Source organism: Cygnus atratus, chromosome 25 (assembly GCF_013377495.2).
Source record: "Cygnus atratus isolate AKBS03 ecotype Queensland, Australia chromosome 25, CAtr_DNAZoo_HiC_assembly, whole genome shotgun sequence".
NCBI classification, from domain to species: Eukaryota; Metazoa; Chordata; class Aves; order Anseriformes; family Anatidae; genus Cygnus; species Cygnus atratus.
This window is the reverse complement of record NC_066386.1, coordinates 4,137,968-4,208,101: the sequence shown is the minus strand read 5'-3', so window position 1 is coordinate 4,208,101 and position 70,134 is coordinate 4,137,968. Positions and strand designations below refer to the sequence as shown.

The following is a 70,134-nucleotide window of genomic DNA, read 5'->3' as shown; positions in this document are numbered from 1 at the left end:
GCAGCTCTCAAATGTATGGTAGCCAGAGGTTTCACCCTAACTGGCTGAAGTTATTCCAAGGCAGCTGTCCAAGAATTATTCTTTGTGCTTACAATGATCTTCAGTCAATTGCGTTCTTATAATAAGCTAAGACAAAGACCAGTTTTGGTCTTCTGTCAAGTCACATGCATTTCTTCGATTTTAAGGGTAAATCCATGTAACTTCCATTGGCTTCAAGCAAAGTCGTGGATGATGTGTCTGATGAACAAGCACTGAAATACAAGAATGGCTATAATACTTAGAAAATACCTACTTATTGTGACTATCACCATTTTATCTGGTCTTTACTTGTCGCAGAATCCCATCAAGGAACAATATACTCATAACTTTTTTAAATATTAGTGTTGGAATGGGAACTGAGCTGTCTTTTAGCTCGTAAGTGTGATGTAAAGATATGGTATTATCCACACATTCTGCAAGTGGATTCTGTACATGACTGGGACTTGAATCCAGATTTATCAAGTTGTAACAGCTACAAGTCCACACTTAATCCTTACTTCTGCTACTACTTATCTGACTAAGTGAGGGTGTATGAATCCTGATCTGATAAGATTTAGAAGGCTCAGATACCTTTGCAACTCCCTGTGAGGTTCTAAGATCTGGATAGGATCTCAGTGTGCTGTTAATTCCAGGGAGGAGATAACTGTAAGTACGGTCAAAGGATTTCTTGTAAAGGTTTTCTGGATAAATAAAGGATAATTCTTGTGAATTATGGGGGTGAAGAAGGATACAAGCTGACATTAGGAAAGGAACCTTGGTGATGATCAAGCCAAGTGGGTAATAAACAGTGAAATGTTAAGGAGAAAAGTTGGACTGACAGGAGATGGTCCTAATTACATGGCACACTGAATAGGGATTTTAGGTGATATTACTGATGGAAAAAAAGCATATTATTCTACTATTGCCCAGCAAAGTGCAATACACAATTGTAACCAATGAATGAGCAATTTTTCACTTTATCCCTCTGTTCCTGATTATTTTCTTTTAGATTTCTTTGGTACTTTTACAGTGACTTAAATCAATGTGCTTAGCCACTGCTCCCTCAAGTTATTCCCTGCTCTAGAATGGCTGTATGATCTGATTGGCAGTATGAGTTGGGAAAATCTGTCTACATTTTTGTAGTGATTGGCATCAGTGTGCCAATCAGGGATATGTGAAACTGGCATTTGGAGCTGGCACCCAACTTCTTGTTACCCCAAGTAAGTTTGAGCTTTCTGTATCATATTAACACTGGGATTGGTAATTACTTGTAGGGTAGGTGGACTAGGGATTACATGGAAGCACGTTCCCAAATTCTTTTAGACTTCCCCTGTCAAAAATCAGTTGGAATAGAGGTGCTGCCTTGGAATCCAAGGAATGCTTGGGTATGGTGTGGCAGTGAACTGCTGCATACCAGCTAGAGAAGACTGTCATGTTTTCTATGGTTTTCTGTTGCTAAAGAGTTTACACAAGCTTAGTAGTCACAGCATAGTGCAGTCATGCATAGAGAGCTGCAACGCAGTTCACATGCTGCCAAATGCTGCATAACAAGTTTAACACATTTACAGACTTTCTGGCTACTAAAGATTTCAGACTTGATTTGTGCATCTTTAAAATAATAATTATATGATGTCTGGGGGTTATTCTGATAAGTGGCCTAAAAATTAGATTTTCTAACTCTTAGCCTATGTCAATATTTTTTAGTTTTAAAATGCAAAAGTGAAGTCCCCTTCCATATTCATATAAACTGATACTATAGTGTGAACAGTCAGTTATTAGAAAAGGGACTGAACTTCTTGTGATGCTTTGTAAGTCTTTGTCCTTTCCTCAGTAACATTTCAAAATGCTTTAGAAACCTGAGAATACATGATGAAGTTTCATCTAACTTTGTGCGTCATCTTCTAGTGGACAGCTTTCCCACATATTTTGGATGAGGAGCCATTGAAATATGCACCTGGTAGGCAAGAATTTATTGCAAAGGTTTATTATTGAGTGGAAAACTGGAAGATACAGTATGTTTGTCTTTAGAAGAGGGACTAGATTACAAGTCAGCTCAGGTGAGTAACATCTGGAGAAGGGCAGGCTATGAAGATGGAAGCAGTGACTACCAGTTTGTGTTTCTAAATAGATCTATTATGGAAAGATATTATGGAGTCATTATGGAGAATGAACATAGCCTCTAGATGAGGAGGGAAGGGACTAGAGTAGGCTGAAAGAAAATGAAACCAGGATTATTTCTCAGCATGCTAGCCAAGACAGAGTAGGAGCCTGGGAATACTGCAGATGAGAGCATCATCAATTTCTTAGGCTAGTGTCATCAGCATATCATTGACCTTAACTTTGGAGTCTTGTAAGACAGTTTGAAGGTTTATGCAGTAAATATAAAAAGGAAAATATTATCCTGACAGGGCTAACATTGTTACACAGACACCAGTCTGCATTTTTTCCTTAGATTGAACGGAAAAATTCAGACACCTCTGGTTTCATGTTGAAATCATAGTTTCACACTGCATCAGGAGGAAATTTCCCAGGTGATTTAGACTATGTTATTTTAATGATTTGAACTCAGTGTCTGGGATACCAGAGCTAGGAGAGTAATTTTTGGAAATGGCACAAAGCTATCTGTGATCCCAAGTAAGTTATCTGATTAAAGGTACACATTAAATAGAGTGATTAGGGAAGGTTATTATTTTGGTGTGAAATACACCATATTATGTGCACATAATATGTGAGGCAATTCTACAAATATAAGACTGAAAATTCTTCTGACTCTCTGGTAACAACATAAAAATGATCTTCTACTTGTGTTTAGAGAGGGATATTCTTTTGGATACTTTTTTCTTACTTACTAAACAAATCTTTTTTTTTTTTTTTTTTGGCTGATACTACATGTATAGTTATTCTCTAATTCAATAATGTACTTGTTTGGAGTTGACATTATTTGATTGTTCTTCCAGAAACTACATCTCTGGCATATAAAATTGAAAACAGTTTCCAACAGTTAAAATTCATGCTGGCTTTGAAAGAAAAGGCCTGAAAAGTATAGCGTGAAAATGACAGAGGCTCTCAGGAAGTTAATGAGCAGCCTCTTCAAGTCTTCTTGTTTTCAAAGACAATTATTACACAGATGGGCTAAGCCATTGCATTCACCTATGAGCTTTAAATGATCGAAGACACTCTCTCTAACTAATTCCAGTCTGACCAGCAATTGAGAGAGTCTGCAAGGGAATGGCTAATTAGATAATTCTCTATATACAGTAGCGTGTTAAACCAGTTCATGATTTCTAATGCATCCTGTTTGAAAAAAAGAGGCATAGGTCTTCATCTGATGTTGGAACAGGCTTCTACTGCTCTCTCCCTGAAATCTCCTGATTTCTGGATTTGGCTTTCTGAGTAGACTGGGTGGGAATAGCACTCAAATAGCTCCTGTTCTTCCACCCAGAAGATATCCTTCAGAAAGGATGAAATTAGGCAGGGTGGACAGCTCAGAACATCGTAATTTACTTCTCAATATTTTCTGCAAATAAAGGTAATAGACATCAATGCAGCGTTTCCAACACATCCACCAACTCATTAAGACAATAACATGAAACATATATCACACTGCTGTGGTTAAAATAGCTTATATTTACCAAGACTGCTATCTGCAGACTTTCATAATGTTGAGCAAATATGCAAAGGAACGTATTGGGAAAAAGCCTCCAGTTACGGAACAAAGTGAGCAACCTCTCTGAGCAAGAATGAGAAATGAGCATTTTGCAAAGCAGGTAATGAAGCTGCCAGCAGAAACAGATGTGTTTTTCATAATCTGCTCAAGATAAAAGCATAACACAGATAGTGAGAAAAAAAACCACTAATTTGGAGAGTGGTGCATAAGTAGCTCTTCAGAAAGCAGAGCACTCATTATGAGAGAGAACATCTATCAGTTCCTCTTTTCTTTTGTATCCCTGTACTCCATGGTAATGATATATCCTGGTTCATCTGTATTATTATTATTATTATTATTTAAACAGGAGTCTACCATACAGCTTTTTATCTGACTCTATCACTGAAATCTATTTTCAAAAGAATAGCTGTATTGTATGGGGAGTATTGGGGCAGGTGAGTTGAGCTGGGGGAGTCAGGATATACACTAGACCATATTCTGCACTGCTGGGAAAGAGAGAGTCTCATTGGGTTTTTCAAAGCCTGGACAAAGCTAGAATAGATGAACTGCAATTCAGGAGAAGACTCAGAGAAAAATACCACTGGGCTTTGTGGATAAGGTTTTTCTGAGGTGATATTAATAAAGTATGGACATTTCTTTAAGGTGCTGCCAGCTGGCAGTTGAACAGATCAGAACAGTTTCTCTCAATGGTGGAACAAGGGCCTGTGCTTGGATAAGATTTTGAGGTGGTTTCTAAAAGCCAAGATTTTAGTCTAGATTTTCCCAGAGGGAAGAAATTAAAACAACTTCATCTGGGACTAATCTATCTTTGCTATTTCTACAATACTTAACAGTGTGGTGTGAGAGCAGGGACTACGCAAATGATAATCTAAGCTCTGAACCTTATCCAATAACCCTTTCTCAGTTTACAGATGTAAAATGAAGCTCAGGTTCAAACTTGCAATCATAGAGTCCAACAGAAAATGCATTCAGAGGGCTACTGAGAGCCCCATATTTACATGGTGGCTACAGTATCTCTTTAATGGTGTTTTACTTGTTCATCGTTAGAGTACTGCAATACTATTAACATTTTATTATTATGATCACTCCTCCCCAGACACATAACTTCTCATAGCAGTGAAGCAAGAAGAGAGAGAGTGCTCTCTGCCTGTTCCCAGAACACATCCCCCAATGCATTCAGGCCAAGATCCTAAAGGAATCCCAGGCTGCAGAGTAGAGTTGAACAAGCTGTTACAGAGAGGAATGCCTAGGTTAGATATCAACATCTAGGCTGTGGGTGGCCACATGAGTATCATTTGAGATGCTCTAAAGATCCTGTCTAACCCCCCATCCGTGGCTCCCAGACAACATAAGTCTCATGTAGATCCTGCGTTATCTACTGTGGATGCCTTCATTTTCTAAAGGTGTCCTAGCGCAAGGTCCTTATGATCAATCTCCCAGTGGAATCATGTAGTGACCACCATACTTAATGTGTCTGTACATCAAGATTCAAGGAACTACGTGTAATCTCACATAATGTCTCTTCTATTCTCCACTTTCAGATGTTGTTCCATCTCCTTCGGTCTACAGGCTGACCACTAAAGATGATGAGGATTTGGAAATGTGCCTTATCACAGATTACGCCCCTGAAAACCTTAATGTTAAATCAAACTCAGCTAATAGTAGGACTGAAGCTGTTGTGGAGGTGGCAACATCCGAGAATAAACAGGAAGCAAGCTACCTGACAACCTACTGGGCCAAGAAGGATAAAATGGAGTGCGATGCAGAGCACGAGAGATTTGGAAAATTAGAAGGAAAGGATCCTGAAAGTGGTAATGTCACTGTTGGATGTGCATTCAGGGTTAGAGGTAATCTGGTCTCTCTCTCTCTCCAGTATGAACAGGACTTGTTCACATCTCCCAGCCCTGCAAGCAGTACTGAACTATGCTCCCATGCTCTAGAGGAATGTTGTCTTGTTGCATCTGTTTTCTTTTGCCTTCTTTGTAGAAACACGATTAAATTTCAGTATCCTGGTACAGTCACAACAGAGAGATTTCAAAATCATGCCATGGGGGATATAAAGCTTGAAATTCTTTTGTCTAATGGGACACTAAACTTTAATTAGATCATATTAAATGCCAATCCTGAAAATAGCAGACATGAGTATTTATGGGATGGTTTAAAGGCTAGAAACCATAATTCAGTTCTTCTAAGTAGAGACATCTTTATGAACTTCTGAAGTCAATTCCTGTTATTAATTAAATATATTGTTACTATTTGCAGGTGCCTCCACTGTCTGTGTTACAGGGATGTCACCACACTTCAGGACAGGTATGAACACAGCATTTTAGGAGTAAAATTTAGTTAAAGGAACTGTCTTCCTTTTTTTTTTTTTTTTTGCTAATGTTCCCTATTTTCAGAATTCCTGTTGGAGCAAAAACCACACACCGGGAATTTTCTAAAGGGCCACACAGGATTTAAATATCAAGGCTGGAAGTCATTGGGTTGATGTAGACTTCCAGATCTGAATTGGTAATTTCAAGTGACCACTGTAGCTGGTACCTACATGATCTTGCAAGGTGTTGCCAAACAGACACTGCTCACCCTGTAATGGTTTAAGGCACAGATACATCAGCTTCACTGAATGTCTGCTGCATTTCAGACTTCAAAAGAGCTGTTTGTATTTTTGGGTGTGCAAACACCTAATGAGCCAAAAGATAAGCAAGTGGTTTCTGCAGTATGCGTGCACTGAGCAGGCTCTGCTTCAGCTTGTGGCTATGGGAGTATGCTAGGCTGCACTGGAGCCCAAGCAATTGCTGTTTGTGCTAGTTCAAAGGACCTGAGCCTGCCTCTGCTCTGCTCTAGCCTTGTTTGCAGAATAGCTGTACTTTTGCAAATATGCAGCCTTGCTGAAAGAAAGGGAGAGAAAAAACAAAACAAAATGAGAAAAAAAAAACCAACCACCAAAAAACAGTTAGCCAAATGTTTCCAAAACACTACTTAAGAAAAACACTCATCAGTAAACTTGGCTGATTTGACCAGTTGTTTCAGAGAGGTTTTCAAATGACTTTTTGATGATTGCTCCTTGCTTTCCCAATATCGATCAATATATTTTCTGATGAAAATGACTTTGTAACTAAGAATAATAGAACATTCAGATAGACTCTTTTTTCTACGGATAAAATTTAACTTGTTTTCCCACTGCCTCTCTTAGAAAATTGGGAGAGAGGAAGGAGGGATTCTTCCTGCATCTGTGGTTCATAATACGCTGTTATTTAACAACTAGATGGTTGGCAGTCTTCCTTACTGCAGAATTAAGTGTTTGCTGAATGAAAGCCTGCCCTTGAAACAGTCTGTCAGTGAGGTAGTCCTGCTCACTGTCTCATTAGGTATCCTATAAGCTAACTCAATCATGCAAAGTAGAACAGCTTCATTAAGAAGTATTTTCATGTCTGTCTGGAAGTCAGGATGTCCCAGTGCTCTTGTGACTCTCATTCCTGGTTTTACAGATGAAAACCTGAACATGCTGTCTTTCACACAGCTGGGCCTGAAAATAATTTTAATGAAAGCAGTAATTTTTAATGTGGTGATGACAATCCTTATGTGGAAGAAAAAAGTGAGTATGCAAAGGGGGTGGTAAGACCTCTGACAGAAAATACCTGTATCAGTTCATTAGCTATGAATGTTCACTCTATATTTTTCACACTCTGTTCATACACCTTTTATCTATCACCAGTAAAATCCCTCCAATTCTTTGCAAGTCATTACTTGGCCCTATCATTGTTTTCCCTGCTACATGAATCTATTTACCCTTCCTTATCCACATGCAAATTTAACTTTTGTCTTCTCTCTAGACATCTCTCTCTCCTATTCCTACAACCTTTTCTTCCCTTGTCTGCACTCATCCATCAGATTCATCACCTGACCATTCTCCAGCAGTGAAAGTTTGATGGTCATTGACTTTAAGACCTAATATGTTGTTTCAGGTCTGCAATTATGTAGTTGTGACTGTACCCCAAATTTAATATACCTTTATTTTTGTTACAGGAATGAAAGTAACCGGTGAAGACCTAAGTACCAAAAAAATCTGCTGAGAATCTTTACAGGAGCATCGGGTGCAAGAGGGAACACAGGCCAGGCGTTCCTGTTGCAACAGATAGCACATCGTGTTTTCTGTACATCAAACCAGTCGTTATAGTCTAAATTGCTTTATTTGCATTTTAAAAAGCTACTCAGAGATATGCTTACAGTTCTCGGCATTGTGCTCTCCCACAGATCTGATTCATTTAGCATGACAATGACTTTTTTTATTTTTGGCTGAAGAACAGATTGCTTCTCAGAGTATTCATTTGCAACTGAAATGGCAAAGAGAGTCTTAATCAGGGTGCTATGCACCATGTCTTTCTGTCTTTTGCTGTCTGAGCAAGGTGTATTCCTCCCTCTACCCCCACCCCATCCCCCCAAAAAAAAGAAAAAAAAAAGCTGCTAGATCTCCCAGAAGTCCTTAAGTTAGTGAAATTCTTGCTTCTCTATCACAGAAGAATGCTTTTTGCCATTTTTCAAAGTCTACCTGTCATTTCTTTAGGCTTTTGGCTGCTATTAAATAATCATTACCAATAATAAGAAACTTGTTTGTCTTTTGTATCTCTTGTTGGAGGAACTTGTTTTGCCCTTCAGATGAGTTTTAGGATCAGAGATGGCCTTTGGGGTGAAGGAGGGAAGGGGTGCCAGGAAGAGCAGAACACAGCTTGGTCCCCAGGAACTGTTTGCAATAATGGGCTTGATCCACTCCAGGGGAGCGTCTACAACCTCCTTTTTCAGGACATCCACTTCCCCGCTGTTTGGGGGAGAACATCGTGGCTGGCTTAGAGAGAGGAACAGAACCGTGCACATCCCCTCCAAACCTAGGCACTGTGCTATGTGAAGACAGTGGTGAAATACAGCTTGCCAACAGTAAGAGGACTAGAAAGTGGTACAGGTTCCTGAAGGCAGTTGTCTACTCCTACGGGAAGCATAGCAGTCTGTAATATCCTGCCCCTAAATGTCCCCTGTTCTCAAGTTTCATGGGAGAACAAGGTACCTGCTTTGCATTAATGACATTACTGACATTGACTGGTCTGAGTCTCCAAATTCAGGCTCTCACAGTCTGAGGACTGGAAAGGAGATGTTCTCCTTTTGTGACAATGGTCTCTCCATCTTCTGAAACAGCACAGATTCCTCTGCAGGAAGAGACAAGAAAGGTGCTTGGAGGGAAACATAACCTCCCTGCAAATCTTGAGCCTTGCTTGTACCTCACATTGGTGCCCAAACTAAGTGGTAGGGAAAAGCCTTGCTATGCTGGGTGGCATGATTCTCTCTCTCACAGGATGTTTCTCACCCCGGTGGATTCACAGCCATTATAAGGACCTCCGATTTTGGAAAGGCTCATACTTAAATGCATTTAGTCGAAAGTCCTGGTGCTTCATATGTTGAGGGCCTCTCTGCACAGTCTGTATCAGCACCCCTGCCATGGGATCTGAATCTGCAGTTCTGAGCAGCAGCAAAACAAGTCTCCCTGAGCTCCTGCTGTGGTGCTGCCACCTGACCACTTCGCAGATGGCCGGTTGCTGGGTGACTGTTACTGACCTCTCCTGTCCAGGAACAACTTCCAATATTCCAGGTCTATAACTCTGATTATCTTATAGAAGAGATGTTCAGGGACTCATTTGTTTAACTCTTTCTTGAAAGAACAGTCATTCTCATCTTTAACCAGCTGCAAAAATCCCACAGCTATTTAAATTCCAGCCATCCCTTGAACCTCGCATTTTGCTTATGATGAAAGCTGCTGCATCACAGAGAAACAGCATCCAGTGAAGCTGCCTAAACCATTTTTGAATTACAAAGCAAGACCAGTACCATGTTCACACATTTCCAATTGACTAACCTCATTCTGAAAACCTTTAGGGATGTGGAAAATAAATTTTCCATACTCGTTTACCTTTAACATCACTTTTAAAAATATTACTGTCTCAAATCTTTTGTGTTGCATTTCAAACCCTTTCCTAGCTGTGAGGGGATGTGCACATAGCTAAAGTCATGTTTTGACTGAAGTGACCCTTAAATGTGATCTCCAAAGCACTGAATTTGTAGGTCTCGTTCAAAGATGCTCTGCAAGATTAGGGTTTTGATCCTCTCTCACAACTGATGCTTGCCCCCCCCCCCCCCCCCCCCCCCATGCGGTTTCTTGTTTATTTCAAGAGAGAAAAACCACAGTGCAAAGCAAAGGCAGGAAATAACATGGTAAGACAGGATGTGGAAGAGGGGGTCTCATGGCCCATTTGGGGCAGGAAAGGACGCACCACTAGTTCCATGACGCCAGTGCTGAGATCTGGGTCACCCTTTGATACTCCCCTACATCTTACCGCAGAAACCTCTTCCTCTGTAAAGTGGAGTGCAAAACAGGGGTTGGGGGGGTGGGGGCAGTGCTGGTGTGGCACGTGGCAGGGAGGAGAAGCATGTGAAAAAGGAGAGCAGACGTTAGACCACAAACCAAAGCAGAATGATGTTAAGACACCCTCCCTTCCTGCCCCCTCACTGTAACCTTATCTTGGGGGGGGGGGGGGAGGGAGTTGTTCTGGGTACAACAGGAAAGACTGAGCTATGCATAGCACAGGAAGGGGAGAAAAGAAATAACTGGGGAGAGGGGTGGGGGGGAGGGCAGCAGCAGGGGGAAGATCTTAGAAGCATGTAAGATTTCTGAATGTGCTGATACATCTCTGCACCCTCTTCTACAGGCAGTGACTCAATGCAGGAAAATCCTTCTGCTTTTGACCCAAAAGACAAAGGAGAAACATGGGGGAGGCCAGAATCTTCTCATATTGGCAGAGAAGATGGTGCCATGGTCCACCTACACCCTCCCCTGTGCCAGCTCCTGCCCCCTAATATCTACCCATGGGTAGGACCCACTGGTAGGACCCTTTTCTCAGGGTCTTGTTGGAGAAAACGCCCTGTGCTTGTCATCCCTCACTAAACATAGCCCTGTACACGAAGCAACTTTCCTTCTTGCCCTTTTCTACATAGTGCACAGGGACCTCTAGTATCGTCTTTCTAAGGAGCAGAGTTTGAAGACATGTACAGACTTGTTGAAGCTCATTCAGGCATGGGAGTACCTCTAATAGGACTTGAAATCTTGGCTTAGTTTATGGTAACTAGAGGCACTGAAAACCACTAAAACTCAGAGGAAAAAAAAAGAAAAAAAAAAAAAAAGAAACCCCACAAAACAAGGTTTCTCTCTTTACACCACCACGTAGTGGCCACAGGAGGCCCCAGCCTCAAGCTCTCCCTGAAGCCAAAGCATGGGTAGACCAATGCAGAGACCCCACAGGGTGGCACTCGTGGCTTGCAAACAGCAGCAGCTGCTTCAGTGGAAACCCTGTGCATGTTCCTCCTCCTGTGAACTCCTCGGCTCTGTCTGCCACAGGCCTGTTTCAGAGAGGGCTCTTCTTATAGGAAAAAGAGCCCAGTGGCTCATTTACAATTCCTACATGCTTTCAAGTCTTCTGTCTAGTCCCCAGTGCCCTAACATCAGCGCAGAGTTGGTATCACCATTGTATATAAGTCCAGCCTAATGCCTGGGTGGCTGTGGGTCAGAGCTGGCATGGATTGTTCCCACCACAGATCCAGACAACACCCTTCAAGACAGTAAAGACCCTGCTTCCTCATACCTGACTATTCAGGACTATTCGGAGGCCCGTATGTCACACTTCTACGGTTTTAATGGCTGCAGCACAGCTGGAAATGCTAGACAGAAAAAGGTGATAAACAGGTACCATAATCCAATGCTGAGATGTTGAAGCTATTGAACCCCGTGTTTTAACTCCTGCATGCCAACAGTCAGGCATTCCTTTGTAACATAGCCTTAGTATATGTTTTTATTACTCAGTGTTCCAGCTGCTGACCAAACAAGGCAAGCATGAAGCACGATCAGTACAAGGACAGAGCCTCAAGCCTGAAGGTAACCCAGGTTAATTCTTCATCCAATGATCTGGAAGAAATAGCTAGAGCTAACATCCTACCCTGTGCCTATAATTTGATCATTGCAGGGCTCTAATTTCCCTCACGACTAAAAAGCAATTGGCTTCAACCAGATGCTAGCTGAGGCTTGAGAAGGCAATGCTCAAGGGCTAAAGCCATTGAGATTAAGCATTTCACAGTACCTTAAAAGAGAAAAGATTTTCAAGGTTTAATCTGAGGAAAACCTTCTCCATTGTGCCAGGACAACTCAAGCGCAGCTCTGTCCCTGACACTGACACAGCCTGGCAGCCCCTTCCAACATCCGTGGGTTTATCAGCAATTCAGGTTGCAGAAAAACCAAGCCTTAGTGAGCCTGTAAGCCCAGCTGGCACATCCAGCTGTGCCCCATGTGATGCTGAGGGATATGGGAAGGCCTGTGGTTATCTGTCCTGGTTTCAGGTAGGACAGAGTTAATTTCCCTCCTAGTAGCTGGCAGGGTGCTATGTTTTGGATTAGGATGAGAAGAGCGCTGATAACATGCTGGATGCACTTGGTGGGTAATGCAAAAGAATGGGGAGGTTCGGTGTGTACCTCAAGGGGACCTAATACTGGGTGAGAATAGCCCATGAGTTGAATTGTAGTATGTTAATTATCATATAACACTGTATGTCATCACTACCATGGTTGCTATATATCATAGATGAAAATGGTGACTAATTAGAAGGTATTGGAAAGAGTGTAACCTGAGCATGACATAAATGGTATGGAATAAGGGGTGGATATCTGTCCTGGTTTCAGGTAGGACAGAGTTAATTTTCCTCCTAGTAGCTGGCAGGGTGTTATGTTTTGGATTAGGATGAGAAGAGCGCTGATAACATGCTGATGTTTTAATTGTTGTAGAGCAATGCTTACACCAAGCCAAGGACTTTTCAGCTTCTCGCTCTGTCCTGCTAGCGAGCAGGCTGGGGGTGCAGCAGGAGCTGGGAGGGGACAGACCCAGGACAGCTGACCCAAACTGGCCAAAGGGGTATTCCATACCATCTGACGTCATGCTGAACAATATATAGGGGTGGCTAGCCGGGGTGGGGGGGCCGGCTGCTCGGGGATAGGCTGGGCATCGGTCAACGGGTGGTGAGCAATTGCATTGTGCATCACTTTGCACACATTATTACTATTATTATTATTATTATTATTGTTATTATTTTCCCTGTCTTAATAAACTGTCCTTATCTCAACTCACAGGCTTCACTTTCCCGTTTCTCTCCCCCATCCCGGAGAGGGAGGGGGGAGGGTGAGCGAACGGCTGTGTGGTGTTTGGCTGCCAGCCGGGCTAAACCACAACATAATCATAGAATGGCCTGGGTTGAAAAGGACCTTAAAGATCATCTAGTTTCAACTCCCCTGCTCTGGGCAGGGTTGCCAAGATGGATACAGGTGGGGATGGCTGAATGACACCCCCAGCTTCCTTCCGTTCATGATCTCTAACCACAGTCTAAACAAAGCTTTCTGCAGCTTTGAAGCCTGGGGTTGTGTTGGCAACATACTTTCCATAAGATAAAGGGAAGATGACATCTGTGTTTCCATGACAACTTGCTTCCAGTTTCCCCCAGAAACTGGGGCACAAAATAAAAGCCTGGAGGGTAGAGAGGGAGAAAGGGAGAGAGAGAAGGAGGGAAAAACAGGGAATCATGAGTGCGGGAACTTGGGTATAGGAAGAAACTCTGTATTTGTCTTCAGCAAGGAAAAGTGTGCAGTACTATGAAGGGCTTTATTGAGAGAAAGGATTACAGTAACTGAAATGAGGCAGTAGACCCCTCCATAGGACAGTCTGTAGAAAAAGACTTTACTCCCTGCTTCCCCTTCCTCACCATGGAAGCAGTTACAAGTCTGATGGGGAACAGCACTTCCCTATGACAGGTTTTAACATCAGAACCCCAGAGGAATTCGAGACCTGTAAAGAGAGAAAGATAACATGAAGAATGCATCTGCAAAGGGAGAGAAAATGCACCACAAGCTCCAAACAGCTTGTGGCTCTTTGCAACTGTAACAATAGAACATGCTGTGCACTTTCTAGCATCAAACTCTCCCTATTCTTAACTCTTTTCTCTCATCTGCTGAGAAACTTCAAACTTGGACACCAGCCATACTATGGCCTCCAAACAGGACAACCATCAGGGACAGAGACCAGGAGTCCCAGCCCCTGGAGACCCTCCTTCAAGAAATAAAGGCATATTTCTCATATAAAAGACAAATATGGGTAGATTTCTGTGACACACCTAGCTAAGTTGCCTTTTAAACGTGGAAAGACAAAAAATAAATTCACAAAATCAAAAGCCACTAAATTCTTGCCCTACAGCACTGTAGAGAAAAATGGATTAACTGTTCTTGTCCTGGAGAAAGCTAGGAGCTAGACTTCTGGTTTCACTATCTTTCTAGTTTTTTCCCTACTCTACAAAAATAGAGAAATCATGCGTGCTGGTGTTGCCCCTTCTGTGGCCCCATGGATCAGTACCTTACAGTCTCTTCTAGAGTTCAGCCAACAAAATTAATAACGACAAGATGCAGGATGGTGTTGGCAAAGAGGAAATCGGCAAATGCCCGCTCTGGTGAAATGCCTTGGAACTCGCCTTTGTTCTGGGGGTTGATCTGGATCCGTAGGCAAACTGCATAGTAGAGAGAAAATGAGAGATCAGAGATCACAAAGAGAAGCCGTGGTGGGAAGCATAGCCTTGGTAGGGCAGTCCACCTCGGTTCAGGTCACTGTTCCACCAGCATAAAAGGAAAGTCAACTCTATCTTTCTTGTGAGACAAGATCACTGTCAGGGGATTTGCATGGGGCTGACACGCAGTCAGCTCTCGCACAGCACTACAGGGGGTGTCCAAACGAGACCTGAGTGGAACAGGCTTATAACAGGATGGGACAGGCACAAAAACGGGGCAAGCAACACTCTACTGGGTGCACTGGGCAGGGCTGCAGGGAAGAAAGGTGTTTTTTAGGGTGCATTATGGGAGAGCAACACCTTTAAGCAGTCATTGCTAGGGTTTTGGTTCACCATAGGATGTTTGCTACAGAAAGACATCAATACAAGAGAGCAACCCTGCAGAGAGGGACTTGGGGATTCTGGTGGACAAAAACCTCAGCATGAGCCAGCAGTGCTGCAGCCCAAGAGGCCAACTGCATCCTGGGCTGCATCAGACAAGTGGCCAACAGGTCGAGGGAGGTGTTTGTCCCCCTCTACTCTGCCCTCATGAGGCCCCACTTGGAATCCTGAATTCAGGTTTGGGGCCCCGAAAACGAGAAGGATGTGGACCTGTTAGAGCAGGTCCAGAGGAGGGCCATAAGGATGATCAGAGGTTGGAGCACCTCTCCTATAAAGGCTGAGAGAGCTGGAGATGTTCAGCTTGCACAAGAGAAGGCTCTGGGAAGACCTCACTGTAGCTTTTCAGTACTTAAAGGGGTCTTATATAAAAAAGATGGAGAACAACTTTTACTTATGCGGATAGGACAAGGAGATAATGGTTTTAAACCAAAAGAGAAGAAATTTAGATTAGGTGTTAGGATGGAATTCTTCACTCAGAATTCACTCAGGGTGGTGAGGCACTGGAACACGTTGCCCAGAGATGTTTTGGATGCCCCATCCCTGTAGGTGTTCAAGGCCAGACTGGATGAGGCCCTGGACAACCTCATCTAGTGGATGAGGTCCCTGTCCATGGCAGGGGAGAGTGAAACTAGATAATCATAAAGGTCCCTTCCGACCCACTCCATTCTATGATTCTGTGATACAAGACGGTAAAAGGGAGGATTCCCAGACCAACACGGAGAAGCAGGGACACCCTGTGGCTGATGAGAAGCTGGGCCTTGTGGTGCTCATGGACAGAACCGTGCAGGCTCACCATCTGCTGAAGAGCATCCTCCTGTGGTGCATGGTGAGCCTGCCAGGCCTGGCCCACTGGGAGAGGTCACAGCTGAGGGTGCTCTCGAGGAGATGCGGCAGCTGCAGGGGAACAAGCCTGGAGATTACCAGGAGCAGAGCTGTGTGCTTTAAGATTAACAGGGGGCACCCGTGGCTGCTAGGCAGCATGGAACTCTGCAGTTTTCAGATTGCTCAGAACATTTTATTGTTGCTATAGCAACTTCCCGGTTTCCAGGAAGAATTGCTAGAAAAATACCAAGTACCAAGACTTGCCAGCTGCCAGGGGAGTCTCAGGGGCTGCTGCAGAGCCTCCCTGGGCTGCCGGGGGTCGTTTGGGGATCTCTAAGGGGCTCCTGTGGTCAATAAAAGAGATTTTTCCATTTCTGTGGGAACTCTGAGCTCCAGGGGGCTTGGCACATTGCTTGGGGCTCTCAGGTTGCCGATGGACCTTAAGACATCGCCACAGCGAGTGAGCAGAATCACAAAACCACAGAAATGTAGGGGTTGGAAGGGACCTCAAGATATCATTGGGTCCAATCCCCCTGCCTAAGCAGGTTCCTTAGAGCAGGTTGCCCAGGTAGGCGTCCAGACGGGCCTTGAATATCTCCAGAGACGGAGACTCCACAACCTCCCTGGGCAGCCTGTTCCAGTGCTCCGTCACCCTCACCGTGAAGAAGTTCTTTCGCATGTTGGTGCGGAGCTTCCTGTGCTCCATTTTGTGGCCATTGCCCCTTGTCCTGTCCCCACAAACCACCGAAAGCGGCTGCCACGGGGATGCCCTGGCTGCCAGGGGAAACCGCGCAGGGGCCGAGGCGAGCGCAGGGGCCGCACTGACCGCCGAGAATGAAGCTGCCGACGGCGGAGATGAAGCCGCTGAGGAAGGAGTTGAAGGGGAAGGTGCCGACGCCGAGGCAGTAGCCGAACTGGAGCGCGCCGGTGAGCAGCACGTAGAGCAGGTAGGCGTCCAGCACCTTGAGGCGACTCGGCGTGCCGCTGCCGTACTCGGCCAGGAAGCGCCGCACCACCGAGCCCACCGAGCCCGCGGCCCCCGCGCCGCCCGCGCCCGACCCCGCCGCGCCCGACATGTTGAGGTCCGGAGCGAGCTGAGGTGGCCGGAAGCAGCGCCGGGAAACGCTTCCGGGGCGCGGCTGAGAAGCGCAGGCGCGTGACCTCCCTGAAGGCCGAGTTCTGCCCAGGGAAGGGCGGAAGCGAGGTGTCAGCAGACACTGCACGCACGCGCGCCGGTACGTGCGGTGGGGAGGGGTGGGGTTCTCAGCTGGCGCATGCGCCGAAGCCTTATTGCGCCCAATGCCCTGGCTATTTCCAGGCGCCAGTGAGAGCCGAGGAGTATTTTAATATTAATAATAATAGTAATAAAGACAAGCCCTTGGGGAACGTACCCAGGGGGAGCAAGCACACGAGCCATATGGGAGCGAGTGCGCAAAGACTCAGGCTACGGGAGCGATGCCTTGGTGTAGTTGAAGTGACACGAACACACTTGGCAGAAGGCAGGGGCTTCCTGCGTGCCCGCTTCTGCTGCGGCAGCCCCTTAGCATCAGCTGTCAGAGCACCCCTGGCTTGGGAGTGGCAGGGAAGCTGGAATGATTTAAACAGCAGCAAGACTTGGCCAGGAAAGTTCTGTTTCTGGCCTCTTGAAAAGCTGTTTTTTTTTTGTTGTTGTTGTTGTTGTTTTTGTGTGTGTGTGTGTGTGTGTGTTTTTTTTCTAAACTAAAAGGTGCTGTCTCGTTTTCCTCTTATTTCAGGCTCTCTCCATCCTTGTGGTTTCTTCTGTCGTTCCAGGGGGAAGAAAAACAACCTAAAAAAAAGCCCAACCCGGAGACCCAGACACTTAATATAAACTGTTAAAAACTAAACCAACTAAACTAAACTAAACTACTAAACTAAAGTATTGCAAGGTCAGCAATAGAGAGCAGAGGTTTCTTTACCAGTCCAACCTTAAATTACCATGTTACAGCCTATTTATCCTTTCTCCCAAGAATCCCCCCTTTCCTCGTGAATTCCTTTGATAAGAAGACTGCCCGGTTCCTTATTTCAAGTGTCCCAACACAAAGCCCATCAAAGAACTGAAGAAATGATAGAAGTGAGCAGGAAGACCAGCAGCAGATATCTCCACCACCTATGCAGTCTGTGCCACCTCACAATCAAAAAGACACAAGCTATGATACTGCTCCTGCCCTATCAACTCCTCAGCCACAAGTGACCTCACAAGCACTGACTCAAGCCATGTGTATATGTTTCGGTTTAGTTATCGATTTGGCTTATTATTTTTATTATTTGTAGAATGATCTGTAGTTGTTAAAGAAAGTATCTCCTTGTAGCCTGGCTCCCGTGGTCATCACCCCTTGTTATGACAGGAATGTAATAATAAAGTTTGTTGAGGTTGTATTCCTGGTGATCTGAATACGTAAACACCAAAAGTGCTGGTGGCCCAAGTACAAATAAAATTGTAATTGTAACTGGAGGTAAGTGTTGTCATTTTTCATCTGTAATAAGAATCATAGAATCATTAGGGTTGGAAAAGACCTCCAAAATCATCTGGTCCAACCATCCCCCTACCACCAGTATCACCCACTAAGCCATGTCCCTAAGCACCACGTCCAACCTTTCCTTAAACACCCCCAGGGACAGTGACTCCAACACCTCCCTGTGCAACCCATTCCAGTGCCTGACTACTCTTTCTGACAGGAAATGTCTCCTAATTTCCAACCTAAACCTCCCCTGGTGCAACTTGAGGCCATTCCCTGTAGTCCTATCACTAGTTATCTGAGAGAAGAGGCTGAACCCCAGCTCCACAACACTTCCCTTCAGGTAATTGTAGAGAGCAATAAGGTCTCCCCTGAGATCCTCTTCTCCAGACTAAACAACCCCAGTTCCCTCAGCCACTCCTCATAGGACTTGTGTTCCAGACCCTTCATCAGCTTCATAGCCCTTCCCTGGACACGTTCCAGGGCCTCGACGTCCTTCTTGTAGTGAGGAACCCAAAACTGAACACAGTACTCAAGGTGCAGCCTCACCAGGGCAGAGTACAGGGGGACGATCACCTCCCTGGTCCTGCTGGCTGGGATGATTCCTGATACAAGCCAGGATGCCATTGGTCTCCTTGGCCACCTGGGCACACTGCTGGCTCACGTTCAGGCGAGCATGGACCAACACCTCTAGATCCTTTTCCTGTGCACAGCTTTCCAGCCATTCTGCTCCAGGCCTGTAGCATCGCATGGGGTTGTTGGGACCAAAGTGCAGGACCTGGCACTTAGACTTGTTGAACCTCATCCCATTGGCCTCTGCCCATCAACCCATCCTGTCCAGGTCCCTCTGCAGGGCCTTCCTACCCTCTGGCAGAACGACACTTCTCCCCCAGCTTGGTGTCATCTGCAAACTTACTTAGGGTGCACTCAATTCCCTTGTCCAAATGATGAATTAAGATATTAAAGAGGATGGGCTCCAACATCCCTGTTCCCTGGGGAACACCACCGGTGACCGGTTGCCAGCCGGATTTCACTCCGTTCACCACCACTCTCTGGGCCCGGCCAGTTTTTAACCCAGCAAAGAGTGTACCTGTCCAAGCCATGGGCTGCCAGCTTCCCCAGGAGAATACTGTGGGAGACTGTGTGGGAGACTGTGGGAGACAGGCTTTGCTGAAGTCTAGGTAGACTATGTCAACAGCCTTTCCCTCATCCACTAGGGGAGACACCCTGTCGTAGAAGAAGATCAGGTTGGTCAGGCAGGACTTGCCTTTCATGAATCCATGCTGCCTGGGCCTGATCCCCTGGTTGTCCCACATATGCTGTGGGATTGCATTCAAGATGACCTGTTCCACCACCTTTCCTGGCACCGAGGTCAGGCCGACAGGCCTGTAGTTCCCTGAGTCCTTACAACCCTTCTTATAGATGGGCGTCACATTAGCAAGTCTCCAGTCATCTGGGACCTCTCCGGATGACCATGACTGCTGATAGATGATGGAAAGCGGCCCAGCAATCACATCCACCAACTCCCTCAAGCACCCTCAAGTACATCCCATCTGGCCCCATGGACTTGCGACAGTCCAGGTGGAGCAGCAGGTCTCTAACTATTTAAAAAGACAGGGATCTCCTGGAAAGAGTCCAGCGGAGGGCCACAAAGATGATTCAGGGCCTGGAGCATCTTTCCTATGAGGAAAGGCTGAGAGACCTGGTCTGTCCAGTCTTGAGAAAAGAAGACGGAGAGGGGATCTTATTAATGTTTACAAGTATCTTAAGTGTGGGAGACAGAGAGATTTGGCCAACCTGTTTTCAGTGGTTTTTGAGGATAGGACAAGGGGCAATGGCCACAAAATAGATCACAGGAAGTTCCACACCAAGATGCGAAAGAACTTCTTCACGGTGAGGGCGACAGAGCACTGGAACAGGCTGCCCAGGGAGGTTGTGGAGTCTCCTTCTCTGGAGACATTCAAGGCCCGTCTGGACAACCTGCTCTAGGGAATCTGCTTAGGCAGGGGGGGATGGACCCGATGATCTCTTGAGGTCCCTTCCAACTCCTACAATTCTTTGATTCTGTGTGATTCTGTAACAGTTACCAACTGAACTGGGGGGGTGGGGGGGTTCTTCTGCTCCTCCTCCCAGACTTCCAGGTCAGGAGGCTGAGTACCCCAAAGATAAGTGGTCTGTCTAGAGAAGTCCTTCTCTGTTTGTGAACAGCAGGTCTAGCCGGGCAACCCCTCTGTTAGCCTCACTAACCAGCTGAGTCAGAAAGCTATCTTCCACGCACTCCAGGAACCTTCCAGACTGCTTCCTCAGGGCTGTATCGTATTTCCAGCACATGTCCATGAAATTAAAGTACCCCATGAGAACAAGTGCTGGTGATTGCGTGACTTCTGCCAGCTGCTTATAGAACACCTCATCTGTCTCTTCATCCTTGTTTGGCAGTCTATAACAGACCCCCAACAGGATGTCCACCCTATTGGCCATCCCCCTGATCCTCATCCATAGAAGTTATACACAGAGAAAGAAGATGTAAAGAAGTTATATATGAAGAAAAAGAAGAGATATCAAAGTCAGTAAAGATAACCAAATCCACTGACTAGGAAATGTAAAGACAGCAAACAAGCTTTAAAGCAGAAAGTTACTGATGTTAGCAGTCCAAAAGGATTCAGCTCTTGTTAGGGCAAACATAAATCTACCTTCTAACCTAGCTGTATTTAAAGAACCAAACAGGAAGAATATCTCGAAAAACAAATAAACAAACAAAAAAGCACCATCCCCACCACCACCAACAACAAAAAAAACCACATACAAACAACACACTATATTAACTTGTCTATATGTTACATCCCAGTGATTATTACACATTGTTATGATCTCTTTATCAGAGAGTGTAGTGAAAGAACAAGGGGTAGTGACTTTAAAGCAAAAGAGGGTAGGTTTAGGTTAGATATAAGGAAGAAATTCTTCTGCCCTACACTGGGCAGCTGGGTAGGAATTTGGTTGTTAGCCAAGGCTAACCCACTAGAACCGAGTGGAAAGAACACACAGGCAAAACCAAGTGCAGGTACTGGAGGGCTAAAAGCCCCTTTCTGTGTTGGAATGTCTGGGTTTCTAATAGAAAAAGGTACTATGTAACATACATAAAGCATAAACCATTTGAATTCCGAGTCTTTAATTCAGTTACACAATGCTGATGCATCTGGGCAACAATTCAGTCACTTGGAGGGTCTACACCAGCTCTCATGGGTGCCTCAGGGAGCTAGAAAATGCCTTTGACATGCTCTCCTTCAAAGCTTGTTTGACTTGGTTGTTCCTGAGTGAGTAGATGTATGGGTTAAGCATCTGAGTCACCACAGAGAAGAAGAAAGAAAGAACTTTGTCAGAGCCCTGCCCACCCCGTTGCGCTGTGCGGTTATACCTGTAAATAGACGTGCTGTAAAATACAGTCACCACCATAAGGTGAGCTGAGCAAGTGGAAAATGTTTTCTTCCTTCCTGAGGAAGATGGCATATGCAAGATGGTGATAATAATGCAACCATATGAAATGACAGTTATTGTTAAGGTACCTGGCACAATGATAATCGATAGGATAAAGAGCAGTCCTTCAATGAACCATGTGTCTGTGCAGGACAGCTGCAACAACTGTGAAGCATCACAGTAAAAGTGGTTCATGACATTGGGACCACAGAAAGGCAACTGGACAATCATAATGATGGGAGGAGACATCAGGAGAAAACTCACTGCCCAGCAAGCCAGGACCAGCTGGAAGCAAAATCTGTTGTTCATAATAGCTGTGTAATGCAAGGGGCGGCAGATGGCAACATACCTATCAAAGGACATTGTTGCCACGTGGAAAAATGTGCAGGTACCCAAGTAAAAGAAAAGCAGCATCTGAAGAAAACAACCGGGCAGGGAAATTATTTTCCTCTCTGTCAGAAGGCTGTAGAGGGTGCTAGGAATGAATGTGGAGGTGAAAGTGATTTCCAAAATGGCAAAATTCCTGAGGAAGAAGTACATTGGAGTCTGAAGTAAATGGTCCACAAGTGTGATGCTGATGACAGTAATGTTTCCAAACAGGATCAAGAAGTAGGCAATCACAAGAATCAGAAAGAGGATGATCTCCAAATGGCGGCTGTTGGTCAGCCCCAAGAGGACAAATTCCACTACTGTTGTGTGGTTCATTGAATCTTCATTGCTAGCAGAACAAGAAAAGACCCATTTTGAGAACTAGTGGAAAACAACAGAACACAAGTGAATATGGTTTTGTTAACATATAAGGGAGATACCAGTAAGTAACCCCCTGGGAGAGACTGGAGCAGCTGCAGTAACTACATTTAAACAATCTTGTTCAGGTAAATAGAGTCCCAAGCTCCATTTGTAATACTGAGTCCTCAGTCCAGTTCAAACAACACATATGGGTCCCTCTTAGGACAGTTGAGAGGGGTACATGTGCAGGAACTGTTTTGGACCTTAGGACTATGAATCTCTGAATGGTAATGACAGTATTTATCCTCCATCAAATGTAGACAGACACTGAGGAAGATTAGACACACTAGTGATGGATAAATTAGTTTTGCAGAAAATAAACTTGCTGCAGTTAAAAGGAGATAAAAAGAAAAAGAGAGAGGGAAAGAGACTTTACAAAGAAAAAGCTGGATAGATGGGTAGCAGTGCTACAAAGACAAGTTTGTAGAGCTGGTTACCACCGAGCAAAGGGAAAATGCATCAAGTAATGGATGGATACCACACTAAGCAAAAGTAAAAGAGGGAGAAGGGGGAAAGTAGGGGAAGAAATTCTGTTTACTTTTCATTTAACCTCAGCACTATAGCTCCAGTGGATCAACTCTGATGCTGATGGTCATGCTTTCTTCTTCGTGGCACCTGTCTCCAAGTATCCCTCCACGCTACGCCATCCTACCCTACTTTGTCCAATGCACTGTGTCTAATGAACAGTGTCTAATGCACTAGGGAAAGCAAGCACATCGTCTAAGATAACTCATAGCCCATACCAAACTTGCCATCTCATTTTCCCTCTTCAAGTGCAACTTACAAAATATTCAACAAAAGGGTAAATCTGAGCTAGGACACTATGACTATCCTTATCACACTACTCCCATCAATTCTTTCCCCCTTAGTTCACTTAGTGTTAGCAAAACACAGGTGTTTATTACCAGCAGCTCATGTTTTTTTTCTCAAAAACAAACAAAAAGCAAAAAATAAGCAACAAACCACGCACAAAAAAACCAACCAACCAACCAAAAAAAAAACCAAACAACCATGCAAATAGAACACCCCCTCCCCCCAAATCACATAAAGTATAGGACATCCTTTTTTAATACCACAGATGGACCGACATTATCTGGAAGCTGAGCTTGGTCCCTTAAAACAAGAGACTCCCTCAGTAACAACTTAAAGATTTTTCTTGAGTTTAAATACTACACCAGTCAGTTTTCCAAGCCATTATGCCTTTCATCTTTCCCTGTCTCCAGAACAATCACACCCAAGCTCTAAGAAATGCTCCAAAGAGTTACCAATATATCCACAGCAACCCAGGACACTTCAAAAAGTAATTCTGATGTTTCTCCTCTATGTAGTCTGACTTTCAGCAAATAAATTTCCTCTTCTGAGCTCCTTCTTATAATGCTGTCAGTATTTTACATTGTTGTACTTCCTTACTGAGTCAAACCTCAGGGACCAATTTGGTATCAAAATCTGCCAAATACCTTCTGGGAAAACACTTGTGAAAGTTTAAGAGCAGCAAGAACATAGTCGTACCATAGAGAAAATGAGGTTGGAAAGCACCCCTGGAGGTCCAGTCTCCTGCTAAAAGCAAGCTGACTTCCAAGATGGACAAGGTTGGTCATGACTTTATCTACATAAGCTTGGATATCTGCAAGTATGGTGATCCCACAGCTTCTCTGGGCACTACCCGTGCTTCACCATTTTCATTGTGAAGTGTAATTTCCTTCTGTCCAGTGGAGGTTTCCTTGTTTAAGCCATAACCTGCACCTCTTGTCCTTTCACTGTGCACTGTGCACAGGCATAAGTAATCTTGGAGGCTGCAGTAAAGAGAGAGAGAAGGCTTACCAATTACTGCAACAGGCAAAACAGACCTGATTTGGGGAAGATTACTCTTATTTATTGCCAATTAAAAATAGAGTAGGCTGGTAAGAAACAAAGACAGAACTAGAACATCTCATGTACAATCCCGCGCCCCTCTTCTTTGCAGGTTCCTCTTCATTCCTTCAGTCCTGACCCATCCCTGACAAGTGACGGAGGAGGGGTGGGAATGGGGATTGCGGTCAGTCCATAACAGCTCCCTCTCTGCCTCTTCTTCCTCACCCTTTTCATCTGCTCCAGTGTGGGGTACCTCCCACAGGATGCAGTTCTTCAAGAACTGCTCCATGAGGTGCAGGGGGGCAACCTGCCCCATCCCTGGATGTGTTGAAGGTCAGGCTGGATGGGGCCTTGGCCAGCCTGATCTTGTGGGTGGCATCCCTGCCCATAGCAGGGGGTTGGAGTTAGATGATCTTTATGGTCCCTTCCAACCCAAGCCATTCTAGGATTCTAGGATTCTATGATCATGGTCCTCTCCATGGGCTGCAGGGGAATCACTGTTACATCACCTAGGGCACCTCCTCTCCCTTCTTCTTCACTGACCTGGGTGTCTGCAGAGTTGTTTCTCTCACATTTTTCTCATTTCTCTCACACAGCTGCTGCACAGCATTTTTTACCCTTTCTTAAATATTTTGTCACAGAGGCACCAACAACATTGCTTATGGGCTTACCTATGCTTAGCAGTTGGTTTGTTTTGGAGCCAGATGGAAATGTCTGTGTCCCCAACAGGGACAGCCTTGTTCTCTTCTCACAGAGGCCACCCTTGCACCTTCACATCACTGACAAAACCTTGGCACATAAACTTGCAATGCTCAGTATATCCCCTTTTAGAAAAATATGCAATAGCTTTGGAAGCAAACTGGAGCAGTTCAAAGGTTTATAGCTCCAAGCTGTCTGCTCCCATGCTCCAATCTGAGGTCACTGCCTCCCACCTCCCAAGCAGTCATTCAGGTGCATCATTTCATTGCTCCATAAGCCACGTCTGCACAAAGTCTGTGTAAGCTCTGTGTGACAGGCTGAGTTTAAAAAGGCTGACTTTGATTCAACAAAAAGGCAACCTTTCAAACAAAGCTATAGTGTGCCTCTATTTTGAACCAGTCTTTAAAGCAACCATTTCTAAGGCTTTTCCTCTATTTGTCTGTTCCCAGAACTTTTTTTTTTTTGAGTCAGGGCTCCCTCATCATTTTCTGGAGGGCTTCTCCTTAGTCAGTCAGTCCCCAGCTTGTACTGTTATTTTTCCATTTTTCAGTATATAAACTACTCAACTTCGTTTTACAGATACAAATCTCCCCAAAGATGCTTTACTCTCTCTGATACTGTGTATGCACTGCCTGCAAATGGTGCTTGAATGGACACTGGAGCAGGAAAGTAAGATACCAAATAACAGAGAGTTTCAGGAGTGCATGTAGCAGAGTTTTAAAATCTATATGGTAAGATTTTTGGTTATCATCTGAACTAAAAAATGGTCATTGTGCAACCATTGTCTTTCCTGTAGCTGTTTAGCTAGACTAACATTTGTGACAATGGGTGTACATGATGATAGGGGGAAACATCATGCAAGAAGAAATTCTTCACATCTAATATTGTTTCCCCTGCCTGTCCTGATGGAGATGGCTAAAGCAAACTATAGAAATGGTGAGACTATGAATTAATGTGTTAGGAGAGGTTTATCTAATGTATTTTTAGTGTTCAGGGAGACATGAATTGCACCCTGGTCTCTACTGCCTATATTTAAATATTTTAAGGAAATTTAGGAGTGATGGATGCAGGTTAAACACCATGATGTAGGCATTGCAACTGCTAGTATGGTTGTCTGGTGGGTTTGAAATTAGAACACTGGAATGATTTCCTTTTGATCTATAATATAATACAGTACACAACAGAAACTGAAGCATCAGACTTACTAGGTGGATGAATGAATAGGTGGAATAAAAGTGGTATGATATAGAGGAAGGCAAGAGATGGAGTCTCCCTCTAAGCATCATTAATGCGTACAGTAAGTACAGTGGATAACGTCTTTATCTTTATTCCTTGGAACAAAAGGAAGAGTTGGACGGAACAGCTTAATGATTTCAGCTAACTGTACCCAGTAGACCTGCCTATGAACATGCTAGAGAAAGCTTCCCAAATGACCACAGTAAAACAAGAATGGGATTAGTTGTCTTGTGCTCCCCAGGTGAACACATTAAAATTGAAATAGTAGATTTAACAGGCCGTCCCATGGCACTGCGTATCAATAAAATACAGAAGTAAGGAGGGATCTGGAATGCTGTCAACATCTAAATTAAATAAAAATTTGTGTAGGATTTCCATTACCTGCTTTGTGCTTCATTTGACCTTAGCTTTTCAGTTTACATATATACCATTCATTGGGAATTTATGCGGTTTATAATCAAAATAGGGGGCAGGCATATCTTAGCATTGTGAACTTTAGTTTCAGGCAATGACACTTTTGCATGCCCCAGTGCTGGGTACCGCAATGCCTAAATGCGTTTTTACAAGGTTCCCTTAAGGTCAGAGTCACAATAGTGTTTCTCTCTCAAACTTTGAGAGACGTCAGTAGGAAGCAGCATAGGCCTTACACTTCTGTGCAGTAAGGATACTACAGGCCATTTCCTCCTTTAACTGTAAAGGATAATTATTCTTTGTGTCTGAAACTAGTTGTCATTAGGCACTTTGCCACACAAGTCATGCAGAAGGACCATGGCACCTTCTGGACAGTGAAGCAGGCCAGTGAAGCACCAAAAGGATGGTTGTGCTTTAACCCGGCTAGCAGCTAAGCACCACACAGCACCACACCCCATGGGATGGGGGAGAGAATTAAAAAAACTAAATTGAAATGAATGCTTGTGTGTTGAGTTGTGTGTTGTGTGAGATGGTTTATTAGGACAGAAAAGAAAGGAAAATAATAATAATAATGATAATAGTACTACTACTAATAATGTGTACAAAACACTGTTCTGCAACAATTAAACCATCAGCATGTTATCAACATTATTCTCATCCTAAGTCCAAAGCACATCACCATACCAGCCACTAGGAGGAAAATTAACTCTATCCTAGCCAAACACACAGGAAAAAAACAAAAAAACAAAAAAAACATCAAAAGCAGAAATATCCTCGGGAAAGAGAGATAAGGAGCACACCTAAAAACCTCTTCAGGAAGAAAAAAATATCAAACGTCTTTGGAATAATAACATGATCAATCCATGTATTTCTTCCTACCTTCCTTTTAAAAAATGTGTAGATTGCATCAGGAGTCTGTCTATTGAGGAAAAAATGTCCCCTTGAAAGCTTCTTCCAGGAATTTCTCCACAGATGGTGGATGGAAGGGCTGAGGAAAGTTATTATCAGTGTCATCTGAGCAGCAGTAACTTTGCTCAATTCCAGGGAGCAGCTTTGGTTGTGTCATACTCTAACAGGTATAGAATAACTTTGTTAAGGCCTTCATATGTGGCGATAATTGAATATTGAATGATAATGATTAAAAACTAACCATTGTCTCCCTGTTTTATTAATGAACATGAACCAAGTTATGCTTTGTTTTAAAGTTTGAAACAGGCCTAATTTATCTGTCATCTAGACACTCCTGTGACAGTGGTCAATAATTCCTTAGTGTGTGTACATATACATATTTATTTATTTATTTTCAACACAAGATGATTGATGCATACATGGGCTGATCTCTGCCCAAAAATATACCATGTTGTAGATGAAATGCTGTGCCTCTTGGGAACAGAAGTTTAACTTGGTTTACATGATGGTGGGGCTGAGTGCAGATTGATATGTCATCATTCAGTTAAAGAGGAATGTGGAGGATGATCAGCCATTCAAATTGACAGTGTAGTGCAACAGGTTGCAAGTGACCACTAACAATTAAAATACATCAATTGAAGTTGTATGAAGGCAGCTGAAGGATGTCCAGGAACATCATATACTCACAGAATATCCTGAATTGGAAGGGACTCACCAGAATCTTTGAGTCCACCTCCTGGCTCCACACAGGACCACACAAAAATCAAACCATAATTCTGACAACATTGTCCGAACACTTCTTGAACTCTGGCAGGCTTGGTGTCATGACCACTTCCTTGGGGTGCCTGTTTCAGTGCCCGACTACCCTCTCAATGAAGAACCTTTTCCTCATACCCAATCTGAACCTTCCCTGTCACAGCTCCATGCCATTCCCATGGGTCCTGCCACTGTCCCCAGAGAACAGAGATCCTCTCCTGCCTCTCCGCTCCCCTCATGAGGAAGCTGCAGGCTGCCATGAGGCCTCCCCTCAGACTCCTCTTCTCTAGGCTGAACAAACTAAGTGAGCTCAGCCACTCCTCATATGTCTTCCCCTCTAGACTGTAAAACAAATTTGTTGCCCTCCTTTCAACACTCTTTAATAACTCTGTGTAGTGGGTTTATGTGGCAAGGTTTTGGTAGCGAAGGGCTGCAGGTGTGGCTTCTGTGAGAAGAATCCAGAAGTTGCCCCATGTTAGATAAGGGGCCCACCACTGGCCAGAGTTGAGCCAATAAGCAATGTTATTTGCACCTCTGTGAGAGCAGATTTAAGAAAAGAAAAAAAAAATAAAACTGCTGTACAACAGCATCTGGGAGGGTGAGGAGTGAGAAACAGCCCTGCAGGTACCAAGGTCAATGAAGGAGGGGGTAGGAGGTGCTCCAGGAGCCAGAGCAGAAGTTCCCCTGCAGCCTGTGGAAAGGACTACGGTAAAGCAGGTTGTCCCCCTGAAGCCCATGGTACACTGCACCTCATGGAGGAGCCCATGGTGGAGCAGGTGGATCTGACCTGAAGGAAGCTGCAGCTCATGGAGAGCCCCCACCAGAGCAGATTGTAGGCCAGATCTGTAGCCCGTGGAGAGAAACCCATGCAGGACCAGGTGACCTGGCAGGAGCTACTGCCTGTGGGGGACCCAGGTTGGAGCAGTTTGCTCCTGAAGGATGGCCCCTGTGGTACAGACCCATATCTGGAGCAGTTCTTGAAGAGCTGCTGCCTGTGGGAAGCCCACACAGGATCAGTTTGGGAAGGACGGCATCCCATGGGAGGAACCCCACGTTGGAGCAAGGGAAGAGAGTGACTGTGAAGGAGTGGCGGAGACAAAGTGCTATAGACTGACCGCAGCCCCCATTCCCCCATTCCCCTGCACTGATCAGGGGGAGGAATTGGAAGAGGACGGATGAGGGGAAGGTGTTTCTGGTTTCTTTCCTTTGTTTCTCACTTCTCCTAGTAACAGGCAATAAATTTTACTAATCTCCCTACTCTGAGTCTGGTTTTGCCCATCAAAATAATTGTTGAGCAATCTCCCCATCCTTATCTCAACCCATGAGCCCTTTGCATCATATTTTCTCCTCCTTTCCCTCTGAGGAGGGGGACTGAGAGAGCGGTTGTGGTGGAGCTTGGCTGCTCATCTGAGTAAAACCACGACAATCTATTAACTTTCTTTTCTAGGTAGTGTCACAGAAAGCACAGAGAAATAGAATTATCTACATGGACAGAAACTGGATTATTTGTTAGGGTAGGAGGTACGTCTTTTTTATGTCCTTATATTGTGGCACGCAAAGCTGCACACAGTCCTCAAGGTGAGGCTGCACCAGTGCAGAGCAGAGCAGGACAATCACTTCTCTTGACTGGCTAGTAATGCTGTCCTTGATGCACGCCAGGATATGATTGGCCCTTTTGGATGTCAGGGCACACTGTTAACTCATATTCAACTTACTATCAACCAAAGCCCCAGATAACTTTCCATGGGGCTGCTCTCCAGCCTTCCATCCCCCAATTTGTATGAATATCTAGGGTTTCCCTGTCCCAGCTGCAGAATCTGGATGAAGAAGAAGGTTGAGATTCATGAGCAGCCACCTCATCTTCATTTCCAATATAAGGCTGACATAGATTTTTGAGGAATTCACCAAGGTGAACAGAATATCAAAGAAGGGCAAGTTGCTGAAGAAGAAATACTTTTGAAGTGTGGAACTGGTAGTCAAATGGTTGTGGAAATGATGACCATGTTCCCCAGGAGAGTGAACAGCTAAATCATCAGGAGCAGAGTGAATATTTGTATCTTTCACGTGGAAAGGTCAATAGAAAGGATTCCCTGTCCTTGGTTCAGTTGGGAGGATTCATCTGATTGCCCAGCCTGTTGAAAGGACTACATGAAAGGGGGGATTAGCAGTCACTTCAAGCTGAAGTTACACAGCATCTCTGGGAAGATGACGTGAAGGTGTTGCTTAAAAACCGCAGCTGCTAAGGAAGGTGTCTGAAGGTGCTGACTGCAAAGGTATTTGGAAGGTGCAAGACTCTGCTTCAGTAGGGTTACCTGTTGTTTTCAGTGCTTTTCAGTGCAAATATGTTAAGGGGGACATGATAAACAACACTACACTGCTATCAGTAACCATGATTGTGTGCAGCTACATTTTTGATAGGTATTCACTGCCTGTTATCAGAGTTAATCATAGCAGTTATATTGTAGTCACATGCTGACAGATTTCAACAAACTTAACTGACCTAAATGTATTTGCTATTGCTGTGATTATCATATCTGTATGCCATGGTTTATGTAAGCTGTTAAAGATCATTAAGCATGTTCTTCATAGAGTCACAAGTTTCTTTCTTCACTAGCTAATGCTTCACACTTTCCAGTAACAGAAAATGCTCCCCAAGTGATGTCATATCATAGCAGATGTCCTTTTTCGTATCAGTAGAAGAATTGGCACTGCATTTATCGGCTGTTTTGTCCTGTAGGTTTGGGGCTGTATGTTCAGTATTGCCAGTAGGTGGCTGAGTGGTGATGGTTAAGTGGGGAAGGAGCATCGCCTAGCGCATGCTTGTGGTAAATACCCAGAATGTGCCTGACTGCCTGCCCAGGGAAAGTTCATGTCTTGAGTGTTGTGGTTTAACCCAGCGAGCAGCTAAGGACCACACAGATGTTCGCTCACCACCCTCCTCCCCTCCCCCACCCCCCCACCGCTTCCAAAAAACACACACACATTGTAGGATGGGGGATAGAATTGGGGAAAAAAAAGATAAAAGCTTTTTGGTTGAAATAAAGACAGTTTAATAGGACAGAAAATGAAGGAAAAATAATAATAATAGTAATAGTAGTAAAAATAATAATAACAAATATAAATAATAATGATAAGAGGATATGGAAAGCAAGTGATGCACAATGCATCACTCACCACCTGCTGACTTCTGACTGATGCCCATCCCATCCCATCCCCAAGCAGCGGCCCCAGCCCTCACTCTGGCCAGCCATCCCATATTTATTATTCAGCGTGACATCACATGGTATGGAATATCCCTTTGGCTGTTTGGGTCAGCTGTCCTAATTCTGTCCACTCCCAGCCCAGTTTCTTGTGCACCCCTAGCCTCCTCAATGGCAGGCTAGAGTTAGAAGCTGAAAAGTCCTTGACTTAATATAAGCACTGCTCCACAACAACTAAAGCATTGTTGTTTTAACATTATTCTCATCCTAAATCCAAAACACAACACCATACCAGCTACTATGAAGAAAATTTACTCTGTCCGAGTCGACACAAGGACACTGAGAAACATAAGCCTCTGATTGGGCCCCTTCCTAGGGTTTTCCCAACATTGCAGATGAGCATAATAATAACCCTGATGATTCCCTCCCCAAGACTGTAAAGACTTTAGAGGGAAATGAAGACGAAGGAAAACACCTAGGTGGTCCACAGAAATCCTGGGATGGATAGGCTACTCAAAATGGTGATTCACCCACACTCTAACATGTTTCTGTTAGGCTACAATGGACCGTGTCTGGAGATGCTGATGACAGGCACAATTAGGAGAGGCTATTTCCCACTCTCACTCCCACCCAAACCAAACATGCCGGAGGCTGTGAACTGTTCAGGAGTTCAGCATGGTACAAATGCAGCTCACCTAGTAGAAGATATCTCAAAAGCAGTGAGGGTTCATCTGTTATGTAAAACCCCAATTGACAGCAGCAGTGGCATCCCAGCAAGGCAGGTAAATTTAAGCTGTATTTTGTGGCCCTGTTTTATTCCACGGATGCTGATGGTCTGCAGCACAAGGCATGTGTTGAGCTCAGAGCCTAAAAACACTCAGCTCCACACTGCTCTCGAGGAGGGTGTTGGCTGCCTCCAGACACTTGTCTAGCTGGGACGCTGCAATGAGGGAGAGATAGGGGCACCATGGGAGTAAGGCAGGAAGAAAGGTCCACAGACAGAAAGAAGAAAGGGGACACAGGACTCCCAGGAAATAGTGGTCCTGAAGAGGTTAAGGTAGGCCTCACTGGAGAGAGCAGGGAGGAAGCCATTCTGTGGAGATCTGGAAAACAAGACTCACCAGCTCGGCTGCACAGCCAGGTCACAGCCTTGGCCTCCAGCAACTCACATGGGTCTTGATAATACCTGCTTTGCTTCTGCAGCCAGGTCACAGCCAGCACTGTGGCCCAGATGCTTGGCTCTGTGATCTGTAGAAGAACAATGACTCAGACCCGCTGACATTGTTGAGCACATCTTCCTTTGTGACTTCTGGTTTCTGATCCCTTCACTCACCTCTGGGTGCCCTGGGATGCCAGGGTTGCCACCAGCCAAGGGGTTCCCACTGCCCCAAGTCTACACCCTGCCACCACAAAGGATTCTCCCCTTACCTCACCAGGCATCTTTCCCTTGATTTCAGCCTCATCGACTTGCAGTGCAGAAGCTAAACTTGAGCTGAGGGTCCAAGAGCCATCTACATTCTGCAGTGCAACCAGCTCCTGACACTCATCAATGGCATTGCTGACCCATGGCCCAAAAATTTGAGAGGAGAAAACAAATTTGGGATCCACATACTCGAGAGAAGAAATAGATGGTGGCGGTGGTTTAGGTGCTGTGGGAAAAAATGTGAACTGGAGGGTTTGAGGAATCACAGGAAAGCTGGCCCCTCTCTACTCCCCTGTGCTCTGAGAAAATGCCCAGAACATTGTCTGTGCCCTTTGGGCAGTTACCTGCAGGCTGAGGACCTCCCTGCAAATCCCCAAAGTAGTCCTATCATCAACCCTTTCTGGATTTCCCTAATCCTTAGGGACTTTCTGGATGTCCCTAATCCCCATCCGTATTCTCCTAGCTTTCCTGCCCAGCCATGTCCCCAAACCCTCTCTTGATATCCTTAGAACATCTCATCCAAATGTGCATTCATGATGCAGCACTGGTCCTGACCTGTCTCTGGGTGTCCCTGACCTGGATCCCATAATTGCTGAAGGACTTTCAGCTTTAAGCATGATTAGGGGAAAGGTTAAAGGCAAAATTCATTAGTTTCCAGACCAAGAGCAAACATGGAGAGTGACAACATAACCCTCCTGTAGGACATTTAATTAATCCCTAAATCTCCTGTCTGGGTCAAGATCCCATACCTTTTGAGTGAGCCCCATTCTGAGCCAAGGCAGCAATGTCATGGGTTAGACGCTGGATGGCAAGCCATGACTCCTGTACTGCAGTCAGCCAGCCAGGTGGGATCGAGATGCTCTTAGGAAAGCAAGAAGAGCCGCGAATGGAGCCACGTAGCTGAAGGATCTGGCAGGCGACCAGTGACTGGTGGGGTGGCAGCAGTGCCAGGGGCCCTTTGAGGGCAAACAGGGAAAGAGGCTGTATTAAGCCCATGGGAAAGGAACACCTGGTGGTGATGGGGCCTACCCCATGAGACTGGGGGTGCCCTGTGGCTGGGGTTCTGGCTCCTGTGGAATGAGAACATCCCATGGAGACACCCCTCCAGATCTTTCCCCCAAGCATCTTTCCTTACCTTGGTACCAGGTTACCCGCTGAGATGTGCGAACCCCAACATAGCTGGTGAAGGGGCAGATGATCCCTGAAGTCAGGCTGATCTCAACTGCACGTTGCCTTGGTTCATCCCCTGACCCACTCACAGCCTCTGCCAACAACATCCTGAGCAAGCATCTTGCAGCCAGACGATGACCAGCCAGCCTGGGGACAGAGTGGGGTGAGGCCCAACTACCTGGCTTTTCTCCATGCTGGAGAAAGGTGGACAGAGATTGGTCCTGGACACCTGGGTTCTCTCCCTTCAGGGATAAGAATGGGTAGAGGGAAGATGTGGATGCATAGGTCCCCTGTCTGCAGTGAAATGAGGTCCAGGTTCATGGGTCCTATCCCTGTGGGTTCAAAGCAGGGAAGGAGAGCATGCTTGGACACTTGGGTTCTCTCCCAGTTTGGGATGGTACGTGGAAGGTGGGAATGAATAAGCAAGCTATCTGTTTCCTTTCTCAGCTGGAGTCCATGTGTAGAAATGAGGGTGATGCATGCATGTTTCCTTAGGACAGGCTCTCACCGACCATCTCCCTGTGGGCATAGTGGGAACTGGATCGTGTGAGTGACATTCTGGCCATTCAGGCTGAACTGCAAGGTCAAGACACCGGTGGCCACTTTCATATCCTGGGAACGCATGGAAAGGTACTGGAGGTTACTGGAAACACATGATGGCTGCTGGGAGATACTGGGAAGTTACTCAGAGATTACTGGTAGTTAATGTAAGGTTATTAGGAAGTAACTGGAAATAACCATAGTCACAGCTCTCACCTGTGCTTCTCCACGGATCTTTGCATAGAGATGGATGTGTTCACCCTGAAAGATGGACCGAGGGGTGCCTCCCAGCACCTCAGCCTCCAGGCCAAGGGGCAGGGTCCAGCTCAGAGAAACTCCCTCAGCTGCTGGCTTAAGGGCTCGCTTCAAGCAGTTCAGAACCTGGGTAGAAACGGCAGGACACCACAGTTTGGCAGCACCATTAGGGTTCAGCATATGACCCCTCTGTCTGAGTTCCTTGGATGGCACGGGGATGTGTGGGGTGCCAGATGGCTTCCCTGGGAGCAGTCAGGTCTGTGAACTATACGGGGGTAGAAGTTCAGGCATCTGGGTTTTCCATGGGGTGGGGCAGTGGGGTAGAGTTAGGGGAAGCCTGGGTGTCTGGGTTCCTTGGGGCAGCTGGGTCTTGGCTACCACGGGTGGGCAGTCCAGGTGTCAGGGTACCTGGAAGGTATTGTATCTGTGGAAAGAAGGGCACCAACCAGGGCTCCTGGGTTCCTACCACAAGTGCCAGTTTTTTGTCAGAGTCGACGTAGGTAGCTTCACCCCTTGTGTCCCTGGCCAGAGCCATGGCCAGGGCAACACTGTCCTCAGAGAAGCAGAAGGAGAAACACCTATGGTGGAAGCAGGGAAAGGTGTCAGAAATAAGAGCCAGAGATGGATGCAGGGATGCAGGACAAGAGTTGGAGAACACAGGCTGGAGTTATAGGCAGGGGAGCAAATCTAGGGTGCAGAACAAGGGGCAGGAGGAAGAGTAGGGAGTGGAGTGAGGAATTGGGGTTGGAGCTGGGGTTAGACAGGAAGTGGCAGGAAAGAGCTGGAGCTTGGGGCAGAGCTGGGACCAGTACGGTGGGGCTGGGGTAGAGCTTGGGGGCACATCAGGGTGTACAAATCCCTCCTCGCTTTGTGATGAGTGCCTTGGGTGTGGGAGTATTAAGCAAAGACTCCCCTGTGGAGGCTTGACACAGGACAGAGCTGTGCAGGGTGGGAAGGGTCTCTGGGACACTGAAGGAGTCCAAGGATTCAGACAGGTAATGGTGAACAGGGGCCCTCATCAATGATGGGAGGGGGTCAAGGGATGACTGAAGGACTGGGGGCAGAGAGTTCCCATTACCGGTGGCTGTTGCGATGACGGCGGACCTCAGCAGCAATGTCTTCCTTGTCAGAAGGTAGCCCAGTCATGAAGATGAAGAGCTGGGAGATAGGAGACATAAATGAATGGTAGCACCTTGCACAAGACCCCAAAATGGGGACAGCAGGTGCCCGAAAGGGACCCAGGTGAGAGAGACCCTGTAGAGACACTACCCCCGAGGAGAGATATCCATTCTCTCAGGGGACAGAACCCCCCTGAGATATAGACCCACTTTATTCCATTCCCCCACATTCTCTGTTCACCTCGGACCAGTGTGCCCCTTGTGTCGCTCCTTCCCCCCATACTCTGTTCCCCTCGGGGACACCTATCCCACCACTTCTCCATGCTCCTGTGCCCAGACCTGGCGTGCATGTCCGTGGGGCTGGGGGGTATTGTAGATTGTGCGGAGAGTTCCAAGCAGGTCAGCGTCACCCAGACGAGAGCTGGTGGACGGGATGCGTTGCATTGCCTTGATCAGGTTGTCTTGGGTATATTCAACACTCTGCCTGCAGCAGTCACAACATGTTTGCAGAGCACATCACCCTGTGCTGGCCCTGGTGCTCCCTGAGACTTACCCCCATAGCTGTATCTTCTGCAAGATCCTGCCCCATAGTAGGTCTTAAAGAGACCTTGCCTCACAGTTCCTAAAAGATTTTGCTCAACAGAACCCCAAGAGATGCTCTCCCACAGTGCCACAAAGATCCTGTCCCCAGAATCCAGTCCTGCCCTCCAGCACCCAACCATGCACTCCACTACCCAGCCTTGCCCCATACCAATCTGCCTATTCCAGAACATCCAGACCTATCCTCCAGCATCTCCCTCTGCCTCACAGCAACCAGTCAAGCCCCACAGCATCCAGCCCTACTCGCCAGCACCTAATCCAGACACATAACATCCAGCCTGCCCCATGTTTGCTCACGGATAGATGCCCACAGATGTTGCTCCATAGCAGTAGATGTTGAAGTAGCAGCCCAGGGGTAGGCTTTTGAGAAGGAAGAGCAAGGATTCCTGTGGAAAGAAACTGCAGGCAGGTCTTAGGAGGTACCAGTGGTGGATACAGGTGCCCTGCCCTTATCTTGGTCTTGCTAAAGCCTCTGGACTCCTGGATGACCCCAGCCAGTGTCCTGACCTCTCCTAGGCACCCAAGATATTCCAGGACCCTTTCAGACCCCACCATTGCCCCTACCCGTCCTGTTTCCCCCTGCCCCCCGCTCCCCCCCATGTCTGTGTCTCAAACACCTGCCCTGGCTTTGTTCCCTCTCAGCGGAGGTACCTGTGCATGCTCAAGGAAAGTGGTGTCCAGAAGGAAGATGAACTCCCCAGACTGGCACTGCCCAGGCATTGCATCAGGGATGCTGGGTGACAGAGTCACCAACACGAGGGGGTCACCAAGCAGGGAGCCTGGAGGAGGTATATGGTGGGGATAAAGCCCAATTAGGCTTTAGTTAGAGACCAATTAGTTAGAGACCAATTAGTTAGAGACCAATTAGTTAGAGATCCCTCTCCTCATCCTGGTTCTGATCCTCATTGTGCCCTCAGCTTACACCATCCCAGAGCTCCTGATAACCCACACTGGTGCCTTGTTACTCTACTTCAATGTACACAAGCTGCACAACACATTGCCCCCAGTACTCCAGCCCAGTGGCTCCAATACAGGTTACCCAGTGAGCCCTAATATAGAGGTCCTCATACCCATCCTGGTACATCTAATACCTCATCACAATGTCCCCAGCACCTCACCGTGGAATCCTAGGACACACACTATCCCATCTGAATGCCTCCTATCTGTGTCCAATGAAGCCTCTCACCCCACAATCCCCAGTGTCCTCCTGTGCCTCAATGACTCCTGTTACTCAGAGGTGCCCCCATGTTCCCTCCCCAGATGAACTCACCAACGGGGGCCCCAGGGTCTCCCTTCTCCACCACAGCACTGACTTCAGTGGGGTCTCCATAATACACGAGCAGCTCGAAATCATCCCTTGGAGGGGTCTCAGCCAGTGAGACCTAGAGAATGGATGCCTGGTCATACACAGGAGGAGGAGGCCCAGGCCCAGCATTAGGCCAGGAGCACAAGCACCAATCCCAGTGCATCTCCTTTTTTCCAGTGATGATGCCACTTGCCCACTATCCCCAGGATCCTGGCCCTCAGGAGGCCATACCTGTGCAGTGCTGCAGTCCTGGGCAGTGTAGATCAAAGGAGTGAGAGCACAGTTGGCCTCAGCATTGGCCACACCACGGGGTGACTGCAAGCTGGCGGTGAGCAGCAGGCTGTAGTGAGGCTTGTTATTGAGACAATTCCAGGCTGCAGGGAGAAACATAGTACTGACAATGACACAGTCTCTCTCTTTAGTGCGTGTGGGATTTGGCATCTATATATAAGACATATGGGGACAACTGGGGATTGTTGATAAAGTGTACAGAGGGGTTCCTGTGTCCGCTTATGTGGAATGTGTGGGGGAGGTGTGGATCCGTTTCAAGGGACACAAGGAAGGAAGAGTGGATCTGTTCATGGGTTGCACGGAGGCAACATCTGTGTCTCTTTCTTTGTGGGTACAAAAAAAGGCTGCATTAGGTCTGTTTGTAAAGTATATGGGGAGGCTCTGGTCCTTCTGTAGAGTGTGTGACTGGGAGGGAAGGTTCCTTATGGGATCACTCACTGTAGTAGTTCCAGTGAGGATTCAGTGTGGCTGGCAACAAAAACTGGGCTGCTCCATCTGGCTTCCGTGGCAGCTCTTGGACATAGCGTAAGGTCACAACCATCTCCTTGCCAGGGGACAAGGAACCCAGGAAGCAGGCAAACACCTCGCTTGAATGCTCAGACTGATGCTGAAGGTACTCCCAGTTCTCCTGGCCCTTTGTAGCCTTGTGCAGCTGCTGCATCTGGATGGAAAGGGGAGGGACAAAAAGCTGATCCCCAGGCAGGCCATGGGCTGCTCATTCCATGCCCCTCTGGTGTTTCCCCCATTCCTCCCTGAATGCTGGTACCTCATCCTGCAGCATGGCCTGGACCTTGGCATCCTCGTTTAAGGCCTGGAAAGAGTAGATGGTCATGTGGGGGGTGAGGGGGAAGACAAAGATGACTTCTGAGGAGGTATGACTCTTGTTCTGGTAGATCAGTTCAGAGGCCACATCAGCCACATAGTCCTGGATAGCAACATCCACCACTGCACTACACAGGGGTACTGGGTACAGGGGTATACGGAGATCCTTCCCCAGCAAAAAGGATCCTGGTACTGTTGGGAGAGATGCAACCTTTCCGTCAGCACACATGAATGACACAAGCAGGGGGCTGGAGATGCTTCAAGTGTGTTCCCACCCAGGAAATTAAAACTAGGTGGCCAATCAATGGTACACAAGGACAGATTCTCCCCTCCCAATGGCAAAAAGGGATCCTAAGTCTTTATCCATGGATCACATTTAACATTGCTGAGGGTCTAGTGTGAGCCTGCCACAGAACAGTGACTACTTCTACACCTCAGCTTCCGTTTTCCTCCATATCTCTGTTCCCCACCCTGATCCTGTAGACCTCTTGACCATTCCCATCCTTGTTTCCCTCTGGGAAGATCCAGCCTATCCTCCCTCTTTCTTTACCCTCCTTTGGGAGCATGCCCAAAATATCCCTCAGCTGTCTGATCCCCAGCTCACCACCACTGATGTAGGATTTTTCTAGAAGTCCAAAGCTCTGACGCCACATCTCTGGAGACCTGTAGACAGGAAGGGGTCTCTTGTAAGAGGAGATACCACCAGGTAGCCTTTATTTGGTGAAGATTCCTTGCTATTTCCCCAGTTCTATGTACATGGCTGAAGGCCCTAACCCACCAGGTACAGCCAGAGCAAACCCAGGGATTCAGAAATCCCTGTTTGTAAAGACTGCACAATGACTCTGCATTGAAGAGGTCTGCATGCCATCCACATCATGGGAGAATCTTGAAGAGAACTGAGGGATAGCAACAGGAGATAGAGGAAAGAAGGTGTGAAAGCAAGAGTAGCTGTCTAGCTGTCTGTAATTTTATTGTGATGATCAATCCATGTCTGGATGAACAGGCTGGCAGATGGGATCCATTTTGGGACAGACAGATGAAGAGATGGACAAAGAGAGACATGAGAATTTTTGTTGAAGTAGATGAATAGATGGAACAATGGATGGACGGACAGACGGATGGATGGATGGATGGATGGATGATGGGCAGGTGGAAGGGTCCATTTTAGAAGGGATGAGTGCAGACCCATCACAGGCAGTATTGTGTGAATGCTGCTGCACAAGAGATAGCACCTGTGAGGGTATATTCATGGAGTAGCTTGCAAGGGCAGGCTGAAAGGCCAGGCAGTGTGGGGGGAAATGGCGGAGAGAGAAATGAAGTCAGGGTCAGGTATTTCATGGTGACAGAGCAAATCCCAGAAAGGCACTGGGGGGAGTTTGTAGGGAAGTTAAGTTTGGTTGTCTTCTGCCCAAGTGCCTAGAGGTGAATAGGACCCCCCACCTGTATCCCAAAGCCACCCATATAAGTTTCTGTGATTACAATACACTTGCCTCACTTTCTCCTGCTCTGGGGTGGCAGGGTCAGCAGCATCAGAAAAATCCCCACCCCACCATCACGCTGACAGTGTGGACAAAGAAAGCAAATAGGGTGCACATCCTTGGGGAAGTAGGCCTGAGTGATGGACAGAGGGATGGACTGAACAGGAGCAAGCTCTTTCCAGTGATGGAGGACAATGAACAGACAACAGGGAGCAAATAACAAAACATAGAACAAACAAGCAGGCACTCACCAGAATAACAGCTGGGGTCGTCAGCTGGGACAGACAAACAATCAGATGCACTGAAGAGATAGAAGAGGAAGGGGAAGAGACAGTAAGAGGAAAACAAGAGGCAAACTGATGGGACAGAAGAGGGAGAGATGGAAAGACAGATCAGGAGATGTTCAGGCAGACAGGAAGATGCAGGGCTACGTAGGTGGAGAAGCGTCTGCAATGTGGAGAGAGGCGGAGGGACGGAAGGGCGGATGGACAGGCAGGGGAAGGCGGGCAGGGGCGGGGAGAGGCCGTTGGGGACGCCAAGCTCCTCCCGGGCGGCCGGGGGTCTGGCTGCCCTGGGGCCTTCGTGGGTCGCGGGGTCCGTGCGTGTCGGGAAGCCTGGGGGGCTGCGGGGCGGGGAGGGGCGCGGGGACACTCCCGGTGGACGGCACCCAGTGGGGGTCCCTGGGGACCCCTCTCCCGCCAAGTCTCACCTCGGAAGCAAAAGTGGCGGTGGGCAAGGAAGCGCCTGCATACAGACTGCGTTGCTGCAGCCAGTGCAGCCTCCGCGCCTTGTTCCCAACAGCGCCTGAACGGGAAGGGTGAGCGGGGCGGGGAGCGTCATCCCTCGCCGCAGGATGCTCCGTGCACACAGGCTGGTATAGGCCTTGCTGCCCCCAAGGACGGTGCTGCAAATCCCTCAGCAGGACTGCTCCTGGCCAAGCAGTGTCTGCCAAGCCTCCCCGCACTGCCCAGCTCTTCAGCTTAGTCCTCACTTCTGGTGCAATGAGCATTAGCTGCCAAAGGCCTTGTGCAGCCAGGCTGATGTCTTGTGTGCTCCTGAGGTGGCAGCACTCCTCCCTCCAAAGTCCTGTCCCGCAGCCAAGCCTGCAGCACTGGCTGCAGATTTGGAGGATGGTCTCATGTCCTTACACAGATTAGTGGCAGGCTGTTAATTGGGTTAGAGATAGTGAAGCCTCAAACCCAACATTCTGGCCAGCTGAATAAGGGAGAGAATTGGTAGACAAGCTCAGACTCACACACCTCCTTTTGACTTGTATGTCGCCTCTGCGGAATTGGAATACTCTGTCTCCACCTTCCTCTCATAATATAGCTCCATGCTTATACCACCCAGGCAGCAGTTTGAGACAATACACCTCATTTATGTTCTGTAGATGCCTAGGAGGCCAAATTGCACTTGACTTCAGATGATCCTGCAGCACAACTCTCAATTCTCAACCAAACCTGGGCAGTTTTCTTCAAACTACCTCTATGTATTGGTGTGCTCCTCAGACAAGATGACACCAACGGCTATGCTGGTGGTGTCACAGCCTTGATCATCACTGCCAATTCTAGTTGCCTTTTTTTCAAATTCTGACACAGTGAGACCGGCCTCATTAAACTTATAGAGATCAAGTCCTTTAATGAAGTGGGTGAACATGCCATTGGGAAATGACTACCTTCAAGTACTGGTTGAACACCTCACGTTGTCTCCAATTGACCTGGTGCAAATGAATCATATAAACTATCCGGAGCTGGAAGGAACTCACAAGGATCATTGAGTCTGATTCGTGGCTCCACACAGTACTAACTTAAAAATTAAACCATATCTTCCACATGCATCAGGGTGCTGCACCTGGGTTGGGGCAATCCCAGACTTGAGCACAGACTGGAAGAAGAACTCATTGAGAGCAGCCGTGCAGAAAAGGACTTGGGGATTCTGGTGGATGAAAAGCTTGACATGAGCCAGCAGTGTGCACTTGCAGCCCAGAAGGCCAAGTGCATCCTGGGCTGCATCAACAGTAAATATGATGTAGAAATTATAAGAAAGCCAAAGTCTTCTGAATTGGCCAGGTGGGGAACTCAAGGGCATCTCAAACTATATACAAGCCTGTATCCTATTTTTGTTATAGGGTAAACTTAAGGTTTCACTCCAAAAGAATAAACAAATGCTGATAAAACAATGGTGATCAGGGGATCATGATGTGTGAGTGTACTCAGCAAGTGGCAGGGAGAAGAAATTGTGAGGTAGAGGGGCAGTGCCAAGGAGCCATTTGTTTAGTCTGTTTCATCTCTTTTGTAATGAGGAATCATAGAATGATAGAATCACAGAACATTTTGGGTTGGAAGGGACCTTAAAGATCATCGAATTCCACCACCACCACCACCCGCCCCAGGCAGGGACACATTCCACTAGACCAGGTTGCTCAAAGCCCCATCCAACCTGACCTTAAATACTTCCAGGGCTGGGGCAGGAGATAAAGAACACTATGTTCACTATGCTGTCACATCAGTCATAAGGTGGAATATTGTAGTTCCCTACTTGGAACATCCTCAGAAGTAGTGGGATACAAGGACATCAAGAAAAACCATTAAGCCCATGGGTTTGGTTGCACTGAGCAGAGAAGGAGGTGTTCAAAGGCTTATATAACAGTGGACTGGGGCTGAGATGCAACATTTAAGCCCGTACATGAATCCAGAGATGACCTGGATCAGGATGGAGGGGAGGGAGCTGTGAGTTAGGATGGAGCCTGTCAGCAGGCTTGTGATAAATGTCTCAGGCACATATATTGCCATCAGAGTGTCTTGGCTGATCACTACGATGGAGGCCTGGAGAGCAGGACCTGTACATCTGCCAGTCTCTTGGAAACATGAGTTCGCGTAGGTGGATCCTTGGAATTTCCTCTCCACATTCTGTGTGGGATGGATTGCTGACTGAAAGGATCATGTTTCCCAAACCTGGAGATTGCTGTTTGACTTCTGTAAGGGAAGTTTGATACAGGAGAAGTCTATGACTTTCTGTTCTGTCCATAATCAAAGCCTGTGAATTTCTGCTCTGATGAGCTCCAGTGGGAACACATTGTCCAACTCCATTTCCAGTCTTGCATCTCACACTGGTCTCCATTAAAAGTCCAAGTAACTTTTCTTTCTGCTTCTGCCTGTCATTTCGTCAAGGCACCTTGCCAGATTTTACCAGAGCTGCAAAGTAACAGAGACTTTAGCACCACATTCCTCAAGGGGCTCATTAAAATACTGACAGCTGTAATGAGCTCTGCGTGTGGTTTCCAGCCACTTCCTTCAGAGTTGTAAACATTGTGTAGGTAATTAAGGAGCTCTCAGATGTGTTTCAGTGAATAAATACAGCATCACTTTTGTTTGTCACTTGTTTTAATTATGTATTGCAAGAATGGAAAATGAAGATATTTTGAAAGGAAATTATTCTGGTTTATGTCCTGGTGGGAATCAGGCAGAGAGAGGAAAGTATCTTTTGGTGGCCAGAGACATCCTTTGGCTCATGTTCTGGGAATAAGGCAATTCTTGTTACAGTCTCTTCTCTCGCCACTGCAGCCCACAGCAGTGCCACAGCTATTTGCAGAGCCTATGCCTGCTCTAATTACCCGTCTTTATTTGTTGTACTAACAATGCACAGAAGCAGGAGGAATATTCATCACCATTCCCCCAAAATTTCAAGACTTATGGCTTGTTTTAATGAAAGTAAGAAAGTCTATTTGTGTTTTGTTTTGTTTTTTAATGACATCCTTTTTCCTGTGGGTCTGCCAAAGTCCAGTTTCTTCTAGACATGAACCCTGAAAAGAGCTGGCTCAATGGAGAGATGGACAGGTGATAGAAATTTTCAGGAGAAATTAGACTGAAAAATATTTAAATAAAAGAACGAACAGAAAGAAATTAAGAAGAGGTGAATACATATGCAGAAGAGAATATCCATATAAATATACATATATATGTGCGTATAAGAAATATGAGTGGTGGAAAAAACCTTTCTGATTACTGTATAGCAGTTATAAGATGAAATGTAGCATCCAGAAAAACTTTGCAATGTAGGGTGTGATATTTGTGAACTTGTTTTTCCAAGTGAAAGGGACCAAGTAAAGAATGTGGAAAGCAAAACCACAAGCAACATCCCAGTATGCAGTAATGATATATGAGGCTGTTGAAATAAGGCGTGTTGAAAAAGGCCTTTATTTTTTTCTTATAGTCAGCTCACTCACAGCTTCCTGGTGCATAAAATGTTCATTTTAACTGCAGCTGAATTTCCTGTTTCCTTCTTAGGAAGAACCCCAGAAACTGCTTCTCAACACATGCTTTTTAACCAGACTGAATGAAAGTAACTGGAGAAGCAAGCAATGAGTGGTGTGCAGACAGGTAACAGTGGGCACATGCTTAATTTTCTCCCTAATTTTTAAAAAAGGATGCCAGAACTCATTTTTAGTGTTGGGAAAGACAGATGTGCCAAGTTACATCTTATGGCTGGACATCTTGAAGAATCAATAAAATGATGCTTATTGCTTACCATGTATGCATTGCAAAACCTCGGGCTTTACAATCTTTGGTTGCAGGACCTTGACAGCGCTGAATGCTCTGCAGTGATCATCCATTTTGATATTCAATGAGTACCTGTGTCTATGCATAGACATGCTAATACAGAAACTAAAGACTTAATACATGATTATGTTTTATACAATTTGTTAAACAGTGACCTCTCTTTTACAACGTTGTTATCCTAGGATTTGGCTGTGATCAGTATAGTATGCTATATACTGGTTGACAAAGTGTTATACTTCTTATATTAAGGAAAGACCATATTTGCTGTTGGAAAAATGAGTTATGATACCAGGCAAAAATGAATATTGAAGCATGGCCATACTAGGACATATTAATTCTGTATTGGATACCAGTAGTGGCCTTGTAGATTCTGATGGAGATAATTAAGAACTAGGCAGGAACATAGTTATATCTCATTTACCATTCACTAATAATGATTCATGGAACTAGAATATATAGGATAGGACACATGACCTGGGAAGAGTACAGGGATGCGGTCCAGATGAGCAGGTATGGGATAAGGTAAGCTAAGGCACAGATGGAACTGAGCCTGGCAAGGGACACAAAGAATAACAGGAAGGGATTCTATGGGTACATTGCTCAGAAAAGAAAAGCCAAGGGGAGTGTACCCCCTCTGATGGATGAGAAGGGTGAACTAGTAACAACAGACGTGGAGAAGGCTGAGGTACTCAGCAACTTCTTTGACTCAGTCTTCACTGCCAGTCAGGCTTCCCACATCTCTTGGTTCCCTGAACCTATAGATGGAGGCTGGGAGAGCAAGTCCTACCCACTGTAAGCAAAGAACAGGTTTGAGACCACCTGATGAAACTAAACAAGTAGAAGTCTATGGGGCCTGATACATGCATCCTAGGGTCCTGAAGGAATCAGCTGATGTAACTGAATCAGCAACTGCCAAGCCTCTCTCCATCATATTTGAAAAGTCTTGGCAGTTAGGAGAAGTTGATGGTGACTGGAAAAAGGGAAACATCACTCCCATTTTTAAAAAGGGTAGAAAGGAGGACCTGTGGAACGACAGACCGATGAGTCTGGCAAGATCATGGGACAGATCCTCCTGGAAGCAGTGTCCAGGCACATGCAAGACAAAGAGGTGATCTGAGACAGCCATCATGGCTTCACCAAGGGCAAATGGTGCCTTAGCAATCTGGTGGAATTCTGTGATGGAGTGACTACATCAGTTGACAAGGGAAGACCAACTGATGTCATCTACCCGGACATCTGCAAAACCTTTGACACGGTCCCACATGACATCCTGATCTCCAAATTGGAGAGAAATAGATTTCATGGGTGGACCATTCTATGGATAAGGAGTTGGCTAGAAGGCTGCTCCCAGAGCATGGTGGTCAATGGCTCTAGGACCAGGTGGAGGCCGGTGATGAGTGGTGTCTGTCAAGGATCTGTCCAGGGACCAGTACTGTTTAATATCTTTATCAATGACATAGACAGTGGGATCGAGTGAGTCCTCAGCAAGTTTGCATATGACACCAAGCTGAGTGGAACAGTTGATATAACAGAAGGAAGGGATGCCATCCAAAGGGACTTGGGCAAGCTTGAGAAGTGGGCCCATGTGAACCTAATGAGGTTCAACAAGTCTAAGTGCAAGGTGCTGCACCTGGGTCGGGGCAATCCCAGATAGGAGTACAGACTGGGAGCAGAACTCATTGAGAGCAGCCCTGCAGAAAAGGACTTGGGGGTTCTGGTACATGAAAGGCTCGACATGAGCTGGCAGTGCGTGGTTGAAGCCCAGGAGGCCAACTGCGTCCCGGGTTGAATCAAAGGAGGAGTGGCCAGCAGGTGGAGGGAGGGGATTGTCTCCTTCTACTCTGCCCTCGTGAGTCCCCACTTGGAGTACTGAGTCCAGGTCTGGGCCCCCCAGCACAAGAAGGATGTTGATCTGTTAGAACGGTTCCAGAGGAGGATCATGAAGTTGATCAGAGGGCCAGAGCACCTCTCCTTGAAGAAAGGCTGAGAGAGCTGGGACTGTTCAGCCTACAGAAGAGAAGGTTCTGGGGTCACCTCATTGTGGCCTTTCAATACTTAAAGGGAACTTTTATAAAACAGATTGAGAGCAACTTTTTGCTGAATCAGATAATGACAGGACAAGAGGGAATGATTTTTTTTTAAAACTAAAAGAGGGGAGATTTAGATTAGAGATTAGGAGGAAATTCTTCACTGAGAGGGTGGCAAGGCACTGGAACAGGTTGCCGAGAGAGGTTGTGGATGCCCCATCCCTGGATGTGTTCTAGACCAGGTTAGATGAGACCCTGAGAAACCAAAAAAATTTCTTCTCCTTCAAGTGCCTGGAAATGGTTTCTAGGATTAGCTCCTCCATCACATTCTCAGAGATTGAGGTGAGGCTGTCAAGTAAGTCATTCCCTGGGTCACTCTTCCCACCCTTCTTGAAGATAGGAATCATAGAATCATAGAATCATAGAAACACAAGGTTGGAAAGGACCTACAAGATCATGTAGTCCAACCATCCCCTTATCACCAATACTACCCACTAAGCTACTAAATCATATCTCATAGCACCTTGTCCAGGTGCTTCTTGAACACCACGAGGGATGGTGACTCCACCACCTCCCTGGGCAGGCCGTTCCAGTGCCTGACCACTCTTTGAGAGAAAAAGTTTTTCCTGATGTCTAATCTAAATCTCCCCAGGTGCAACTGGTGGCCATTTCCTTGAGTCCTGTCATTAGTTATCTGAGAGAAGAGGCTGACCCCCTCCTCATCGCAACCTCCCTTCAGGAAGTTGTAGAGTACAATAGGATCTCCCCTGAGCCTCCTCTTCTCCAGACTAAAAGGACTGACATTTGCTTTCCTCCAGTCCTTAGGCACTTTTCCCAGTTGCCGCAAAGAATCAAAGTTTATTGAGAGTGGCCTTGCAATGACATCTGTCAGCTTCCTCAGCAGTCATGGGTGCATCCTGTCAGGGTCCATGGATTTAGGTATCTCTAGTGTGCTTAAGAATTCACTGACCTGATCCTCTTTTACCAAGGGTACACCTTCTGTGCTATGGGGTTTTCCCTTGATTTCTGGGACCTAGGATTTCTGAAGTCCAGTCTTGCTCATAAAGACTGAGGCAAAGAAGACCTTCAGTACTTCAGCTTTTTCACCAGGTCTCTGTAGTGGTTTTACTTTGCTGGGCAGCTAAACTCCACAACTGCTCTCTCACTCCCCCTCCTCCTCAGAAGAGGGGGAGAACAAAGTGTGCTGGAAAGAAGAGAAAAGGCTCATGGGTTGAGATAATTTAATTCAGGGGAAAAGGAAGAGGGGAAAAAAAAAAAAAAGGCCTCGCAGAAGCAGAGAGAGGAAAAAAAATTACTACTTCCCAACAATGAGCAATGTTCAGCCATGTCCCAGGAAGCAGGGCCTCAATACACGCAGCAGGACAACAGATGACTTCATAATGAGAGCTCCTCCCTCTCTTTCCCCTTTCCCACCTTTTATTGCTGAATGTGACATCATATGGTACGGAATATCCCTTTGGTCAGTTTAGGTCAGCTGCCCTGATGATGTCACCTCCCCACCTCTTGCCCACCCCGAGCCTACTGGATCTTGGAGGGGGTTTGGAGAGAGTCTTGATGCTGTGCCAGCCTTGCTCAGCAATAAACAAAACATTGGTTGGATACCAGTGGTGTTCTAGCTCCAAGTACAGAGCACAGCACTATATGGGCCACTGCAGGGAAAGTTAACTCCATCCCAGCCAGACTCAGTACAGTCTCTCATTTCACTCAACAGCTGGCCCACATTTTCCCTAGTCTTCCTCTGTCACTGATGTACTTATAGAATTGATTTCTTATTGTCTTTGATATCCCTGGCCAGACCAAAGTCCTCTTGGATTTTAGCTTCCCTAGTTTCAACCCAGGATGCTTGGACAGAGTCTCTGTATTCCTCACAGGTTACCCATTCTTGCTTCCAGCATTTGTATGCCTCCTTTTTCATTTGTGTTTGGCCAGGAGATCCTTGTTCATCCATGCAGGCATGTTTTCCTGACTTATTCTTTGTTGGCTGCACTCTTGAGCTTGGAGAACATGGTCCTTGAACATTAACCAGCTTTCTCAGACCTCTCTTCCCTCCAGGGCCTTATCCCATGGGACTTTACTGAGCAGATCTCTGAAGAGACCAAAATCAGCTCTCCTGAAGTCTTGTGTTGTGATCTTGCTTTTTGCTCTGCTTTTTCATCTCAGGGTTCTGAAATCCACTGTCTCGTCATCACTGCAGCCAAGGCTGCCTTTAAATTTCTCATCCCTAATGAACCCTTCATTTGTATGAGATACAGCAGAATGCCTATCCTCATCGTCTCCTCTATATGTCCCTCCAGCAGACATTTGAGCTGGGAAGCAGGAGGCACATCTTTCTCCTCTGAAGCTTTTCTCAAGAAAGTGGACTAGTTGGAGAAATGTAGTATGAACACCCACATTTTCTCAAATGAGTCCCAGTACTCATTTCCATGGACTAAGAACCAAAGAAACACAATTGGTTTCCCTGGTCAGCTTTCCTAGATCATGGACTTGCACTAAGGGTGTTTCAAATCTCATTTTTCCAAAATTTGAGTGAAAGAAATGATTACCAGCGTTCTGCAACTGTCTTTGCATAAGAACTTCAAAAAAGCTGCAACGAATGTGATCAGAGATGCATTCAAGCTACTGTCCTATCTTCAAGAGGGACAAAGATATATGCTCAGGAAGAATATGACAAACTCGCATGAATAGTCTGCTTTTCTCTGATTACTCTCCCAATCTCCAATCATTTGCAGATCAGGGATAGTATAAGCCAGATGTGGTTTCTATTTTTCAGTAATAATTAGATGATTTCTTTCTCTTCCATGAGCTCCAAGGGGAACATGCTGTCACCCAGGTGTCAGGCTGCTGGATGTGCCCTACTCTTACGTCAGTACAGGATGGCAGTAGCGAGCACAGCTGTGGGAGGTGTGCCCAAGTTGAAGAACAGCTTCACCTGGTGGCAGAGACTGGGGAGGAAGTGGGCAGGCTGAGGAGCATCAGAGAGAGGAGATTGACTTGGTGGGGCTAGTGCTCAGCCAGCCACTACACAAGAAATGAAGGTTCCCCTACCCCTTTGCCACTAGGCAGAGGGATGGGATCTAAGAACTGGGCGAGTGGAAGCAGGTTCCTGTTCAGCACAGCAGGTGAACCCCCCTGTTGCCTACCTCACCTTCCCAGGTGCCCCTACACAACAGGTATGAGGCTCTGGAACTTAACGGGCAAGCAAATGGCAATGTGGACAAAGGTCCATCCACACTGGGGGAGTTGCCAAGGCGAGACAATCTATACCCCACATCACAACAACTCCCACCAAGAAAAAAAGGTTTATTGTCATAGGGGACTCCCTTCTGAAGGGAATGGAAGGCCCGATTTGCCATCCAGACCCAACCTATAGGGAAGTCTGTTGTCTCCCTGGGGCTCAGGTAAGAGTCATCACTTGGAAAGCCACTCACCTGGTACATCCCTCTGATTATTACCCTTTATTGGTTTTTCACATTGGCACCGATAAGATAGAAAAGGGAAGACCAAAAGTGACTGAAAGGGACTTTAGGGCTTTGGGGCAATTGGTTGAAGGATCAGGTGCACAGAGAAGAGCAAAATCAAGAGGACTCGTGTCAAGATATAGACAGTGTAATAAATGAAGAAAAGAGGGGAAAAAAACAAATGATGCATAGGCAATCATTCTGATGCAAAGGCACTCACCATCTCCTACAAGTAAACTGATGCCCAACCAATCTCTAAGCAATGCCTTCTCTGGAAGACAATGCCCCCTACCCCACCCTCACCTTGCCCCAGTTTCTCCCTCCCCTCCCCAGCCCTCCCCAGCCCTCCCCGGCCTTCCCCTCCCCTCCCCTCCCCTCCCCTCCCCTCCTCCCTCCTTTTCATATTTTATTTTTAGCATTGTATTAATGATATTGAATATGCTTTCAGACAGTTTAGGTCAGTAATCCTGGCTGCATCCCTGCCCAACTTTTTTCTCACTCCCAGTAGTATGGGGAAGTTCACATCCTGAAGCTGATGGGCTCTACCAAGCAGCCAAAGAGGGAATTTGCTGCTTCCAGACATTCATCCAGATGGATTTCTGCAAGCAGAGAGAAAAAGTAGAGGGCAAACACAACTCAGAAAGGGAAGACAGTGTGTATTGGCAGTCTCATAGACTGCCACACAGGAGCACAGGGAAAGAGGAACGTGGGTGTTGGCTGTGCATTTTGTGGGAAATGCCTAGAGTATGACTCCTCCCAGCAAAATCTACTTACCAGTTTGGTCCCGTAGCCACCTACAAGCCTTGGCCTCCAGAAGTTCTGACCAAGATACCCTCCATTTATACTGGTGCAACCAGACTAAGGCCAACACTGTGGCCCAGGCAGTTGGTTTCACATCCTGTGGAGGAAAATGGAACAATCAGGGGGAAAAGAAAGACCAAACCTAAAATAGCACAAACCTTTGGACAAATCTTTGCCTGAAAGGAGGACTTCCACACACACACAAACTCTCTAAGCTTCTGAAATCCTCAAAGCCAGAAAGTTCCCAGATACCTGTGTTGATTACATCTCTCCTTTCTACAAGCAGACAGCCTCAGTATCCTGACTGTTCTGATCTTCTCCTACTGGTTCAGCTCAGACTGGAAACTTGGAGGAGAGAAAGATTCAGCTCATGATATTTCCCCCCACCTGCCCCTGATCTGCTTACCTTACTGGGCCTTTGGCCATTAACTTCAGCCTTGCTGAGCCCCAAGGCTGAGGTCAGGGCTGAGGTCAGGTCCCACGAGCCATTTGCTTTCTGGAGTGCCACTACTGCCCTGAGACGGGAGAAGTCACACAATCTTGTCGACAACGGTGAAATTTTCCAGTCCCAACTTATGTGAAATGGTGGTGGTTCCTCCATCACCAGCTCTTCAGGAGGAGATTCCTGCTCTGGAAGACAGCAATATTCACATAGCTCATACAAGATAGGCAATGGTTAGTAACCTTAAATTCTGCCTTCTCCAGATATCCTCAACTGTCCTACATCCTTTCTGGGCTTTCCAAAGTTTTCCCAGTCCTCCAAAGGCATCCTGAACTTTTCCAGAATTCCAAGAGCATCCTCAAATTTTCCCAGTCCCTCACAGGTATCCTGACACTGCTGATCTTATAGGTCTTTTCCAACCTAAATGATTCTATGATCATTAAAGGTCCCTTCCAATCCACACCATTCCATGATTCTACAGCATTTAAAGACCCACTTCATCCTTCTCCACCATCAGTTCTTGAACCCACCAGTCTTATCATGAGCTGCTCCTTTCCACATTCTGGGATGTAAGACTTCTTTGAAGCTACAACAGCACTGCAATACATGAGTGTGAAGGTGAGGAGGGTCAAGCACAGACCATAGGACATTAACGTTCTAGGCATGGCTGAGTTTTGTAGCAGAATTAAGAGCTTTTATGGGCAGAAGAAGAAGTATTGGAGAACAAAGAAGTTGGGGGCAGAACTAGGGATCATGTAAAGCTAGCCTAAATGTATACAAAGTAATTTAGGTTGGCAGGAATCTCTGGAGGTCATCTAGTCCAATGCCATAATTCAAGGAAGTTTTCATTTAGATCAGCTTGCCCAGGAACTTATCTTGAACAGCTCCAAGGTTGAAGATTCCAACAGTTCCTGGCTATTCTTATGATTAAAAAAAAAAAAAAAAACTTCCTCATACCCATTCAATATTTCCCTTGTTCCAACTTGTATCAATTGCCTCTTATCCTAATGTCATGTACCTCCAAGTCTCCGTATTCTTTGTATCTTCCTCCAGTCAGGTAGTTGTAGACAAAAGTAAGGTATCCTTATTAACAAAACCAGTTCCTTCAACCTCTTTTAGCATGCCATGTATTTCAGCCCCCTCACTTTAGTGGCCTTCCTCTAGATTCATTCTAGTATATCAATGCTTTTATTGTAATGAAAGAGTTTCCAGTAACTATTGCACGTCTTTTCTTTCTGTTTGGACACTACAGTCAGGCTCAGCTGACTCTGGATGCCTCCCCTAAAAGGCCTAGTTTGTTCTCACCAGTGCCTGGGCACTATACCTATTCTGAAGCTGCAGATCTGCAGGTTGAGCAGGAGCCTTCCTATTGGTGCCAGAAGTCACAAGCCTCCAGCTTTCTCCATTCTGACTGTGAATTCCAGATGTCCTATCTTCCTTGCTTCATGTCACTCAAAATCTCTCTGCAGACTTTCCACAAAGACCACAACAATCTCCTCTTCATTCACCTTGATGGTGTGCAGTGTGCTCATTACATTTAGTTCCTTCAGTTAGCAGCTCCAGGCCTTGTCTAGAGTATACCTCTCACAGAGGAGGGCACTTCTACCCCAGCCCCAGAGAGAAGCACCAGCCTCTCTCTTCAGCTCAAGACCTAGACAGCAGTCTCTTCCTTTCATGCTCTGTCTGGACTGAGGCTTCCAATGCACTATGGGCAAATTTGCTTTGCCTATTTCTCCATCCGTCACCAGCACAGTGATAATCAGGAAGTCTGGTGAAAAAATAAATACTGAAAGGAGAGTTCACCCGTTATGCAACACATCAGAGAATCCACAGTTGAGAATTTTCTACTTACCTTTACAGGGGGATGAAAGCTTGGTCAGTGCTACAGCGTCAGAGGCTTTGGGATGAAGCATCTCAAGACAGAACTGGAACTTTTGGACCATCCAAAACTTGGTGGAGTCGAACCACACAGGCCTGAAGCCACACCAGAGGAGCTGGCAGGGAACCAGGTTGCGAGAAGGAGGAAACAGCATGGGGGAGTCTAGAGGCAAAGAATCTGAGAGAGAGGCAGGAAGATGGGGAGTGAGGGTTAGACTTATGTATTTTAGAGATAGGCAAAAGGTTGTTCAGGCCCACAGGATATGGGGCTGGTGATGGTGAGGAGGCATCAGACCAGCAAGTTCCACTTTCCCCTTACAATCCTGTCCCCACTATTCTTGGCCTTACCACGGTGGCAGGTATCCATCAGTTCCATGCGTACAGCTGTGCTGGATGTGAAGGGGGATTGGACCCCCAGGCTGACGCTGAACTTAACTGCATTCTGCCAGATGTCCTTCTCTGACCTGCTTGTCCCACCCCGGGAAAGTTTCCACAGCAGATGCATCAAGGCCATACGGTGCACAGGCAGCCTGCAGGGAAAGGGAGTTAGTCCTTGTTTCCACTGTGGGTAGAGGGATGAGATCATAGAATCATAGAATGATTAAGGTTGAAAAAGACCACCAAGATCATCCGGTCCAACCTTCCCCCTACCACCAATACCACCCACTAAGCCATGTCCCTAAGCACCACGTCCAACCTTTCCTTAAACACCCCCAGGGCGGTGACTCCACCACCTCCCTGGGCAACCCGTTCCAATGCCTGACTGCTCTTTCTGAGAAGAAATGTCTCCTAATTTCCAACCTAAACCTCCCCTGGTGCAACTTGAGGCCATTCCCTCTTGTCCTGTCACTGGTTATCTGCAAGAAGAGGCCAGCACCCAGCTCCCCACAACTTCCTTTCAGGTAGCTGTAGAGGGCAGTAAGATCTCCCCTGAGCCTCCTCTTCTTCAGACTAAACAACCCCAGTTCCCTCAGCCACTCCTCATAAGACTTGTGCTTCAGACCCTTCACCAGCTTTGTAGCCCTTCTCTGGACATGCTCCAGGGTCTCGATGGCCTTCTTGTAGTGAGAAGCCCAACACTGAACACTATTCAAGGTGTGGCCTCACCAGAGCAGAATATAGATCACGTCCCTGGTCCTGCTGGCTACATGATTCCTGATACAAGCCAGGATGCCAGTGGCCTTCTTGGCCACCTGGGCACCTGGCTGGCTCATGTTCAGGCAAGCATCAATCAGCAACCTCAGATCCTTTTCTTCTGCACAGCTTTTGAGCCACTCTCCCTCAAGCCTGTAGTGCTGCATGAGGTTGTTGGGACCAAAGTGCAGGACCCGGCACTTAGCCATGTCGAACCTCATCCCATCGGCCTCTGCCCGTCAATCCAACCTGTTCAGGTCCCTCTGCAGGGCCTTCCTGCCCTCCAGCAGATTGACACTTCCCCCCAACTTGGTGTTGTCTGCAGACTTACTGAGGGTGCACTCAATTCCCTCATCCAAATCATTAATAAAGATATTAAAGAGAATGGGCCCCAACACTGACCCCTGGGGAACACCACTGGTGACCAGTTACCAGCTGGATTTCACTCTGTTCACCACCACTCTCTGGGCCCAGCTGTCCAGCCAGTTTTTAACCCTGCAAAGAGTGTACCCGTTCAAGCCATGTGCTTCCACCTTCTGCAGGAGAATGCTGTGGGAGGCCATGTCAAAGGCCTTGCTGAAGCCTAGGTAGACTACGTCAACAGCCTTTCCTTCAACCAAGGCTGCTGTGGAGTAGCAGCAGGAGTAAAGAGGAGGGGGCAGTGGGGCAATGGTCACCCAAATCCTCTCCCCAGGTCAAGGCAGAGGAGACAAGTTGGGAGCACTGGAAACCCATATTGTCTTCCCATCTCAAGGTATGCAAGCAAAGGACACCTATTGTCCCTCCTCCAGACCTTGATAATGTCCCTTTGTCTTGTGGGCCATTGTGTTATCCTCTCACCTGTCATCTGCTGATGGGGACAGTGAGAACCTGAGTGTGTAATCGAAGGACTGGCTGCCCACATGGTACTTTAGGGTCACAGCTGCCACATCTGCCTCTGGATCCTGGGGACACAATAGAAAGAGTCAGACAGAAAAGTTTATCTGCAAGGCACAGGGAGGCTGGCCACTTAGCTTCCCTCTCTGCTCTGCTAAAGTAGTAGATAGATGTCCATAGTTGGAGCAGAGGCAGTGGCATCTCAGGGGGAAAAAACAGGGTTCACAGAGACATAACACTGGTCTTTCCCAGGTCTAGCAGAGGTGAAGGACTCCCTGTGTTGAGAATGTGAAACTGGGAGTGTTTCCTATACCTTCCAGAAAGCCTTGCTCCTGGATCTGATTTCTCACCTGTGCTTGTCCATGGATCTGGGCATAGATGATGCTCTGATGTCCCTGGAAGATAGACTCAGGAGCTTTTCTAATCATTGTCACCTCCAGGCCTGGTGGAAGGTCCCAGCGTAGTGAGATCTCACTTGCCAGAGGCTGCAGGGCCTGCTGCAGGCATTTCACTGCCTGGTGAGGGAACACAGAGAGCACAGACTACTGGAGGGGGTCTCTGAGTTGGAGTGGATGATGGCAATTGGATTGCCTTGCATATCTAGGAGAACCATTGGAAGCACTGAATAGAGCAATGGGAGTGCTGGAAGCACAGGCACCTGGGCAGTTACCTCAGATGTCATGTCCAGCCTGGAGTGGATGCACACACATTCACCCTTGGTCTCCAGGGAAATGGCCTGGGAAAGGTTGAAGCTGTCACAGCTGTTAACAGGAAAACAGAAACACCTGTACAGGAAAAAAGAGGAAGGTTAGAGAGTGGACAAAGGTGATAGGTAAGAAGGACAAGAGTGGTATAAAGGAAAGGTAGGAGTGTTTTTAATTTTAGGAATGAAACTGATTCAGCTTTCTCTCACCCTGGAGTGAGAGAGTTTGCCTGCTGTGTAGGGAGAGGTTAAACTGGTTTGGGTTATAGAGGTCATGGGAATGGGTTTTGGGCCCTCAGAGCACACTGAGGTATTGCATGGTGAGGGGGAAGAGGAAAAGTGCTGAGAACAGCCTGGAAAAATTGTGAGAGAAGGCCCGCTACAAGAAGAGTATAGGCAGTCTCAGTGAGCTAAGGAAAGTGTGTGTGGAGGTCATTGCTGACGTCCCATCAAAGTAAAGAGAAGATGTAGGACAGACTAGGACCTGAGAGAATTTTTGAAAGACTGACAGTCAGGGCAAGTAACCATGCTGGGGGACAGGAACAGGGCTCCCTCATTACCGATGGTCATCACGGTAGCGGTGGACTTCAGCCATGATAGCTTCCTCTTCGCTGGAGATCTTCCTCTGGATGAATATGAAGAGCTGAGGCAGAGAGGAGGGGAAACAAAGGTTTTTAGAGCTGTGCACCCTCACAGAGGAAAGACACTACATGGCAACTCAATGCAAGCGCCAGCAGCATGACTCACGATGAGTACTGAAATCTACCTTTGCCCCAGTGTTTACATTCTTTCACCTCCCCATTACCCTTTGTGCCCTGATACCTGGCGGGGATGCCCACGAAGGAGAGGTGTGCTGTAGATAGACTTTAGGAGGCCCAAGAGGTCACAGCCCCCTAGATCAGGGCAGATGGAAGAGAGGCGTCTCACAGCATTGTCCATGCTTTCCTGCGTGTATTCCACACTTTGCCTGTGGGATAGCAAGCAGAATGTCAGAGGGAGAGAACCTGGTCCACAGCTATCCCCACACGACCACTTTCCAGGAAAGCCCTACCTCACCACCAGTGTTCTAGAAGCAGCCTGAAAGGAGAACTTACTCTATCAGTGCCCGTAACAGATCCAAACCCACAGCTGCCATCCAGCTACAGCTTGTCCCATAGTTTCACTTAGAAGAGTTATACTCAACTTGCCCCTTGGCCCTGACCCAACATCATCCCCAACTCACGGATAGAAGGCTTTGAAAGTGGCCCCAAAGCTGTAGATGTTGAAATAGCAGCCCCCAGGCAAACTCTTGAGGAGGAAGAGCAGTGTGTTCTAGGGACAGACAGAAGGATGGGCAGAGCTTAGATGGGAAAGCTAGACAGAACATCCACTCCCATGAAGCAGCTTGCCTCTATCCCCATCACCTGAGCAGAAGTATTGTGAAAAGTCCCCACTGAAGACCTCCTCAGATGGTACCTGTGCATCCTGGAAGAGGCTGCAGTCTATGAGAAAGAGGAATTCCCCAAGTTGGCCTGTACTGGGCACCACTTCAGGAATGCTGGGCTTCAGTGTCACCATCACCACAGGGTCTCCCAGCAGAGATCCTGGAGTGTGGGGGGAAGCAAGGAGGATTTTTTGGTTGGAACCCCCTTCTCTGTCTCTTTGCTTTTGTCCTACACATTGCCTTTAGCTCCAACCTATGATATTAACTTAGAAGGAGCTGTTGACTCCCTCAAGGGTAGAAAGGCCTTTCAAGGAGATCTTAACAAATTAGAGGGCTGGGCAATCACCAACAACATGACATTTAACAAGAGCAAGTGCCAAATTCTAGATGGGTCTAGAGGGAAGACGTATGAGGAGCAGCTGAAGTCACTTGGTTGGTTTGTTCTAGAGAAGAGTAGACTGAGGGGAGACCTCATTGTGGCCTACATCTTCCTCATGAAGGGGAGTAGAGGAGAAAGTGCAGATCTCTTCTCTTAGGTGACCAGTGACAGGACTTCAGGGAATGGTATGAAGCTGTGTCCAGGGAGGTTCAGATTGGATATTAGGAAAAGGTTCTTCACTGAGAGAGCAATTGGGCACTAGAACAGGCTCCCCATATAAGCGGTCATAGCACCAAGCCTGTTGGACTTCGAGAAGCATTTGGAAAATTCTCTTAGGCATATGGTTTAATCTTAGATAATCCTGAATGAAACCATGAGTTGGACTTCATGATCCAAGTGGATCCCTTCCAACTTGTGATATTCTGTGATTCTATAATTTGATGAAGCTATTGCCTGAAAATTCCTCAGATTTCCCCAGTCTCCCTGGCGCTCAGTTCTGTCATCCACACTCACCAGGTGCAGCTTTGGGATCTCTCCTCTCCACCACAGCACTGAGATTGTGAGGCCCTTTATAATACACAAGCAATTGCAAATCATCAAAATGCCAGGGTGTTGATTTCAATGAAACCTGAGGACAAGTGGGGTGTGGGGAGGAAAGAGAACCAAATAAAAGGACCAAGGAGCCCTTAGGATCATCAGTACATCACAGACCCTTCCCTACTTTCCCACTTTGGGACTCTGGCATCTGACAAGGCCATACCTCAGCAGATGTCTGATCTGGAGCTGTGTATTGCAGAGGGGTGTGGCTGCTGTTAATGTCTATATGAGACACACCACAGGCTGACTGCAGGCATATTCTAAAGCGCAGGTTTTCCAATATCTCGTCCTCAGAAATCCGCCAGCCTGTAGGGACAAAAAGATGTGAGAAGGTGAAAGGAGAGAACATAGGGCAGCAGACAGTGATTGTGGAGTACTATCTGTAATGGGTGGTGGTGGTGGGTCAAATGTGGAATCTGAGATTTCCTCACTGCAATGCTTTTATGGGGGGATATCTAGTCTCACGGTGTGAACTGTATAGGAATTTGTGGGGATCTTTTGCTGTGGAATATGTGGGGAGACTTGGCGGGCTCCTAGCTGTGAGGTATGAGAGGTTATTTTCAGATTCTATCAGTGTGGCATGTGTGCAGCTATGGGGTCCTGCCCCGCAGAGATGGTGAGGAGGACGGTGCTCCTACCTGGTATAGGCACCTGTGGCCTATATACTATACACTCACTAAAGCGTGTATGTTGGGGGAAAAGGTCTCGTGGCCAGCAAAACAAGGCAGATCCATCAGTATGCAGCGGCAGCTCCTGGATATAGCACAGGTTGATGGCCACCTCCCTGTTAGGAGGCAGGGTCCCCAAGAAACAAGCAAACACTGGACCCCAAATATGTGGCTGATCTTGCAGGTATCTCAAATTCTCCATGCCTGAAGTGGCTTTGTGCAGCTTCTGGGCCTACCACAAAGGGAGAAAAATGTGTTACTGAGGTCTCAGCAGAATTTTATTCTCTCACTTCCACACTTCACTTCAACCCGAACCCCTCTCCCTGCCCCATCACCCCCATCCTCACCCCCCCCCCCCCAAAGAATCAGAGTACCTCCTCCTTGTCCCAGAGCATTGCTTCAATACGAGTGTCCCCCATGGTAGCATAGAAGGTGTATACAACAGTGTCAGAGTCCACAGGAAAGATGAACATGATCTCCTCAGAGACTTGCTGCTTATTGCGGAAAAACAGCTTAGACTCCACATCAGCCACAAAATCCTGGATGGTTACATTTACTGCCACAGATTCCAGCTCTATTTCAAGATAGATTGAAAAGATCCATATTCCCCTGTCGAATAAGCCTGAGGAAGACATAACGATTGTCAGAGTCACTGGTTGACTGTAGAGGATTTTAAATTTGAAGTGTCTGCTTGCAATAGGCAACATTTGTGTGTCCAAACTTGCCACAGAAATACAATTTGCAAAAGCTGACAAATAGCAATGAAAGGTCCCTAAGGCTGCCAGCATGTTTCACTTGGACCACATTTCCTCATCTCTCTAAGCCCCTTTCTGTCCAGCATGGACCTCAGATCACCTAACTGTTCCATGCTTCACCTTAATTCAGACCTATCATGGCATTGTGAGGAGTCTGTCTGTCCTTCAATATGTAGAATGAGATAGCCCCACAACAAGCTTCGTGCAAATGACAGGAAGTGCTCTGCAGCTCTTCAAACCTTCATACTGTTATCTCACAGACAAGGAGCAAGTCCTACCTCCTGTTTTGAGACTAATGTTCCAGAGAGATTAACTTAAGTGGATATATGACTCATTTTGCACTACTAAAAAGGAAGGAGGGATCCTAGCATAACATAAAAGGTGGAGTCACAGGAGGTCCGCATCATCATCTCATTTCTTGATGGCTTCCCTGGAAAGCCCTGAGCACTACGGGTGAAATGAATCACATGTACAACAACTTCTTTTTTCCTATGCAACTCAGAAAAAGTAAATACTGACTACAGGCCATGCCACTGAGTTCCCAGAACACAAAGAAATGTGCTTCCCTCTCAACCATTCAAGAAATCAGTTCCTTTCCACATTGCTCTCCAGCAAAAATCTTCCCCGCTGTTCAGAGACACCACACTCTTGGCCCCAACTCACTCCTGTACATACGACGCTTGCTCAGGATGCCACTTGGCCTCATCTTGACTTTCTGGTTGAAGACAGGTTCTGTGTGGGAAAGAGCATAAAGTGAGTTATGAGGACCTCATGAAAGAAACTGGGCACCTCCATCTTCCCTTCCTCTAAGACAGGAAGCTCCCACCAACACACATGGCCAAGATGACTCTTGCTTCCTCACATCCTTATCTCAAGACTCTTTTTCACTAGCCTGGTTGTAGATTGGTAGGAGAGAGGCCTGCGATGGGAATGGCAGATGTCCAAAAAATCTGTTGGTTCAAGGGGTATGTGTGTGCTTAATTTACACTAGACAGGGAAGGGAAGATGGCAGATATAATGGGTAAGAGACTGAGAAACAAGGCAGACCATGGGTTTGGGCCTGAGAGGTGGTAATTTCACATGGAGGAAACCAGCACCAATGATGACAGGAAGAAATGGACAGAGGGGTGGACAAAGAGCAGATGAAACATAATCTGGGCAGATGGGTGGATGCATACATGGATTTGTGTGAGGAGAGTGGCAAAGCGGTTGGTTGGAGAGGGCTGTATTTAGTGGCAGCAGGAGTGAATGGCAGAAAAATATGAACATACGGAAAGTTGGGCAGGAGAATGGATTAATGAATTTGTAGTTGGATGCAAGGATGGCCATCCAGGCCAGTGGGGGGCAGATGAGTTTGTGGTGGTTTTACCCAGCTGGACAGCTAAGCTCCACCTCAACTGCTCTATCACTCTCCCTTCTCAAAGGGAAAGAGGGAGAACATACGATGAAAAGGGCCCAAGGGCTGAGATAAGGGCAAGGCAATCATTCAATAATTATCGTGACAGGCAAAACAGACTGAGTATAGGTAGGCTAGAGAAATTTATGACCTATTACTAACAAAATAGAGAAATTAGAAACTAAAACAAAACCATACCAAACAAAACAAAAACCTAAAAACACCTTCCCCTCATCCACCCTCTTCCAATTCCTCCACCCAAGCAGTGCAGGGGAAATGGGGAAATGGGGGCTGCAGTCAGTCTATAGCATTTCGTCTCTGCCACTCCTTCACAGTCACTCTGCCCCTGCTCCACATGGGGTCCCTTCCATGGGATGCCATCCTTCCCAAACTGATCCTGTGTGGGCTTCCCACAGGCAGCAGCTCTCCAAGAACTGTTCCAATATGGGTCTCTAGCACAGGGTCCATCCGTCTAAATCGGACTGCTCCAACATGAGTCCCCCACAGGTGGCAGCACATCCCAGATCCCCTGCCCCACTGTGGGACCCATGGTGGGACCCCATCCTCCACGGTCTGCAGCATGGAGATCTGCTCTGCCGTGGGACCCATGGGCTGCAGGGAGACAGCCTGCTCCACCAGGGGCCTCTCCATGGGCCACAGGGGAACTTTGTTCCAGCTCCTGGAGCACCTCCTACTCTCCTTCTTCACTGACCTTGGTGTCTGCAGGGCTGTTTCTCAGTCCTCTCACTCCCAGCTACTGTGTGCAACAGCTTTTCCCTTTCTTAAATCTGCTCTTACAAAGACACAAACAACATCAATTATTGGCTCTGCTCTGGCCAGGGGTGGGTCCCTTTGGGGCTAACTGAAACTGGTCCTTATCTAACATGGGGCAGCTTCTGGACTCTTCTCACAGAGGCCACCTGTGCAGCCCCCCACTACCAAAACTTTGCCACATATACCCAATACATTCCCCCAAGCCAAGAACAAGCTGAAAGATGGAAAAAAACATCTTCGAGTTCATCAGGTTTGTATGAAGCATAGGGTGATTTCTTACCATAAAAGCCAAAGAAACTCTCTAAGACTCTCATTTTGCAGTTTTAGAAAGCAGGCATTCTTTAATTGCGGTGCCAGACGCACAGGGGAACACTTCACCTAGTGTGCATACTGAGTTGCTCAATCACAAAGGTTATATGCAATCAAAATATACATATTTATTCGATTTCTATTGGATAATTATTATATTCATATTACGTTCCATAAATCATTAAAATACTCAAATGTTCCTGATGCATGCACATTTGTTTCTACTGGTGGTCTTTCAAGGTCTTCTGGTGGTCATCAGTAGTCTTCCTCGCTGTGTTCACTGGTTGAACCCAGTTCTTGTGATTGATCATGCCTTCTCATTCTTTCTTTTCTTATTGTTTCAACTTTGGCATGCACACTGAGCTTAGTCATTTACACATCCAAGGACATATGCATAACATGAGTTCCTCATCTCATCTTCTTCTGACACATCCTCCAGGCCTGGATCATCTTGCTTTCACTTTGAGGTACAAGTCTGTATTTGCTTACAGATGAAGCTGGCTAAGTAATACAAAGTTTCCAAACTTCCTCCTATCTAACTAAACATAGCAAAGGTTAGACCTATCTGCTCATAATGCATTTCAAATTTTGCCCCTTGCTCTATCAAAGGGGGGAAAACATATGTCTTTTGGGTTCAATATCATTTTGACCAGGTACCAATGGTAGGACATGGTTGCCAGCTAGTAGCACTAAGAAGCTGCAAGAGATCCAAAGAAATAGAGCTTAGCCACACAGCCCTGAGCAGAGGTGGTCCAATCTCCAGTCAGAAAGCTGGCCAGCAGCCTGAGCAATGTGATGGAAGTGTAGCAGATCTCCAAGCTGGACAAATTCACCAGCACATCAGTTTGTGCAGATGCTGATTTGTCACCATCAGCAATGAAGATTTTCCTAAGCACAGTCTGCAGAAGGAGAGAGAGAAGGAAGCAAAGCACCTAGAATCATGTGTGTTCCCAAATGCCAACATTTTCCCATTCTCCTTTCTCCATGCTATGTTGTTGGTTTTCTCTTCCCCTCCCTTCAGAAAGGGCACCTAGGAGAGAGAATATTTGTGAAAGGAATTACTGTCAGAGAGAAAGCAGTGTTGAAGACACATCAGTCAGTGTTCAGATTCCGTTCAAGGGCTCCATACTTACTGGAAGAAGAGGAACAGGTTCTCAGTGAGAGCTTGTCCTAAGACAACTCCCTCCAGCAAAACAGTTGAGTTACCCCATGAAGTTGCTCCGTGAAGGGTATTTGCTTAGACTTCAACAGTCCAATTACTATGCCTGAAGTTATTCCCAGCATGCTCTTCACAGGTGTTAAGGACAGAGTTCCTTTTGCTATCAGGCAGGAGAAAGCTTGGAAAGTGTGTACGAGGTGATTTAAATCTTGGATTCACAGTAAATGAAAGAGGGACCATTTGAGAATACAATTAAGTCATAATCCAGCACAAATATGTTTAGCTTTGATTATGGCATGGCAGAAGTTAACCATTGCTTGCAGAATTGCTGCATGAGCTTATATAATTAATTATTAGTCCATGTGATGGATAATATAGTAACATCACTAATAGGAGAGCTGCAGAATAAGGACTAAGTGGCTGCTTCTGGGTCAGTCTCAACTGACTCTTCAAGACAGAACTCACTTAGCAGGGGCTATACACAATCTGCCTGAAGAAACTGAGAAAGTACCAAAAGCTACAGGCCATTGAATTTAGAAGGGATAAAAGACCACTTAGATTCTGTGGGGTGCCGTTAGCAGGAAAATAATCAGTGAAGAACCCACTAGTAAACTGCTGTGAAGACGTAGCAATCCTGACCAGATGACCAGCACATAGAGGAACTGTTGATCCATACAGTAGTTAATCTGAGGAGGCCCAGGCCTGTGCTGCGCTGTGCTCCATGTCCAGATTGGCCTTCAGTGCTGCACAAATCTCCTGGCCACAGACTAACCTCAGCAGCTTATTGTAATGCAGGAGCCTACATGCAACTTCCGCTCTGTACCAGTGATTACAGCACCTGCATGCTGTTGCTTTTTTTGTAAAAGTGCAGCAAGAAGTAATCATGTGAACATCCTTTATGTTTTCCTGTAAGAAAATCCTCCAATAACTGAAGTGACGAGACCAAGGTAAACCACATGTGCATGGGAGATGCCCAGCATGCTGCACCAAATTGAAGACTCATCTAACTCATCTAATGCTTTACAGCTTCTAGTTCTCATAGCTCCCAGCATCAAAGAAAGGTGAAATTCTCTATATCATTCTCTCTTTTGGGTTAGCATTAATAAACAGCATTTTAAATGATACTTTACGAAGTCTGAGTGCTTTTTTTTTTTTTTTTTAAAGTGGGATCAAATCAAACCATCGCCTCCTAATCCAAAACATGATGCAAACCTTCTCCAGGCCGGCTCAACATGTCAGGAGGGATGATCTGATGATCTTGAAGCCCCTGTGCTGTGAATGTTGACTCTAAGGGCTAGTACACAGGTCCCATGGACCTCAGCAGGTTAGTTGGGTCTCAGGGGTGTGTGAATGCTTGTCCTAAAGGAACCTGGAAAGGTCTGCATACCTTTAACGTTATACTGCTATCAGTAACCATGACTGTGTGTAGCTACATTTTTGATAGGTATTCACTGCCTGTTATCAGAGTTAATCACAGCACAGTTATACTGTAGTCACATGCTGACAGATTTCAACAAACTTAACTGACCTAAATGTATTTGCTATTGCTGTGATTATCATATCTATATGCCATGGTTTATGTAAGTTGTTAAAGATCATTAAGCATGTTCTTCATAGTCACAAGTTTCTTTCTTCACTAGCTAATGCTTCACACTTTCCAGTAACAGAAAATGCTCCCCAAGTGATGTCATATCATAGCAGATGTCCTTTTTCGTATCAGTAGAAGAATTGGCACTGCATTTATCGGCTGTTTTGTCGTGTAGGTTTGGGGCTGTATGTTCAGTATTGCCAGTAGGTGGCTGAGTGGTGATGGTTAAGTGGGGAAGGAGCATCGCCTAGCGCATGCTTGTGGTAAATACCCAGAATGTGCCTGACTGCCTGCCCAGGGAAAGTCCATGTCTTGAGTGTTGTGGTTTAACCCAGCGAGCAGCTAAGGACCACACAGATGTTCGCTCACCACCCTCCTCCCCTCCCCCACCCCCCCACCGCTTCCAAAAAACACACACACATTGTAGGATGGGGGAGAGAACTGGGGAAAAAAATTAAAGCTTGGGGGTAGACATAAAGACAATTTAATAGGACTGAAAATGAAGGAATAATAATAATAATAATAATAATGGTAACAACAACAATAATGATGATGGTGATGATAAATATAAATGTAAATAATATGAGAGTATAGAAAGCAAGTGATGAACAATGCATCACTCACTACCTGCTGACTGATGTCCATCCCATCCCCAAGCAGTGGCCCCAGCCCACACTCCAGCCAGCCAGCCCGTATTTATTGTTCAGCATGACATCATACGGTATGGAATATCCCTTTGGCCAGTTCAAGTCAGCTGTCTTGGCTCTGTCCCCTCCCAGCCCTGTTTCTTGAGCATCCCCAGCCTCCTTGCTGGCAGGGCGGTGTGAGAAGCTGAAAAGTCCTTGACTTAGTGTAAGCACTGCTCTGCAAAAATTAAAACGTTGGTATGATATCAACATTATTCTCATCCTAAATCCAATATAGAGCATCATTCCAGCTACTAGGAGGAAAATTAACATTATCCTAGAAGAAACCAGGACAGCTCACAATGAACAATACACTAGTAGTTGTACTCCTAAATTCCACTGATTTAATGAATAAGATCTCCTGGCAGGAGAGGGAGACTCACACAGAGCCAGGATGATGGGGAATAGGGAGCAGGAGGGCTGCCAGGGGTTGTGCAACAGGGCACTGAAAGAGCAGGTGAGGATGTGGCGGATGGATGAATGTTGTGTGAAGGGGATGTAAGCGGGGACAGAATGAGAAAGGGAAGGAGGGATGTTCATTCACTGCCGTAGTGATCTTGGCTGGAGAATCATCACACACGAAGGAGTTAGTGATCCACACAACAGTTAACCTGAGGAGGCACAGGCCTGTTCTGTGCTGTGCTGCACATCCAGCTTCACCTTCAGGAGTGTGCTGGGCTGCACAAATCCCTTGGCTGCAAGATAACCTCAGCCAGATCACTGTAACAGGTCTGACACTGTAGCCTGCTCATTTTAACATATTGCATGCTGATCAGGTAGATCACCATTTCATGTTGCACAGCCTGGGGTTCCCAACATTGATGGGGATGTGATTATCTATGCTATCCTCTTTCTATATGTATCTTATTTCTTTACTGCCCTAAATCCAGAAAATGTCATTTAAAATGATACTTTACAGCATCTGAGTGTACTTTTTAATGGGATCATAGTAAACCAGCAACTCCTGGTGCAAAACACTTGATGCAGTCATCAGATCCCAGTGAGAAATGCCTTTCTGGAAAAAGGAAGAAGACAGACTGAGTGCCCGGCTGGCCTGCATGAAAGTGTGGGGGCAGCTTCAAGGTATTTTTTTTGCTCAGGGGGCTTTTCTCGTGATTTTGGAAAGGGAGGAGGAAGTGCCTCAGTGTTCCAGTCCAGCTGAAGTATTAACTTATTTCAGGGAGTAAGGAAGGAAAATTTGCACTGTGTTTGGTTGGTACCTAAGTGCTTGAAGCAGCCACAGGGATGTTTGGAGCTGAAGCAGCAGCTCTGCCTGAACTGCTGGTGCAGCAGCACCTGGGTGACAGGTTGCAAACAGTGGGGAGAAGGGGCAGGGTGGCCCGAGCACCTCTGAGGTATGAGCTTCTTGTTGGGGAGAACAGGGATTGGAGACCTTGGTGACCCTGGGATGAAGAGTGGAGAGCAGGGTTGGTGGACAAGTACAGCAACAGCATTTCTATCTGGCCATTGGAGATGACAAAGGCAAAGGAGAGGGGCTGAAAGGAAGCTTGGAGCATTGGGGCATCGGCCCTGCTCGCCTCTCCCCAGTCGACGAGGAAGAGGCACCTTGCTTAATTGTGTCCTCCCTCCCCGCAAATGAGACCAGGCAAGGGGGGACCCCTCTGCAAGCATAGCTCACAGGGAAGGCTGGGGGTGTGGTGGGGTGGGGGTGGGGGATGAGTGTCTCCCATGTTCTCTATGTGCTCTGCTTGTAACACTGGGCAGATGGTGTAATAAGCAATGGGCTATGACTGTCCTACATACAGGAGCAGAAGTCAGCCTAATGCATGGAAATCCACCCTGTTGCCCCAGGAATAAACATGAATGTTAACACAAGCAGGGCGGGGGCAGGAAGGGGAAGAACTGTCTTGCAAAGTCATTCTAAGCTCTCAGCCGGGAGGATGTGATGCATGACCATGCAGTTCCATTCCAGGCATAATGATACAGCACCTAGAGGGAGCTCAGAACTGTGAGCTCTTGATGATCATCCGCAGTCAGGGTGGGATTTCTGAGGGAATGGTTCTTGGGAACCTCCCTTTTGTTCCCAGGAGATGGAGAGACTCCAGCACTCCTGACTCAGCTCAGCATTAATGGCAGTCTTGTATTCTCTGCCAGGCTGCCCCAAACAGAGTTACCGAGTTAAGGGGATTTTAACACATGTAAATTTGAAAGGACCCCATAAGAATCAAAGACAGTTTTTCATCTGGGTTTGGGGTCTGCACATAGCAAAAGTACAGAATGAGAAAAATAGAAAAGAAGAAAGGAAGGAAAATGACTATGTCCAAACCTGCCACCAGGGACCACTCACCACAAAAAGTAAGGACAGGTATAAGTGTCCACACCTTACTCATGTAAGAAAGTGATACTCTCATACACACATACTCTTTGTCCATGGTGCTCTCAGAGACTCCTGTCTTCAGTCAGCTATCCTTGCTACCAGTTTCTTTAAGCTGTACATGGATAAACCTCCAGTTGCTGGAGGACCCCATTGTTAGAGGAGTTCCTGTGAAGACCGTTGCTATTTGATAAAACTGAGTGGTGCAAAATTAGTAGAGGACTGACTAAGGATATAATTCTGTGTTCATAGCAGAAATTTTGTTTTACCAGCAGCCAATTTTAAGAAATCTAGTAACAAAATACGTATGCTAATACACTTGTTCTGCATTATTATGAATTTATGAATATCATAATATTTGCATGTATGTCTCATTGGCAATTTGAATCTTAGCTTGCACACTTTCTGTCCTCAACCATGAAGATCCCAAATATATAGGCAACATTTAAACTAATTTACTCAAACCAGTTCCATTTTTGGACTCTTTCTGAGGGTATACGTTGTTCTTAGTCTCATGCAAAAGCCCTACAAGTAACAAGAGATGAGCAGACTCATTGCCCAGAGCAACAGAAATGAACAGCAACACAAGTTCCATGCCCCACAGCCTGGCAGGACTGGGCAATAAAAACAGAGAGACATGCAGAAGCCTCCTAACCTTTGCAGCAGTACAGCAAGCACAAACAAACGTGCACATGTGCACAGAACAGCTGTAAGGATGGATGCAGAGGCACACACTCACCATGGAACAGCAGCCTGCAGCAGGAGCAACAAGCAGACAGACTCAGGAATGGTTCTGTGACTGAACCCTGTCAACTGCAGCATGAAAGTATGGACAGAGGTGCTCAGACGAGGAGGAGGAGGAGGAGGAGGAGGAGGAGGAGGGATGATCTCTGCAGGAAGTGGGAGGGACAGATAGGAACTGAGTTCACTGTTACATTGCCTGTGTAGCTGCCTGGAATGCAGCCAAATGTGCACTCAGGGCTGGGAACCAGGGATGCTGCCGGTCCTTCCTGCTGGGCTGGGCTAGGGGGACTGGAGATGCTGCCAGCCCTGCCTATTGGGATGGGTGGAAGGCACTGGGTGTAGGGATTCTCAAGGTCTCTGGACTGTTCTGGAATGTCAGTGGAGCCATGAAGAAAACAAGGCCATGGGGAACCTGCATGGGAAGTGCTTTTTTGGCCTGGATGGAGGAAAGAGGCCAGGGAAGACACTGACAGAGACCGTGTTGGCCACCTCCTGGGGGCTCCGAGCCAGGGATGCCACTTGCAAAAGGCTTGTTGTGTGCAGCCAGGGCTATCAGGGAGCAAACTACAGCAGCGTTGCACAGGGTGGGGGTTCTGCCCAGTACTGCCCACTCTGCTGAGCGGCTGGGCTCAGGGGATGGGGGCAGGCTCCTGTGTTCCCCTCAGGAAGCACCCCACAGCCAGAAGCAAAAGTGGGTGCTGAGCAGGTAGCGTCTCCAAATGGCCACCCCAGTTTCCCCTGCACCCACACAAGTACTTCAAACAAGTTCATCAGTTGGCCTTCCTGATGCTCTTCCCTGCCTATTACTTTGCCAACATGCCTCATTGGGTCCGACAGGATACAGGTAGGGAGCCAATTTTAGAGCAGTGAAGAAGCCTTGGAAGAAGAGATGGGCATCTTGGATCTTTCTTGTAGACATTGCTGAGCTTGCTTGGAGGCATACGCCCACAGAGAATTGAATGCCAAAGCTGAAAATGGTTTGGTAATGGATGAGCCTATACCCAGAGGTGGGGTACTGTTTTCTTGAGGACCACTTAGACC

At 46.5% G+C, this 70,134-nt stretch overlaps 5 protein-coding genes and 2 long non-coding RNA genes across 7 annotated transcripts in view; 2 read left to right on the top strand and 5 right to left on the bottom strand.

Annotated features, from left to right (window-relative positions):
- LOC118258863 (T cell receptor alpha chain MC.7.G5-like) overlaps nt 1–8,864 on the top strand; it is a 237,563-nt gene extending 228,699 nt beyond the window's left edge. Inside the window, 5 exon segments of the mRNA XM_050715492.1 lie at nt 1,175–1,238; nt 5,227–5,496; nt 5,948–5,995; nt 7,174–7,280; nt 7,712–8,864. Of these exon segments, the coding sequence (XP_050571449.1) occupies nt 1,175–1,238; nt 5,227–5,496; nt 5,948–5,995; nt 7,174–7,280; nt 7,712–7,717 (495 nt within the window). The 3' untranslated portion in view covers nt 7,718–8,864.
- A 4,541-nt stretch (nt 8,865–13,405) lies between these two features.
- DAD1 (defender against cell death 1) lies at nt 13,406–16,721 on the bottom strand. Its single transcript, XM_035567974.2, has 3 exons — nt 16,406–16,721; nt 14,169–14,319; nt 13,406–13,607 (listed from the first exon to the last, which is right to left on the bottom strand). Exons 1-2 carry the CDS (start codon nt 16,653–16,655, stop codon nt 14,189–14,191), a joined length of 381 nt encoding a protein of 126 aa, XP_035423867.1. The 5' UTR covers nt 16,656–16,721; the 3' UTR covers nt 13,406–13,607; nt 14,169–14,188.
- Nucleotides 15,619–18,052, top strand: LOC126913573 (uncharacterized). The gene is made up of 2 exons (XR_007709138.1): nt 15,619–16,814; nt 17,334–18,052. It is a non-coding gene; the product is annotated as an uncharacterized LOC126913573 (long non-coding RNA).
- Nucleotides 18,053–21,290: 3,238 nt separating this feature from the next.
- Nucleotides 21,291–22,232, bottom strand: LOC118258920 (olfactory receptor 49-like). The gene has a single exon (XM_035568024.1). The coding sequence runs from the start codon at nt 22,230–22,232 to the stop codon at nt 21,291–21,293; it is 942 nt and encodes a 313-aa protein (XP_035423917.1).
- Nucleotides 22,233–32,238: 10,006 nt separating this feature from the next.
- LOC118258921 (von Willebrand factor A domain-containing protein 5A-like) lies at nt 32,239–41,716 on the bottom strand. Its single transcript, XM_035568025.1, has 19 exons — nt 41,641–41,716; nt 41,091–41,185; nt 39,511–39,586; nt 38,848–39,095; nt 38,520–38,742; nt 38,022–38,164; nt 37,755–37,866; nt 37,136–37,263; nt 36,782–36,870; nt 36,224–36,368; nt 35,845–35,924; nt 35,236–35,344; nt 34,728–34,892; nt 34,480–34,583; nt 33,937–34,118; nt 33,551–33,757; nt 32,807–33,027; nt 32,500–32,626; nt 32,239–32,318 (listed from the first exon to the last, which is right to left on the bottom strand). The coding sequence occupies exons 1-19, from the start codon at nt 41,714–41,716 to the stop codon at nt 32,239–32,241; spliced, it is 2,610 nt and encodes an 869-aa protein (XP_035423918.1).
- Nucleotides 41,717–51,029: 9,313 nt separating this feature from the next.
- LOC118258922 (von Willebrand factor A domain-containing protein 5A-like) lies at nt 51,030–60,808 on the bottom strand. Its single transcript, XM_035568026.1, is given in 16 exon segments — nt 51,030–51,344; nt 51,654–51,877; nt 53,542–53,745; nt 53,916–54,097; nt 55,542–55,645; nt 55,928–56,092; nt 56,248–56,362; nt 56,841–56,923; nt 57,103–57,247; nt 57,503–57,591; nt 57,736–57,863; nt 58,596–58,710; nt 58,843–58,985; nt 59,357–59,579; nt 59,722–59,969; nt 60,766–60,808. Coding segments are annotated over 16 exon segments (2,526 nt in total).
- Nucleotides 60,809–62,592: 1,784 nt separating this feature from the next.
- Nucleotides 62,593–69,201, bottom strand: LOC118258878 (uncharacterized). The gene is made up of 3 exons (XR_004781909.2): nt 69,089–69,201; nt 63,715–63,948; nt 62,593–63,611 (listed from the first exon to the last, which is right to left on the bottom strand). It is a non-coding gene; the product is annotated as an uncharacterized LOC118258878 (long non-coding RNA).
- Nucleotides 69,202–70,134: the final 933 nt, after the last annotated feature.

Excerpts from the sequence above, each read along its gene's own strand:
- LOC118258921 (XM_035568025.1), bottom strand. The coding sequence starts at position 41,716 with ATGGAGCTATATTATGAGAGGAAGGTGGAGACAGAGTATTCCAATTCC. Across the intron at positions 39,587-41,090 it reads CCGCCACTTTTGCTTCCGAG|AGACCCCTTCCTGTCTACAG; the intron begins GTGAGACTTGGC and ends TCCTCTTACAAG. Across the intron at positions 32,627-32,806 it reads AGGGAAAGATGCCTGGTGAG|ATCACAGAGCCAAGCATCTG; the intron begins GTAAGGGGAGAA and ends GTTCTTCTACAG.
- DAD1 (XM_035567974.2), bottom strand. The coding sequence starts at position 16,655 with ATGTCGGGCGCGGCGGGGTCGGGCGCGGGCGGCGCGGGGGCCGCGGGC. Across the intron at positions 14,320-16,405 it reads CGGCAGCTTCATTCTCGGCG|TTTGCCTACGGATCCAGATC; the intron begins GTCAGTGCGGCC and ends TCTACTATGCAG.
- LOC118258920 (XM_035568024.1), bottom strand. The coding sequence starts at position 22,232 with ATGAACCACACAACAGTAGTGGAATTTGTCCTCTTGGGGCTGACCAAC.